This window comes from Lytechinus variegatus, chromosome 17 (assembly GCF_018143015.1).
Source record: "Lytechinus variegatus isolate NC3 chromosome 17, Lvar_3.0, whole genome shotgun sequence".
NCBI lineage: Eukaryota > Metazoa > Echinodermata > Echinoidea > Temnopleuroida > Toxopneustidae > Lytechinus > Lytechinus variegatus.
This window is the reverse complement of record NC_054756.1, coordinates 14,136,508-14,208,596: the sequence shown is the minus strand read 5'-3', so window position 1 is coordinate 14,208,596 and position 72,089 is coordinate 14,136,508. Positions and strand designations below refer to the sequence as shown.

The 72,089-nt window shown below is 37.9% G+C and overlaps 5 protein-coding genes across 5 annotated transcripts in view; 1 reads left to right on the top strand and 4 right to left on the bottom strand.

Moving 5' to 3' along the window:
• The window catches only part of LOC121431256, a 5,330-nt gene extending 25 nt beyond the window's left edge, over positions 1-5,305 (bottom strand). The window contains exons 1-3 of the mRNA XM_041628766.1: positions 5,281-5,305; positions 2,991-3,093; positions 1-1,902 (exon numbers count right to left, since the gene is read on the bottom strand). The exon at positions 1-1,902 is cut by the window's left edge and continues 25 nt beyond it. Coding sequence (XP_041484700.1) covers positions 291-1,902; positions 2,991-3,093; positions 5,281-5,305 — 1,740 coding nt within the window. The 3' untranslated portion in view covers positions 1-290. The remainder of the gene's footprint in view (positions 1,903-2,990; positions 3,094-5,280) is intronic.
• A 23,961-nt stretch (positions 5,306-29,266) lies between these two features.
• Positions 29,267-37,051, bottom strand: LOC121431252 (C-type lectin domain family 4 member G-like). Its single transcript, XM_041628762.1, has 2 exons — positions 36,755-37,051; positions 29,267-29,634 (listed from the first exon to the last, which is right to left on the bottom strand). Exons 1-2 carry the CDS (start codon positions 36,822-36,824, stop codon positions 29,267-29,269), a joined length of 438 nt encoding a protein of 145 aa, XP_041484696.1. The 5' UTR covers positions 36,825-37,051.
• A 4,235-nt stretch (positions 37,052-41,286) lies between these two features.
• Positions 41,287-49,886, bottom strand: LOC121431251. The gene is made up of 7 exons (XM_041628761.1): positions 49,577-49,886; positions 48,253-48,312; positions 45,910-46,124; positions 45,326-45,563; positions 45,049-45,198; positions 44,284-44,365; positions 41,287-42,910 (listed from the first exon to the last, which is right to left on the bottom strand). Exons 1-7 carry the CDS (start codon positions 49,812-49,814, stop codon positions 41,287-41,289), a joined length of 2,607 nt encoding a protein of 868 aa, XP_041484695.1. The 5' UTR covers positions 49,815-49,886.
• Positions 49,887-60,402: 10,516 nt separating this feature from the next.
• Positions 60,403-67,367, bottom strand: LOC121430467. The gene is made up of 4 exons (XM_041627734.1): positions 67,179-67,367; positions 63,913-63,981; positions 62,772-62,914; positions 60,403-60,625 (listed from the first exon to the last, which is right to left on the bottom strand). The coding sequence occupies exons 2-4, from the start codon at positions 63,953-63,955 to the stop codon at positions 60,419-60,421; spliced, it is 393 nt and encodes a 130-aa protein (XP_041483668.1). The 5' UTR covers positions 63,956-63,981; positions 67,179-67,367; the 3' UTR covers positions 60,403-60,418.
• Positions 67,368-69,305: 1,938 nt separating this feature from the next.
• Positions 69,306-70,629, top strand: LOC121431068 (the record flags this gene model as incomplete). Its single annotated transcript, XM_041628541.1, has 1 exon — positions 69,306-70,629. A coding segment is annotated over exon 1 (942 nt), but the record flags the coding sequence as incomplete, so codon positions are not given.
• Positions 70,630-72,089: the final 1,460 nt, after the last annotated feature.

Here is a 72,089-nt window from a genome sequence, read left to right as displayed (position 1 = left end):
TTATTAATCATTATTTCGTTGACTCCTTTAAGGTTCACTAAATCCCTTACTGTTTCAGGTTATAGTTTGCGATTATCAAACGCTTTCTGCTGTTCTTTACAGAAAACGGTTTGTGACTTGCTAGTCATAGCATCACTGGAGATATGCGATTGAGACTGTAGTCTTTCTGACGAACTGACGAAGACAACCTGAAAAAATCCACTACTTTGTGTGGTCTCTACTTTCTTTTGTCTTCCACAGACATGATAGAATGTCGGTTTCATTATTCGATGTTCTTTCTAATTCACTTCTTAGGATTTATCGTTCAGTGTCCCATACGGATTGCTCGAATCCATAGCACTGATGAAGTCTTTGGAGGTCGTTTCTCTGGGGTTCCTTTGGAGATGCGAATAGTCGCTATCTTCATTGGTCTGAACGTGCCCTTGCGATCCGAGACTCTCCAAGGTCTGATAGGCGTCAGCTGAATCCTCAATAGCAGGGCGAGGGTCTTCATAATCACTGTTATCATTGACATTTTCCACCATTGGGTGCGGATGTAACGGCTTCGACCATTGCTTTCGTTGGAGATTGTCGTATGGCTTTTCTGGAATAACCTGTATTGGATCTTCATAATCAGCTGCCGCCCCTTTCTTTGCACCAGGATTCTCTTGGCCACGTTGCAGGGATTCATATGAATATTCCTGGCCATTATCTCTTTCATTAATACGCTCAGTTGATTCGCTAACATCAGCTTGCTCTAAGACTTCGTATTCAGGGCTGGTGTCATCACTACGATAGGGAGTATAATCAGAGGTACTTGGTAATTTCTCTAGAGTCTGGTACTCGTGGTTCTCGACAGACCCTGGCTTTGGATCTGTTGAAGATTGGTCATCCACATTTTGCTCAAGGCATGCATACTCCGGATTGCTTGTCTGCAGAGCCTGATAACCGCTATCCATTTCTGCAACTGATGTACTTTGCTTAGATTTCGAAGGTGTATCGGAGCTAAGATGAATGAAAGTGTAACTGTTATCATCCTTCCGCAAATCCTGATAGCCTTCATTGTCTGTTTCAGTCCGAACCCTATCTTTAGTTTGACCGTGAAAGTCCACTGACTTAGGATTGGAAACTCCTCCCTGCATTCCAGATGTTAGGAGATCTTGGTAAGCTGCATTTGGTGTTTTCTCTGCATGCTTCGGTAGGTTGTACTCGTGGTAGTCACCATGTTCTTTGCCTCCAAACAGCGTATTATAGTCTTGTTCTCCTACTTCATTGTAGATGCCCCCGTTGTCCTTGTTTACAGGCGATAATACAGGACGTAGTTCAGAGTAATCTTTGTCCTGTTCTTGTGAAATTTGGTTCACTGTCGGAGAGGAATTCTTAGAAACAGGACTCGTAGGTGTACCTTCGCGGATGAGGGAGGTGTAATCGGAACTTCCCTGACGTAAATCTTCATACCGGTTGCTGTCAGCTTCTGTAAGACTCTCTTTGTCTTCTTCAGACTTATGTCCAACACCGTTTAACACGTTACCTGAGAGGGAGGTGGCTATGCCTGATATTCTATCTTTCAAAAGGTCCTGGTAAGTGGTATTCCTTGCTGTCTGTGTAGTTTTTGGAATGTTGTACTCATGGTAATCACCCTGTTCTTTACCCCCGAACAAGACATTGTAGTCCTGTTCGTCCACTTCGTTATAAATACAGTTCTCACCTTCTTTAGAAGGTTGCAAGGAGGAAGGTAATTCTGTATATTGGTGTGATTGTTGATTTTCTGCTGAAGATACAGGCACTTTATTTGAAGCACTCTCTCCGGGCTTTAAAAGTCCTGTATAGTCATTTTTATCGACATCAGGGGCAGTAAAAGCTGGATTGAGAACATGTGCCGAGTGATGTTCTGTATGCCGATTTGCTGATTTGAATAGGGGTCTGGAAAAAATACATAAATGGCAGAATAATATTCAAGAATTTTTATAAATTTCAAACCATATTTTTAAGAATGTTAGAAAAATAAACCTGTTTAGCCCTCATTATGGTTATGGATTTTTTTTATAAATGTAATTTACTTGTCAAACGCTTGGTAAAGAGACAAGAACCTACGTATCTGGACAATTAGCAATGACACTCTAAATAACTGTAATTGCAAGATGGTCCCTTTAGACCTATCGAATGCAATTTTGCAGTAAAACTAAACTTAGTAAACCGGTTATTCGGTCCAAATCGCCAATCAGAAAATGGCAAATAGACATGATCTTGCGATTCATACATGTATACCAGTTCGATCAGGGAATAAGGACACTACCATATTGAAAAAGGTCTAGAAACTGTCAAAGATATGAGATATTGTACCGTGTTAGTAAAAAAAAATGTCTCCTCACAAATCCCCACTTTAAGGAAACAATGTCATGAACGCATAATCACTATATATGGTTGGAAAGAGTATCTTTTCTGAAATAATTTTAAACCATATTAATTCATGTGGTATGCCTTCACGCCTGGATAATCAGTAAGTATTCTTAGCAGTGATGTAAATTTTGATTTGCGCCAAAGTAAGGTATTACTGCAATGGATTCAGATACCAATGATGTCGTAATCCGACATGAGTTATTAGATATATTTGCAAATTCATTTTTAAAGAAATATAGAGAATTGATACTAAAAAGTGTTGATTAAACAATTATGACGTAAGGTTTTGAAAAAGTGTTTTGAAATGGATTTTAATACAACCGTTGTGGCATTATGACATCACTGACATTTGGATTCATTCATTGCAGTCATGCCCTACTTTGAAGCAAATCAAAATTTACATCACTGCAAACAATACCTCTTGATCGTTAACATATACCACATAATTATGGTATCAAATTATTATATTCTTTCTCGCCATATAAACAGGATAAATAGTTATGTGTTAATGACATTATTTTTCCTTAAACTGGGGATTTGTGAGGTGTCAATTCTCTTTTTACTCACACTGTATAAATAAGAAAGATAAAAATGGCATGAAGATAATATACCTTCTTTTGTAGCAGATGACTCCAACGACAACGATGACCAGGAACAAGACAACAACGGTGATGACTGCTGGAATAACTGCGTTAGCGGTGGAGCTGGCGGGGTCTTGGGACAATAAGAAGAAAACAAAAATTCTTTGACACAAGATTCAAACATCTGAGAACGAGAGAATAAAAAGAAATCTTCCATATTCCATACAAAGGTCTTAAAGATAAGAAATCAATTTATTCCTTCTCATAATTTCAACAAATAGAGAGACAATGTCAGGAAAAGTGGTAGTTTCATGAATTCAAAATGAAATTTTTTACAAAGGAAAACCAAAGAAGAAATACTACCTATCTATCCAATAACATTTCTTATATTGGGTTTGCATCTTGGGTTAAACAGACTCCTTTCCTTCAGTAACTTGATTTATCCCAACATAATCCACAAACATAAATTGGTAAACATCAAATGATAAGGATCTACAATGAAAAATTATAGTTATTGAAATATCCAGTAAAGGTTATTAGGCAAATTTATGACACATTTATTTTGTCATGGCAATGGACATTTAGGAAGGCATTGAGGCAGATTTTACCAGCATAATCTAGGGTATATGTCGTTTGTTAGTAATGTTTATCAACCTATGGGCAAAATTCTGTGCAAAAATGAAATCGATTCGTTTATTTATGGATGAGTGAGTACGCATCAAAGTGGGAAAATTGGTATTTTCAATGTCACAGACGCATTTTAAAGGATAATAGAGTGATTATTGGGGGCATATTCGGTTTCAAATGTGACTTTAATTGCTGTTGTGTTTATCATCCATCATTTCTATCACCACATACTTTCCGAATTGTAAACATTTTCATGGTTGAGCGAGCACAATCGAAAACTTAGGAATTAATACTCTTTATACAGCATAAATGTATTCTTTTCCTAACAATTTCTCAGGATCAGTTGAATGTATGGACAAATCAGTGGTAGATCCAGAATTTTGAAATAGGGGAAGGGGCCTATAATCGGGGAAGCCACCAACATTTTCAAATTTTAACATGATCTAACAAGTTGTAGAGGATACTACCATAAACCCCTATGATGATACGTCGCAATTCAGGGGCCGCTGAACGGCTTTCAAAGTGGGGGGAGGGGGGGGGGGATGGGCCGAAAGTAAGGGGGGGGGGCTGATCATGCAAAAAATCAAAATCGTGTGGTCATTTTTACATTTTTGTAAATGCTTTTGGAAAAAAGTTGGGGCTGAAGCCCACCCCCTCCCCGCAGTCCCTGCAATACATTGTGTTCACTCAACCATGAACATACGGTATCAAAATCTGGTCTGAAGTGGTTGAATGATGGATAGTAAAACAGCATAACACAATAAAATTCACCTGAAAACAACTTTTGACCAACTTTGTATTTGAACAAACTGAAAAACGACTCTTGTGACTTTTAAAAATGGTCAATTTTAATTCAATCTTTAATTACTCATGCATGACTCAACCGATCGATCTCATTTTTCCCCAGGAGTTCCTTATTGAGTGCAGAAAACCACCTATGAAATATCATATCTCAACCTAATTCGGTTCAAAAGTTACAGCAATTTGATTTAGGGGGGACTCACTTTTTTGTTGTGTATAGATAAACAGTGATAGACGTCGAATAGTTTGAGAGGGGTATCATGGTTTATTGCAGGAATACCTTGAAACGACTTGACAAAACCTCTAAAAATCGTATCATCTTCATGACGTTATAAGTGCAACCAGCTCTTTCCGAGTTGCTTGATTTAGGAACTCAATTCAAGTTCTTTTCATTTCCAATTTACCAGTCTTTGATATGTAAAGAAACATTTCATCCATTTGCTTTGTACAGAATATTTTAATCAACAGAAAATATTGTAATGTACTGGGGTATATGTGTAATACTATGCTAATAAACACATCGATTGATCAGTGCTCCCAACTCCAAAGAAAGATGCCCAACATCTTATTTGACTTAACTTACGAATAAGATAATGAGGTTAGGATTGAGGATGATATGATAAGTTGGGCTCCAATTGTTCCTTGATTAATTGGAACGAGTGACGGTTATATTATTTCTAACAAAGAGGCAACATTTTTCAGGCATGCTCATTGTAGTCGTTAGTGTCCATTATGCTGATGTGATATATTCTGACCATTTCTGGAGCCAAAAAGGACTGCACAATATTTCTGATTGTGCTGTCATTAACACGGCTTTTAGGCCTACTATTTTATCAAGTGTTTATCAAGTTTTTTTTTCCAGAGCATACAACGTGAATCTAAACTTAAATACCTGTTCTCACGATAGTGATATGCATAGATGCTGATTGTTCTTTTGTCGTTTTTTTTCTCCTACTTTGTGAACTACCTGGATGTTGCCAGAAAGAATAATCACATCAAATTTCATTGAAGTAAACCACGGCCATGCCGCAGCGGGCGGAGGTGGCAGCGGCCCCCAGAAATTGTGAAAACTTGCATATTTTTTTACTGAAAGATACATAATAATTGACCAAAAATCTATAAATTTCTCTTTACAATATGCAAAAGCGGCCCCGATGATTATCTCAGAACAGCACAACACAAGCATTGTGTAGTCCTTCTTGGCTCCAGAGATCGAGTAATGGTCAGAATATATCACATCAGCATAATTGACATACACTTCTACAATACGCATGCCTGCATGATGTTGCCTCTTTGTCAGAAATAATATAACCGTCACACATTTTGAATTAATTAAGGAGCTATTGGAGCCCAACTTATAATATCATCCTCAATCCATAATATTATTCTGAAGTAAATCCAAATGAAATGTTATGCATCTTTCTTAGGAGCTGGGGCATTGGTCAATCGATATTTATTCTTTTAACATAGTATTACACCTATACCCTACTACAATACAATAATTTCTGTTGATTGAAATATTCTGACAAAGCAATGAAGGAAATGTTTCTTAACATATCAAAGACTAAATTGAACTTAAATTGATTTCCTTAAAAAAGAAACTCGGAAAGAGCTGTTTGCACTAATTTTGAAGATGATTAGATTTTAAGGGCATAAGGGTTTGTCAAGTTGTTTCAAGATATTCCTGCAATACCATGATACCACACTAAACGCATTCGACGTCTATCTCTGTTAATCTATTTTGTTCCTAAATAAGCATCTTAATTTATTTAATGTTATAGAACAGACTTTTCAAAATAAAGAACCCATAAAAAATGAGACTTCTACGATTCTAGTCGCTTTTAGTGTATTTTAGCTACATGTTGACCTTTTGACCTTTCCCTGACCTTGTCTTGACCCTAATATCTTCTTGATAAGGACCTCTGAAGGTGAACTTATTAAAATCGAAAATAAAAAAAAGTACAAACATGAAAACAGACAGACCGCAGGTCCCTATGCTAATGAGCAAAAAGGCCAGATTCATCCAAATCATCTCGTGGCTGAATCCTCCTTGCAAAATCTCGTGATTCGTGAGATTTTCTTTCTCTAAGAATTTACCTGTTTTAACCTCAAGTTAAATGAAATATTATTGCACCATCAGATAGAGTAAAAGTTACTCTTTCATATTGGACCTTTATTTTGTATACAATATTTTGTTAAATAAGTAAATTTCTGGCCTGAAAGTGTGCCTCAAAACTGAATTTTCTTCCTCTGTTTTCTTTTGCAAATTGTGCAAAACTTTTTATTTTGAGCCTCAATGATATCTATATCACCATAAAGCTGAACTTCTGTACTTTCTCACATTGCCACTCTTGATATGCAGCACCTTTTAATCGGGTCAAGATCACACTTTTCCCACCAAGGTACAAGACGAGATTTCTGAAATGTTGTACTTGCATGAAATCCAGAGTCCTGATTGGCTGGATAAGGTTCACAGAACAACAGGCGCGGGGTATTTGAGGAGATTACCACATGGGAAGTGTGACCTTCCCACGAACCCAGGCACTGGAACCGTTGGAATTTGCCTCTGGGTGGTCTCTTTGACCAATCAGAGTGCAGTATTCTTGTTTTCAAACTGCTTTATGTACTTGGCAAATGAAAAGTGTGATCTTGACCCGATTAAACCAATTCTTATTTTGAAACCTATATCATTTCAAAGCATACATATTCAGCTTTATCATGATGTAAAGATCATTTGGGCTCAAACATGAATAAAGTGTGAAAATAGCAGCTTTTGTCAGGTGAAAATAATTATTTTGTAGCATATTTTAGATCAAAATTGTTACCTGTATTACAAAATTTTTGAATAAATCCAAACTCATGACCTAAATGAATGATTCTTGTTCTTTACAATGGTACCAAATTCATGAAATTCGATGCATAATTAGAGCAGCAATGACCGAATGAAATAAGGTGTTTTGGTCCGCATCTAACTCATTAAATATGCAAAACAACTCAAGTCATGAATATCACTTGGATGAAAGAAGCCACTTTCTTGGGACCTGCAGTCTGACTGAAAAAGAAAAGAAAGAACCCCCCGGAAATAGCTTTCTTAACACTTTCAGTGTAATTTGCCATATATACAATGTAACGAAACTTCGTTGACCTTTTGCTATTTCCGGTCATAACTTTTTTACGGCAGGTCAAGAGTATATGATTGTGTACACTTTTTTGTTCAGTATAACCAGACAAACAATTCGATGTATAACTCGACACAATCCGGGCAATTCCAAAAATTGACCCCTTTTGACCCCATTTTGACCTCTCACATGGTCGAGATGACCATTAGAAATTTGTCACCAAGTTGAAAGTTGATCCTTGTGATGTCACCAATCACATAAAAGTGAAAAATCAGACTTAGCCAATTTGTCGAAGTAGCCGGTGAATCATATGCTGCCTGACTATTATGCCGCTGTGTTAACCACATGTATTTTGTACGGGCTCCTAGCCGATTGGGCATCGAGAAAAATTCGGGCCGGTTTGGTTCACCTCCAATTAAAAAGGACCAACCCACGATTGATTAAAACAAGAAGAATGAAGCTTCTTTTTGTACACTGTAACGTTAGATCTAGAGGGAGATCTGCTCTATCTTCAGTAGATCGAGACCCAGTCAGGAATAAACTGTGAAGTGGAGTGTGGATGAAGATATATTGCCTGTCGTTGTATGAATCCTCACTTTCAGTTTCAGATATTTAAATTTATTTTGCATAACTTCAGCCAGGCTTCTGCATTTAGCCCCCACCCATTTCAACTTATTGTTATTTATAAATATACTTAGACTCTGTTTTAGAAATAACTAGACCAAAAGCTTCAGTCTCTCTATAATAATAATAATCAACATTATTTTATAAAGCGCTTAATACGCGTTGTTTCTAAGCGCTGGATACATAGACAAAAATTGCAAGTAACATAATACAGAATAATATACACTTAAAGACTACAAAAAATTAAGGAAAATGCATGAAAAATACATGGAATAACAAAACAGATTACTGATTAAAAAGGTATGTTTTCAAGCTAATCTTAAATGTGGAAATTGTTGGAGAGTCACGAACGTAGACCGGGAGAGCATTCCAAAGCCTAGGAGCACATACGGCGAAGGCACGATCACCGTAGCGGGTGCGGGTTCGAGGACCATGAGAAAGTTGAAGATGGATAGATGAGGATGAGCGAAGTCGGATAGAAGTAGGGGTTTTAGGTGAGATGAGTGCTTTGATGTACGCTGGAGAGAGTCCATGAAGAGCCTTGTAAGTGATGAGTAAAACCTTGAATTTGATGCGTTGAGGGATGGAGAGCCAATGAAGAGAGCGAAGAATCGGTGTAATGTGTTCACGCTTTCTGGTGCATGTTTTTTTTCATTTCATTTATTTTCCACAAATCAATCAAAATACAAAGAAAAACATACAACTCATTCCGAAATAGTATGCATAATTACAATATAAAAGCAGATTCTAAGTGGATGGACCTAAAGTAAAGCAAAAGCTTGTTGTGGATAGGCCCTTAACAAATACTTTATGTGTAATCATTGATAGCTACAAATAATTATAGAAAAAATAGAGCTGAGCTCGGAGAAAGTTACAGAAACTGGACAAGGACGAAAACAGAGAACGTTACAAAGAACAGGGGCACACAGGTTACTAGACAAGACAAGGAGGACAAAACAAGACATAAAAGAAAGAAAGAAGGAAAGAAGAAAAGAAGACCCGTCTATTATATTGCTGTTCATGATTGCGTCGTTAAAGCATGACGTAAAATATTTTGACAGAATTGATCGTATGCCAGTGGAATAGTAGACGGGTCCTTTGTAAGGGTATCTGCAGCTGTAAATATGAATACATGTAATTCATTACAATGGTAAACATACGGACATAGTGAGGGGATAGAGCACCTGGCAGACGAGGAAAAGAAAAAAAGAATTGATAGTTGCTAGGAGAGAAAAAGTATCAAAGGACCGAAGCAAAACTAGAAGAAGAATGTGGTTTTAAAGAGTTTCCCTGGCTACCAGGTGCCCAATCCACTCTCTGACCGTCTTAAAAGTAATACGCAATTGAGTACAAATAGATAAATATATATTGTGTATTTAAAGCTTACAGTTGGGTTCTACGAGGAGTAATCTTTTCTCAAAAGAGACGTTTTCAATTTTCTTTTAAATGCAGTTAAGCTAACAGATCTTTTTATATCGATATTGAGTGAATTCCAATATTTGGGACCTGAATAAATAATAGTATTGTGGGCAAATTTTGTTCTGGTTTTTGGAAGATGAAATGAAAATGCTTGGCGTGTTGGATAGTCATGCAACTGGTTGTTTTTTATGAACATATAATTAAGTGCCGGAGGCAAGTCATTATTACTCAGTTGAAACATAAAAGAACCCAACTGCAGAAGGAAAATATCAGAAACTCTTAAAACACCCTTTTCTAAAAAGAGAGGACCTGTATGAGCCCGTATATGGGCATTGGAGATTATACGAATTGCTCTCTTTTGAATAACCAAAATTTTATCAAGTTGAAGCTTACTAGAATTTCCCCAGGCAAGAATACCATAGTTTAAATACGGAAGTAATAAAGTGGAATATAACATTTGCATAATATTGAGTGGAAACATTGATTTAAGTTTATACATTATACCAGTATTTCTAGATAAAATTGAGCAAATGTGGTTTGTATGAATTTTCCAGGTCATTTTGTCATCAATAAAAAGTCCCAAGAACTTAGTTGATTTTACCCTACTGATCTGAACATCATTCAATAAAATATTGTCAGGTAAACTTGTAAGAGAGTTACTAAATAACATAAAATTTGTTTTATCAAGATTTAGAGAGAGCCTATTGGCAAATATCCATTCACAAATACTTTTCAACTCGGTGTTAAAAATATCTACGAGCATTTGAGGGTTTTTATGTGAGAAAAATATACTAGAATCATCTGCATATAGAATAAAAGACAAAAGTGGAGATGAATATTGAAAATCATTTACATATATGATATAAATCAGGGGGCCAAGGATACTCCCTTGAGGAATACCGCAAGTAATTGGTTGGTGTTTAGATTCTACTCCATTCAATGATACAAATTGTTTTCTGTTTGTAAGATAACTTTTGAACCACTCCAAGGCCTTCCCCCTTACACCATAATGATGTAGTTTATAAAAAAGAATACTATGATCAATGGTATCGAAGGCCTTGGAGAAGTCCAAAAATAATCCGATTGTATGGCAATGTTTGTCAATAGCAGATGAAATTTTGTTAATAAAATGAAGAATTGCATGTGAAGTTGTGTGTTTTTCTCGAAATCCAAATTGATTATCAGATAAAATTTCATAGCGTATGAAAAAATCTATTGTACGTTTATATACCAGTCTTTCTAAAATTTTTGAAAAAGCAGTTAGGAGAGAAATTGGTCTATAATTATGACACTCAAGTGGATCTCCTTTCTTAAAGATAGGTATCACCTTCGCAATCTTCATTTTATCTGGTACGATACCTTGTAAAATTGACATGTTGAATATATGATTTAACGGTACAATGATTTCACCGATAATGGTTTTAATCAGTTCGTTCGTAAGATTATCAAAGCCAGGGCTTTTCTTATTTTTCAAATTATGAACAATATCAGTTATTTCTTTCTCGTCGATGGGCAACATAAACATTGAAAATGGATTAAAGCCTGGCATAAAATCATGGAACGACCTTTGTGCATTCGGAACAGATTGTGCTAGATTTGAACCTACAGAGGACAAAAAATCGTTGAATGTTTCGGCAATACATTGTTTATCTTCAATAATCGTTCCACAATGCTTGATTTTTGATAAATTACAAGAGTTCGAGGAGCTGGGATTAAGTACCTTCTTTATAGTTTTCCATGTTCCTTTTATATCGGAATTGCAATTAACAAATTGAGCACAATAATACTCTTTCTTTACATGACGAATTAAACTGGTAAGCGTATTTCTGTACCTCGTGTATTTTATACGATTTTTATGTGTTGGATTAGATTTATATTTATAGAATAACCTATTTTTTCTATTTATTGACTTTAACAATGACAAGCTGACCCAAGGCATGCGGGGAGTTCTTTTGTAATTTGAATTTGTGCGTTTGATTAATGGAAAATTATTCTCATATGACAACATGAGTGTATTCATAAATTTTTCATAAGACTCATTTACATCCTCTTCGGTTAAAACTTCTGACCAGTCAACAGTGGATAAGCTATTCTTGAATCGATTTGTATTTTCTGGAGTGATTTTACGAAAAAAGTACTCATTTTGCCTATTTTCATTTAATAAAGAGAAGAGAGCAAATATTGAAAAGTGGTCAGAAAAGTCTGTAAGAATAATTCCCGCTTCAGGAGGGGGAGTAAGATTACAAAAGATGTTGTCGATTAGTGTTTTAGAATGTTCAGTAGTTCTTGTAGGTTTTGTTATAAGTGGAGATAAGGAGAACGAGTTCATAATATTTAAACAGTCCATAACAAACGCACAAGATTCATGTTGCAAAAGATCCGCATTAAAGTCACCCATTAATATACATGACTTCGAAAGTAATATGCAGTTAGACAAAATAGATTGCATTTCGGCAAGGAAATCAGCAGTTTTAGACTGTGGTGGTCTGTACACTACTCCAATAATGATATTTCTCTTGCCAGGAATAGAAATCTCTACAAATAAAGTTTCAATATTATGATTCATGAAATTCAATTCATGTTTTATCTCGCATTCTACGTTGTTCAAAACATACAAAGCTAATCCACCTCCTCTCTTTTCCATCCTGTTATTTGTGAACAAATTATACCCTTGTAGAGAATAAAGAGGGCGGTAAGAATCACACATCCATGTTTCTGTTATACCTATGGCAAAACATTCATGTTTACTTCGTTGAAAAAATATATTCAGCTTTTCAAAATTTTTGTTCATACTTCTGATATTTGTGTGGAATATGCATAATTTATTCATTTTGTTTTCAATCTTGTCAAAAAACATATTGTCAGTGTAATATTTTGAATCTTGTTTATATATTAATAGTTCATCATCATGTGGGGTAAAATCAAAGTTTAATGAGTTGGTATTAAGATCATCTGCCATTAGCTGATCAAATGCATTTGGGGCAAAATTCCCACAGGATCCATGAGTAGGTGTATGAACATAAGTTTGGAAAGCTGAATAAAAATCATTATCATCCAATGCTAAAAAAGGAAGAATGTTACACAAACTCATCATGGATGTGTAAGGATGTATATATCTCAGTGTACATAAACATCATGATAAATACGACATACATGTACCTTACCAAATAATATTGAACATATGTAAGTAGCAGAAATATATGGTATGTGTTTTTAGGGAATTCAGAGCTGCAGATACCCAGACAAACAAAAACACATGATAAAAACATTTAACGTATAATAAGTGTAGCCGTGAACGAGGTGACAAAGGGATAGGTTCAATTAAATAGTGGAGCAATCTAGTCTCTCCTGCCAGAATTAAAGCAAAGTTTACATATTCCCTTTATAACAGTAGCATAGGAGTCAGGAGGTCAGTATATAGGAAAGAATAGGGAGAGAAATAGGAGTAGGATGGAAAGAAGGGAAAAAAGGAGAAGTTTACATCATTGAAGATTTTTGTCAAAATGTTATAAAAGTATAAATTCAGAAGTTGACATATCATCATATGTTGAATGAGAAAAGAAAAAAAAAACATTATATACAGTAAATATATATACATATTATACAATCAAGGTCACTGTCTGTTCCACAGAAGTATAGATTCAAGTCTATTCCACCGAAGAAAAGGCATATGGAACTCCAGAACTTGTTCTCCATTCACCGGCGAAGAAACGAAGTTTGGTATTGTTCTTGAATAAATCCTGAGCTGCCTTTGACCATTTCCTCTTCTCCATTAGATCGTCACGCGTGAGGTCGTCAACCATGTGGTAAGATTCATTCGCGAGCTTCATTCGCTGATTCCTCATGACTTCCACCTTTTCGCGATACGATAGGGTCTTGAAGAGGATGTGACGCGGTCGATCTTCTAGATGCTTCCCATCACGATGGGCTCTTTCTACTTTGACAGCGAGACCAAACTTATCCTTCAATATTTTCTCGGTGATGTCGACGCAATTTTCTTCTCCCGATGTCGATTCCGGAATACCGATGATCCTGATGTTATTCCTTCGGGAAAATCGTTCGCTCTTGTTGATCTCAACACGTTGATTGGCAACTTCGGATCGCAGCTTAAGCACTTCCGTTTCCATTTTCTTCATTCTTTTCTCCAGGCTTGTATATTTTCCCTCCATTTCCGTTACTCTTCGACTCTCATGTTCAATGGCAGAAGCCAGGTGCGTCTCAACAAGTTTTACGTTCTCCTTGAGTGAAGCGACGGTATCTCGTATCATCTTTTCGAACTTCTCCGTAGCAGCTTTGAAGTACCGATCTATTTCTCCTCGGGTTACGTCATCATTGTCATGCAAATTCAAGGAATCTGGAGAGCTGGAAATATCTTCTTGGTTCCTGGTCGTCTTCGGACGGGCCCCAGGGCCACGGAGAGATCCGGCGTCTAAAGGTTTCGGCTCCCGTGGAGGCGTCTGAGGGTCCGAGGAATCAGAAAGGTTCTCACCTTTGTCAGACTTGAATTCATCTTTCTCGGTCTTCCTTGACTTTTTCGTCGTCGTCTTCTTGCCATGTCTGGTCATGATGAATGTAGAATCCAATAAATCAACAGATATAATCCAATATAATCCAAAATATGTGAGAATATGAAATTAGTTGAGAGAAATTACGGAGAGACTAGATGTCACGTCTTACTCGCAGGCGGCCATTCACTTCATCCAATGTGATAAGACGGGCTGAAGCATTCTGGATACGTTGGAGTTTGTTCAGCTGTGATGAAGGTAAGTCCACTAATAAACTATTACAATAGTCGATGTGAGATGTGACGAAAGCGTTTACAAGGCGCTTAGTGGAACTTATGTCTAAGTACTTACGCAGCTTCCCAATTCTATGAATTCCATATGCAGCATTCTTACATGTTTTCTGGATGTGCTGCTTCATAGAAAGGGCATTATCTATAGTCACCCCAAGATCCCTGGAAGACTTCGAAGGCACAATAGCAGTTCCGTCAATCACCAAGTCGGGAAGCTCACTAGATCTTCGGAACGCAGACGTCACGTGTAGAAGTTCAGTCTTAGCCCCATTCAACTTGAGATTGTTGCCGTTTGCCCAGTCCTTCACATCGTTAATACATTGCTCTAGTGTCACAATCCCAGAGGCTGTTTCGTCCTTCTTGAGAACAACATACAACTGTGTGTCGTCTGCATACAGCATATGGTCAACTCCTCTATGTGAGTTTATTACATCACTCAGTGGACTTGTGTAGAGGATAAAGTCCAGCGGTCCCATAACAGATCCCTGTGGGACTCCCCATTCCAGTGGAAAAGCATCAGACTCAACTCTGTTAATAATTGTAACTTGAGTACGGCCCTTCAAATATGACGTAAGCCACTGTAAGACGACTCCATCAAAGCCATACCTATCATGTAAACGGCGAATCATCTTTCCATGGTCGATGGCATCAAAGGCGGACGAGAAGTCCAGCAAAATTAGAATAGCTTCACATCCTTCATCTACAGCAAGCAATAAGTCATTAGTGACCTTCAAAAGAGCAGACTCAGTCGAATGGTACTGACGATAAGCAGACTGCATCCTCGGATATAAGCCATGATCGTCTAGATAAGTTCTTATCTGGGAAGCTACGATCTTCTCAAGAATCTTTGCTATGAAGGCCTGGTTTGCAATAGGTCTATAGTTATTGAAATCCTGTCTATCCAGTGATTCCTTTTTCAACAGAGGAATTACGTGAGATACCTTGAATGCTGATGGTACTTCACCTGAAGACAAGGAAAGGTTGATTAGTTCAGTAACAAAAGACAGAAGCTCATCTGTGCACGTTTTCATAAGCCACGTCGGTAATGGGTCTAGTTGACATGATTTGGAAGGACTCTCACGAATGACCTTTAACACATCACTTTCTGATACAGGAACAAAGGTTGTGAAGGTATGTGCCGTTTCACGATCATCACAATCCAAATGATGACAAGTAACACCTTGGAAATTCTCGACTATAGTCTTAATCTTTTTATGAAAAAATCGACCAAATGCATTAGCCAATTTTTCATCTGACTCGTAGTCTGGTAAGAGTTGCTGTGATCTAGGGCAGGTGAGTTTCTGTACAAACTGAAAAAGGTGCTTGGTATCACACTTAGCAATTTCATCCGTCAGATACTGCGATTTCGACTTTGACAAGATATCATTGTAGGATGAACATTTCTCTTTGTACAGTTGTCGATCCGCTTCTAGACCAGAAGCTCTCAGTTTTCGCTCAGCTCGCCGCTTTACTCGTTTCGCTTCATCAACTTCACTGGTGTACCAAGGTGCTTTAGGTCTTACTGTGATTAGAGTAGATTGCTCAGGTGCATACTCGTCAATCAGCTCCTTTAGAACAGTGTTATATTGTTCAGCCATTTCTGATGCATCTTTAGCTTCTGAAAGGGTAGATAGAGAAGCATGTAGATCCATCTTGAACTTACTCAAGTCAATGTCTCGAAGTTTCCGACAAGTAATACGCTTTTTCACATGCTTAGGACGTGCAAAACGTAGAGTGGTCACAACAGCAGAATGGTCAGAGGGCAGTCCTGATACAATGTCAGTGTCCTGAATAGGATGGTCAGACTTCTTGGAAATCAAGAGATCGAGAGTATGACCAGCCTCATGGGTTGCTACTCCAACATGCTGATGAAGATCCCAGACATCCATAACATCGAAGAATGTTTTCGTGTCCTAGATCTAGGTCTTGGCCTAACCGACTCCATTTACCTACAAGTACGAGTATAACTGTCAGTGGACCAAGGACTAGATCTAGATCTACTCTTTGTCAATAATGGCGATGAAGTTTAAACTTTTAGCCAGGAATAAAAGTCAGAGTCAGACATCAAATCCATATAGATCTCGGTTTAGAACCAAAGCTTTACTTTCTAGGTCTAGATAGATCGAGAGTCAATCGTTACTATCTAGATCTAGACCTACGAGTAATTTAGATACGCAAATGTTGTTGCACAGCTCTGAGTCTGTCTTGGACTAGATCTATACTTTCTTACGAATAGATCTAGACCTAGTGCATGAGATGAAATTATGTTAAAGTCAAATGAAATAAAATTCGGAAATAAAAAGATGCAGACGTTTTTTTTTTTGGGGGGGGACAGACATGTGAAAAAATTTAGAGAAAACTGAGATTCAGAAAGCGAGCTAGGGCCAGAAGTGACCAATATTAGCTAGGGCTGTTTTGTGCATTTTCTAAAATTACACTGAAGGATGTCATGCAATTCTTTTTTTGATGAAGGTTTTCACATTTCAGATCTTACCCAAATCCCTCCCCTATACATACGGCCATGAAAAAGATCACTTCTTATTATTGTACTCTCTTTTTTTTCAAAAACAAGGTTGAGTTTGAAGAAGAAAACAGTATAGAGGTCTACCTATATGGTTCAAGATGATGATCATAAGTGCATGCATCATTTTGCAGATTCTCATCCAGGTATAAAAAGTTAAACTAACCCATTCAAAATTACAGATACATTACATACATTTAATGTTAAACATGTTTACATTAAAGGAGAATGAAACCATTGGAACAAGATAGCTTGTGTGAGAACAGAAAAATCAAAGAAACAGATCAACGAAAGTTTGAGAAAAATCGGACAAATAATGAGAAAGTAATGAGCATCTGAATATTGCAATCACTAATGCTATGGAGATAGCAAATTGGCATGCGACAAAGATGTGCGATGTCACTTGTGAACAACTCTCCCCATTACTTTAGTATATATTTCACTTGAATTGCCTCTTTTATCACATCATAGATCATGTGTTCTTTCTACATGAGGGCATGTAATACATATTTCTTAAGAATACATCATGGATAAAGAGTTTTGTATCATCATTAGAAAAAGCAAAAAGAGACAATTTGAGGGTATTTTATTGTCGCATTGCCAATAGGAGGATCTCCATAGCAGGATCTCCATAGCATTATTGATTGCAATATTCAAATGCTCATAACTTTCTCATTATTTGTCCGATTTTTCTCAATCTTTCTTTATTCTTATTCTTTGATTTTTCTGTTTCTACACAAGTCTATTTGTTCCAAAGGTTTCATTCCCCTTCAAATAAAAATAACCTGAGCCACAAAGAGTTAGGATCTGTACTGAATATACACTTCTTAAATATACAGGCTCTCGAGTCTAAAGTAGAACCAATGTCAAAAGTTATGTACTGATCCAATACAAAGGACTCTGGTGGAGACTTTGGTATGAACGTATATACAGGTTTATTATACAGGCCAGCTACGCAGGTCAATCAACAGGCATGGTATCCATGTTGCGGGAGGTGTATGGAGTGCTTAGATATCCATACTGATATCGTAACATCCCCCTTCTTCTGATAAGATTGAGAATTTCAAATTTCAAGGATATTGTTTTCAAACAATACTTTTGGTAGTCTGCAAATTTTGGTAATTTGGCTGAGTTATGATTTATCAGATATAATATAGAAATTGTTTGGTTTGTGAGAATAATACCAATTTGTGATAAACTGTATGCATCTTCAATTTTACATAACTTCAATCTTGTGCAAAACTGAAAATAATTTGGATAACCGGATTGATCCTGAAATCAATAATTCCAAACAATAAGTTTTTTGGTTATAGTGTCTTTTTGATAATTTCGTGAACACTATCTTGACATACCAAAAATAATGTACAATGTTTATACATGCATATAATAAACTTAAAACTACACTAATGTCTTCAGTGTTCTTCTTTCTTCTCTTTCTCTTCTTTGTTTGAGAGTTTAGAGTGTTCATAATGTTCAATCTTCAAACATGAATCTCTCTGGTTTGCGAATAGTGCGTCCAGACCTCGTAGTTTGTGAGTGTGTCTGTTGAGATTGATTAGTGTTAGACATTGGTGTTCGTTGGACGTTGTCTTCCTCTGGTTGAGTTTCTGTGGAGTGGTCTTCGTCGAACCTCACACGCTTTGGAGTTGGGTTGGTGGATGGAATTTCCCTCAAGTGAGATCTATTTCTCCTCAAGATTCCTCCGTTCGGCGTTGAAACTTCGTAGGATCGAGGTTCTTCACAGACTTTGGATACTTTGGCTGGTATCCAAGTGTTGTCTCTTGGATGCAGAACTCTCACTGGCTGTCCTACATGCAGTGGTGGCAGATCAGAACTTGCATGTCGATCATGCACTTCCTTCATGTTGTCTTGCCTATTCAAGAGAAACTCGGTAGCAGCAGAATCTCTCGAAAGATAGTGACTTGGCAATGTGGTTCGGATGGGTCTTCCAAACAACATCTCTGCTGGTGATCTCAAGTTATTGTCAACTGGTGTTGCTCTCAGGTGCATCATGGCTAGTTGACTGTCTTGGCTAGTTTGAGAACACTTCGTCAACAGATTCTTGATTGTACGAACCATTCTCTCAGCTAATCCGTTGGATCTTGGATAGTGCGGTGAAGAAGTGATGTGCTTGATATTCCACTTCTTGCACATGTCTTGGAATGGTTTCCCGACAAATTGTGGACCGTTGTCAGACACAATCTCTTCTGGTGGACCAAACAGACTGAAGATTCCCGTCATCTGTCTTGCTATAGCTGCACTGGATGTATCGGTTAGCTTAGCAATGATCGGATACTTGGAATAGTAATCAGTAACGAGTAGATACTCTTGTCTATTGAGCATGAACAAGTCACTTCCCAGTCTGGTCCATGGTGCTGGTGGTACATCATGGGGATGCAATGGCTCTTTCTGCTGTCTTGCTTGGTGTTTCTGGCATGTTTCACACTGCTTTATCAACTGATCAATGTCCTTGTTGATGTTTGGCCAGAACACTGTCTCACGAGCAAGTCGTCTCGTGCTTTCGATTCCCATGTGTCCTAGATGAAGCTGTCTAAGGATGTCATTCCTTAGTGTCTTCGGTATGATGACTTGACTTCCCTTGAAGAGTACTCCGTGTGATACTCCAATTTCATCTCTGTAAGACCAAAATTGACGAAGGGATGTCGGCAATTCTTGGATGGTCTCAGGCCATCCCTGAGTGACTATTTGCCATAGTGATCTGAGAATAGGATCGTTAGCCGTTTCTCTCTGAAGCTCTGTTCTCTTGTGTTGTCCGAAGTATATCAAGTCAATCTGGTGCGAATCTTCGGCTTCAGAGCAGATGGATTCCACTCTGACATCTAGCGGAACATCGCGTGCTTCCTTGGGATTAGGAAGTCGGCTCAAGGTATCGGAAAGAATCATGTCTTTTCCTGGTCGATACTTGACTTGACATCGGTATCCTTGGACTTTGATAAGCAATCTCTGTAGACGTGGTGGTGCACTTCTAAGAGGTTTCTTCCATATCATCTCCAATGGTCTGTGGTCTGTTATGACGGTGAATTCCTTCCCGAACAGATATGTATGGAAGCGGTTGATACCAAACACTAGGGCTAAGGTTTCCCTCTCTATGTTGGAATAGTTGGACTGTGCAGTGGAAAGACTTTTGGATGCAAATGCAACTGGTTTGCCTTGCTGGAGCAGGCATGCTCCTAGCCCTTTCATCGATGCATCTACCTCAAGAGTTGTCTCTTTCTTTGGGTCACAGAATTGTAGACATGCACCTGATGATACTGCACTTTTCAGGCTGTTCAAGGAATGTTCATGATCATCGTCCCAGATGAATGGTACTTCCTTGTGTAGAAGTTCTCGAAGTGGCGCTGACTTCTCTGAGAAGTTAGGAATGTATGCTGCTAGGTATGTGAATAATCTTAGGCATCTCTGAACATCTTCTTTGTCCTTGGGTGATGGCATTGAGGTGATAGCTTCTACCTTGCTCGGATCTGGGTAGATACCTGATCTAGTGTACTTGGAACCAAAGAAGTTGATGGCTTCCTTCTTGATAGTACATTTGGAGCTGTTGAACACTAAGCCTTCTTGCTTTGCTTTCTCCATGAGTAAGTAGAGATTCCTATCGTGTTCCTCCTCCGTTCTTCCTATGATCGCTATGTCATCTGCGATGCATATGCAGCCTGGCACATTTTGGACAATCCTATCCATATGCTGCTGGAAGATATCCTGACTAGTACATAACCCAAATGGTAGTCTTTGGAAGCAGTACCTTCCAAATGGTGTACGGAATGTGGTGAGATCCTGGCACTCCTCTGCTAGGTGAACCGACCAGTAACCAGCCTTCGCGTCTAACTTAGAGAAGTACTGGGCTCCTGCGAAGACAGGTTGGACCTCTTCCAAGGTTGGTACCTTGTGCGGGCATCTCTTCAAGGCATCATTTAACCTCCTGGGGTCAAGACAAATCCTGATGGATCCATCTTTCTTCACAACAGTGGTCATGGAGCTGCACCAATCGGTGTGGTACTCAATTTTTCTGATGACTCCTTGCTGCTCCATTTTGTCCAGTTCCGCCTTGATTTTGTCTTTCAAGTGTACGCTGCACTTGCGGGGTGCGTCTATGGTAGGTTTAGCATCATCCTTGACATGAAGCATTGTCTTCCCTCGGAAACTACCAATAGCGTCAAACTGATTCGGATATGCTTGTTTGAAATCCCTTACACTTGTGATAGGTGTTTGCTGAGGATTGGGTGTAGGTGTTTTGTTGTGCATTGAGTGAATTGTGATAATTCCAAGATCAGTGCAACCTAACAACCCTAGGATCGCTGGACCCTTGACATCTGCTACATAAAATGTATGTGTTGACCATTTTCTACTCTTGTATCTACACTTTATGTCTAGTGTACCCTTACATGGAATTTGTGTCTCTCCGTAAGCTATAAGTTTTATTGTTGTTTGTTTCACTACCGATTCCCACTTTGGACCGTAAATTGCTTTGGCGGTACGTACTGTGATAGTGTTAGCACTTGCCCCCGAGTCCACTTTTAGGTAAAGCTTATGTTGACCTACTCTCTGTGGGCATATTATGTCAATGTTAGCAAATGCTACAGTACCTTCTGGATTTACAACTGTGTGTGGTCCATTAGTGTGTATGGTGTCGAATTGTGCTACGTTGAATGGACTATCTGTAGATTGATAATGATCATGATCTGTGGTAGTATCATGTGTTATGTCCATTTCGCTTATTGGTTTACTCTTTCGACTTTTCGACTTTGATCGTGATTTGTTTTGTCTTGGTTTCCGATCATCAGATACCGTGTCTGATCTTTGGTCATCTGATCTACGATTCTGTTTACGACTATGATCATTTTTCGGTTTACGACAGAATTTGGCCCAATGGCCCTTGGTGCCACAGGCACGGCACTCATCGTCATACGCAGGGCACTGACGAGGTTTGTGGAAACGTCCGCAGTTACCACATGCTTTTCGTCCCTGGTTACGCTTGAACGAATCGATATTCTGTTTAGGGTCTAGTGTCTCAAGACATTGTCGGCTCGCAGCAACTGCCTCGTATTTACGACCTTCTACCAAAATTTGTTCGACCTTGTAACCTTTCGGTTGATCTAGCAATGACTTTTGGAATTCGAGACTTGGAGTTGACGCAATCACTAGCTCCATGATTCGCTCATTTAACTCAGCTTCCTCGAAATCACAATTTTTGGCTTTGTCCCTACACCTGGTAACGAATTCGTCGATCGTTTCATCTGGTTTCTGCCTGTACCGCATTAGCTCTAAGCGGTGTATGCGAAAATTGATATTGACCTTTAACTGTGCCTCTAATAGTCTCCATAGCTCTTGCGGTTTTTCTTTATCGGTCTCTGATAGCCCCGATGCATTGATTCGACGCAAGCCTTCATTGCCTACAGCAATCTTGATTTTTATAGCCATTTTTATCTGATCAGTTATGTCTTGGTCTGCTAGAATCAGCTCCATTCTTTGTCTGAAAAGCTGGAACTCTTCTGGTAGGTGTGTTGCCTCCCAGTTCATTTCTGGATATTTTCCACTACTCATTGTGTATATTCGCTGTACGTATTAGGTATTTAAATGAATGAGTGTAGATATTAATGTCTGTTTATATCCACGTGTGAACGCTCCTTACAGTCACAGGTCGACTGGTGATGATACCTGTAACGCACTCACAGCCCTGTGTGAATGTCATTAGGTGTTTCATGCAGTGAAAATGCTAGTCACTCCCACTCACTTCTCACACTCCAGATTTACAATTAATATTAGGAAAATATTAATTCATTGTTCACACTCAGTCCAGAAAATTAAGTAATTTAGGTTTTATCAACTTTTAATGTATGTTGATCTTATGATGCAGACCTTTGTGCCAGTGATTGAACACAGTTATAACTTATTCAGGCTATATTTGATTGTTTACAGTTACCGTTTGCATCTCGCTCCTTCTCACAACACTGTGTGATTTGCTGTGACAGTGCATTGGGTATGCACAGTACGGTACAGTACAGTAGCGATGCGATAGCCGGGGCTAGCGGGCGAGCGGTTCGCGGGCGCCCGTTGGGTTAGTAGGTTATGAAGCATGCGAATTTCGGTAAAAAGACATGCAGTTTACTTCCCAACAATACAGTATCTGGTTACTTGATCCCTGTCATTTCAAAGGCGATCACTGTTTTCAGCTGCCACCATGATCCAATACAAAAAACTCTGGTGGAGACTTTGGTATGAACGTATATACAGGTTTATTATACAGGCCAGCTACGCAGGTCAATCAACAGGCATGGTATCCATGTTGCAGGAGGTGTATGGAGTGCTTAGATATCCATACTGATATCGTAACATGTACCTTGGGCAAATTTATAAAATAAGGTCATGTCCTTAATCTACTAGTAATTAAACTGCCTTTTTATTACCTATTTGTTAATAAACAAAGCAATATTTATTTTTCATGAGTTATATTTTATTAAATTTATTTTATTCATTCTTTAGTGTGATATTCATATTTCATATTTGTAGATTTACGATTTTTTTGTTTTACGTTTTGTCTAATAGGATGATGCAGTTTGACAATTTCCATGGAGGTGATTGAAGATGATAAATAATTGGTGAAGTAGGTCTAATAGAACAGTGACTGGACCACAAAGAGAACTACAAAACACAGCAGTTATATGAGTGAGTGAGTTAGTGATCATTTTTGATAATGGAGGTTGTTGTTCACATTTTTTTAGGCAACAAATAGACCTGACTTTGAAAAACCCATTTCAATTTTGTTTTTAGATTATAGTTAGTGTCGTTTTTAATTACGGATCAAACTTTATTCTGTGCAACAAAACATATCAACTTTAATTCTGACTATTCATATAATTTGTACATATGTCAACTTATATATTTACGAGAAATCTCTGACATTTTTTCAAAGAGTACATGTAGTTAGAATGGAGAGTGGTATGTAAACTGCATAGAACAGGTTTAAGTGATATGCTTTATAGAAGTACAAGTTTATAATTACATGTAGTAGAAGTAAGTTTTCCTATGTTATGTGTTGAAGAAACACATATGCATAGTCTCACTTTTCTTAAAACATTTATGTTTTAAAAATCATGACAATTAAGTTGATTGATTTTCTTTCTCTTTTTTTCAATCTGCAGGACTGGTGTAACAAATGTTTTCATTCAAGAAATCCAACAATTCAACATTGAAGACTTAGGAACCACGTGATGGAGATGGAAAATGTTTTTTTTTCAAGTCCAATTTAAAAAAAATTATAATAACAACCCAAATTCATGAAGTATAAAATTTTCATTGATTTTCATTAAAACTGGTTGCAAAAAGAGAAGCTATAAACATACAAATAGGAGCGGCAGATTGAAGTTGAAAGTGGGGGAGGGGGCACTGGGAAAATGCTGTTTTATGTGAAATTTTTAAAAAGTTACAAGCGAGCAAAATTTTGCCATTTTAAAAACAAATATTCAATTTTGTGATAGATTTCGAGAAAATATTCAAAATGATATATTTCACCCTTTGCTTTTCTTTTTCTTCTTTTTCTTGGTCGTGATTTTTTTGTTTTTTTTTTTTTGGGGGGGGGCAAGAGCATTGGCGGCGGAAGGCAAAAAAATTAGGGGGTCCACCTGAATTTATCCACCTAAATCTTAGAAGGTGCCACAAAAATTTCCAGCAAAAAAAAAGGTTGTCGACCACAATTTTAGGGGGGCCCACAACAATTTAAAGGGGGTCTACCTGAATTTAGGGGGGACGCAGGAAAAAAAAGATTCTCAACAAAAAATTTAGGAGGGCCTGTCCCCCACCTCAAATTTAGGGGGACAGATTCCCCTATATTCCACGCTTCCGCCGGCTATGGGCAAGCGTCCTTCAAGCCCCCCCCCCTCCATCTGTACGAAACTGCTTATATATCCCCATTCACATGAATTATTCAACTTAATGCACAAAGGATTTCCTTCAGACGTATATAACAGAAATGTAAATATTGTTTTCTTGTTTCAAAGGACACTCGTCATGGTGACCATAAAACAGATCCTTCTCAGGTGAAAGGGGCACAGAACAAGTTCTTTAGGAGCACTTTTCTTTGGTAAAAGGGGGCAGTGATTAAAAAAGGGCACTTTCAAGAAGGCGAGGGGGCACTTTGTAACACATGAAATAGGCCCTCAGATGGAAGGGCACAGAACACGTTTGGGGGAGCATTTTGGGTAAGAAATTGCATATGAGAAAGAGCACTAATTGGTAACACCTAAAACAGGTTCTCATCAGGTGAAAGGGACACAGTACACGTTCGTGAGGGGGCATTTTTCTTGCATAAAAAGGCACTTTTCAGTGCTTCAAAAAGTAGGGGGAATAATGCCCCCCCCCCAGCATACAAAAGAAAAATTTCTTTGGGTTCAAAGTATTAACATACGCTTAAGAAAGAGATTAAGCTTAATCCTCTGATAATGTGATTTTTTCTGGATAATTAATAAAATTCACCACTAACCAGAGAATTCCTTCATGTCTTTCATTTGTGTTCATATAGTATTTGTACAGAGCTAAAATGAAAGGGATTTGGAATTGGCAAAATTCAAAATGAGATGGAGATCGAGAGAGGGAAAGAGTGATGAGAAGTGGGTTGAAAAGAGATGAGAAAGAAATGGAGGGTCACATATGAAGATAAGTTAGAGGGGATGGTAAGAGAGCTGATGTTGGAAGTACGAACAAAAGGGGTGGAAGAGAAATAAGACGAGATTTTTGGAAACCAGGAGACAGATAACAAGTGGGAAAAGAAGAAGGAAATAATTATATGAAGAGTTAAGTTGCAAAAGGGGCTAGGGCCACTCCAAGAAAATCATTTTTTTATTCTCCCATATTGCAATATTCTTATGCGAAAATGAATTTTCATGATACCCTACCATGAGAAATTTAAAATTGGGTATAAAAGAAATCTACTTATCTTCATATTTTTAAAGATATTATTTTCCAGAAAAATTATGTATGGACCTAACCCCTTTCGAACTTTTGGAAAAAAGTGAATTTTTTTTTAGTTCACTTTTATTATGGGAATTTCAACTTTTATATGGTATCATCTTATAGAGCTACTAAAAATCAATTAAGACATAAAAATCAAATTTGATTAAAAATGGACCTAACCCCTTTTAAAAGTGAGCTCGTCATATGTAGGAGAAAGGCGGCACAAAAGAACATGAGTGGGAAAATGATTAAATGGAAAAAAAACAGAGTAAGAAATTCTGGAGAATAAAGGGGACAGGAAACATATTGAACATGATAAACTGGGGCCCGTTTCATCATGAGTTACAAGTATGGTAACTACGAATACCAATCATAATCAAGGTTCCAACGGTTATCACAATAATAACGATGTTTAAATAGCTCAGTGTAATTCATTATGAAACGAACGCCAGAAGAAAGCAGGCACGGGGATCCATGACGATTTTTAGTGGTGAAAGTTTTTGGAGCATTTCATTTCTATTTCGAACAATAAAATAAATATGGATATGGATTTTGACATAATCACCGTTATGTCAACGTCACCACGTTGATTTATTTGTCATTTCAAGTTTCAAAATGGTTGACGGATTCATATTCGATTTGACAACATTAAAGGGGAAAGAAACCTTTGGAACAAGTAGGCGTGTGTCGAAACAGAAAAATCAAATAATAAGAACAAGTTTAAGCAAAATCTGACAAATAATGAGAAAGTTATGAGCATTTGAATATTGCCATCACTAATGCTATGGAGATCCTCCCATTGGCAATGCGACAATGATGTGTGATGTCATTGATGAACAACTTTCCCTTTGATTGACTATAAACTACCCTCAAAATGTCTCTTTTTGCTTTTTCTCATTGTGATACAAACACTTTATCCATGATGTATCCTTTGAAAATCTGTATTACATGCCCTCCTCTAGAAAGAACACATGATCTACTGATAGATGTGATAAAAGAGGCAATTTAAGTGAAATATATACTAAAGTAATGGGGAGAGTTGTTCACAAGTGACATCACACATCTTTGTCGCATTGTCAATTTGAGTATCTCCTTAGCATTAGTGATCGCAATATTCAAATTATCATAAATTTCTCACTATTTGTCCGATTTTTCTTAAAATTTCGTTGATCGGTTTCTTTGATTTTTCTGTTTTCACACAAGCTATCTTGTTCCAAAGGTTTTATTCTCCTTTAAAGACGAGTTAATTAAAGGCATACCTGAAATAAAAGTGAAACCAATGTAATAATTATTTTTCTTTTATTACCCCCTCGATTCGGCACAGTCACAACCGATTCTGTCGGCTGAATGGTAGAGTGTGCGGATGGCGACGAATGTGGTGATCTTTTTGAGATCGTACTATTTGTCACCGGATTTGTGCTGGTCGTCATCGTTTTTGTCGTGGTCGCAACTGCTCTCATGGTTGTCGTCATTAACTTCGTGGGGGTCGTTGCCGGCTTCATAGTTGTTGGCACATTGGGATTTCTTGTAGGCTCTGAAGGCTTCATGCTGGTCCTGACTGTTGTAATAAAGATAATTGCAATGCTATCATCATTTCGGAAATTATGGGCAAAAGTAGGCCTACATTCGTTACAAGAAGACTTTGCCTGCAATATTCTGAATTGTGCTAGCTAATACCCCTTACATAAACCTAATTATGCGGGTAATAGTAAAATCAGAGGAGGTCCAGAGTTATCCGCATTATTTTGATGCTGCTATTATCCGCATACGGCCATATAGATGCGGCCAAGGTAAAATGTTGACAAGCAACGATCCCCTACCCCTAAAAGGTTGTGCCCCCTTGGCTGTTTGCTCCCCCCCCCTCATCCTGATTTACTTCCGAGGATTTAGCATGTTTGGATTTGGATGGAATTAAGATGAGCGCTGTTTTACAATATTTCAAATCAAATCTATTGGATGATGAGGAAAGATGTGGGGGCGCCGTGCCCTAGTGGTCATTCCTCTCGTCTTTCAATCTGAGGGAAGTGGGTCCAATTCCTAGCCGTTGCGTGATTTCCTTCAGCAAGAAATTTACCAACATTGTGCTGCATAGGTGAGGTGAAAGGGTACCCGATAGGAGGAAATTACTTGAATGCTTGAGCGCCTAGGTAGCCGAGCTAAAGCCGGGAAAATATAGGGTAACAGCACGGCTCGCTTGGAGAACAGTTTTCGGAACTGAAGTGGCTTCCCTGGGTAAACATATCGTCATTATTATTGCTATTCATTCATTCATTTCATTCATTTATTCAATTTTTCCAACAAAATTAAGAAGCATTAATTACAATAAATAAAATATGACATCAGAAAATACAAATGATAAATATTCAAGTAAACCAAATATATAGAATATGCACCTGATACAGAGGATAATATATCAAAAAAGTTGGAAAAACGGAGTGGTCCACTGAAAAGCAAGGCTTGTAGAGTGTGGACCACTCAAGACGAAAAAAAGTATAGCACAAATAACTATATATCTATACAAAATAGATAGTGAAAAAAGATATAAATAATAATTATAATAAAGGAAATTAGAATTGAAAGATGAGCAGAGACAAAAGACAAAAAAAGACATGAAGACACACACACAAAAAAAAACAAAACAACAACAAAAACAAAACACAAAAACAAGAGTAAAAATAAACAAACATTGCTGCACAATCTGCGAAAAACATCATCATCACCATCATCATCATCATTATTCCCGGTCATTATCAAGTCATTGTTATAAAAACGGTGTATGTTTGTTTTCAAATACTTACGTTCTTCTTTTTCACAGATGAAAAAATGGTTATTGCCATCACAGTCATGATCAAGCCAATGAAATTCACGACTGTGGTCCATGCGGAAACAAACCCTTCCTTCATTGAAGGTTTCTTCATAGAAGGGAGGCACTTCATTGGGGCCGAAGTTATGATAAGGCAAACCTGATCCATTTGTTTTCCAATCCAGGCTAGTTAAACCTATCCAATATTGTCTATTATCGAGTTGCCTAACGATAAAATCTTGTTCATCCTGAGATCCAATGAAGACGAGATGCATACCCATGCCCTGGCAAGTTAATGTGGAAGTTCGGAAGTCAGATTGGTCGGAAGAGACAAAATAACAAGACCCATCGTAATCTACCATATCCAAATCAAAATCACCGCAAGCTGAAATGAAAAGATGAAACACCTAGCACGCATAAGCAAGCTTATAATGATTAAAGAAAAATGGGCCAACTGCAAAAAAGAGAGAATATAATACGAGGTTTAACACGTTTAATGCAAAAAAACTAATGAGGATTGGACGGAGACTAAAGAGTCGAGAAGTCTCCCTTGCGTCCTTTACAGTGATTCCAAGCACCTAAATGGCATGATCCTCAATTTTCTGGAAATACAAGAAAACAATTTTTTTTGTTTCACTCACCCCCTTCTCCTTCACATAAGAAACGTTTTCTCTCAGCGCAATTGTCGTCATTCCATCGTCGTATCATCCGGAAACAGCGTGCACCCTCGTTGAAAACCCTTGATCCCGAACCAAAATTGTCGTAGGTAAGACGTGTCCCATCGAGCCAAGTCACTGCAGATAAACCTATCCAGTAATCCCTATCAGGGTCATCGCCGTCTTCGATCGTCTCGACCAAAAAATTTTGTTCTTCCTGCGATTCGATGTTGACCACATGCATGCCAAGGTTCTCGCACGAGGATTGAGCGGAGTAGAAGTCTAGTGCATTCTGACAGAAGATATAGCGAGATCCACTGAATTCGATTTGATCCGGGTTACATGCTGGAAAAAAAGATAAAGAGTAGAATATAAATATAGGGTAAGCATCCTCGATAATATATGAGCAGAAGCAGGATGAAAAATACGAACATGCACTGTAAGCTTTATATAAACCAAAAGTCGGGTCTACTTCTCTTTCTGCAATGAGTTATTAATAAACACAAGGCAAAGGCGATTTTGTGTCTCGCCCATTTATCAAAATAACGAGAAATGTCCTGATTTGCGAGAGCACACAACAGAATTGTAAAGAAACTTCATTGTGAAATGACTGGAATGGAATAACACTTGTCATAAGATTCTTTAATTTAAGCGTTAATGTTGACCTCAAAATGAACTTTGGCCATGCCATATGACCTCCAATCACAATAACATTCATGCCCCCTAAGTACACCTTCAACCCAAGTTTAGTATAAAAGTGACTAAGCCCCTTTCACAATTGACGTACGACCTATTTACGACCGCCTGCAACAGTTTTTTCTTGTTGTTGCACGATCGATCTCTTGGTGTCTTGCGAGCTCTCGCAGTCGTTGTAGACAAATGCATGAATTTGAGGTGGTCGGAGGTGGCCGTGAATGGTCGCATCTGAATATGTTCAAAATCCAAACGCGATCAAATACGATTGATTTACTCGCATCAGGTCGTACCATCCGTCGGGCGATCATCGTGTGAGTGTTGTTCAACGTTGTACGACTTGGTGCGAGAGGTTGCACAACTACGTATAGTCGCATTTAGTCGACTGGAGGTCGTACAACACTTGCACATGTGCTAGAGACCTACAGAGACCAGTCTTGCGACTGGGTGCGATAATATAAGACTGTTGCAAGACCGATCGAAATTACGGCTTACAACATTCCACTACCGTTGCATTCGTATGTATGCGACCGTTCAGCCCCTTTCATAATTGACGTCCGACCAGTTTACGACCGGCTGTTGCACGATCGATCTCTAGGTGTCTTGCGAGCACTCGCAGTCGTTGTAGACGGTCGCACGAACTCGAGGTGGTCGTGACTGGTCACATCTGAACTTTGAACATGTTCAAAATCCGAACGCGATCAAATACGATCGATTCACTCGCATCAGGTCGTATCCGGAGTCGTACCATCGGTCGTGCGATCATTGTGCGAGTGTTGTGCAACGTTGCACGACTTGGTGCGAGAGGTGGCACAACTAAGTTTACTCGACTGGAATTCGTACATCACTTGCACATGTGCTAGCGACCTACATGTACAGAGACTTTTCTTGCGACTGGGTGCGATAATATATGGGCCATAAGACTGTTGCAAGACCGATCGCAACGGCTTACAACATTGCAATACCGTTTCATTCGCATGTATGCGACCGTTCCGCTCGCAAGCCCACGTGCAACACTCGCATGTGATCGCACGAGCACAATAGGATCATAAGCGACTTACTCTTGCAACGGGTTTTACTGGTAGTTTCTGTTGTACGACAGCTGTTGCAACTGTGAAAGCCTCTGTGCGATCTTATGAGATGACTGGCGATTGATGCCTGTTGCAGCCTGTCGCACGACCAAAAGGTCGCAAATGGTCGTACGTCAATTGTGAAAGGGGCTTTACGGTTGAAGAGTTATGTGTCATCTCATTGACCATTGACCTTACTATATGTGAGCTCTGATTGCGTCATGATATGCAGGTCCCCTCACATGTCCAACCCAGGTTTGGATGAAAAGTGACTTACGGTTGTGGTGTTAGGTGTCCTATGAGAGTCTTGCATGTAAACTTTAACGTTGACCTGAAAATGAACTTTTACCTTACCATGTGACCTCTGACTGTAGCATAACAGCAGGTCTCCTAACTACATCTACAATCAAAGTTTGGGTGAAAAGTGACTTGCGGTTGCGGAGTTAGGTGTCATATGAGAGTCTTGCATGTAAACGTTAACGTTGACCTGAATATGACTTTTGACCTTACCATGTGACCTCCGACTGCAGCATAAAATGCAGGTCCCCCAAGTCCACCTATTATCCCAGCTTGGTTGAAAAGGGGCCTATGGTTGCGGAGTTCTGTGTAATAAGGTCTGTGACGGACGGATTGACGACGGACGGACGACATTTGGATCTCTAAGTCTCGCCTTCATCTCTGGTGGGTAAGATAAAAAGGAAAGGTCATAGCTTTGTTGCTCCTTTAACGTTCTCATTCTCATAATGGCTATCTATGTATTTAAGATAATCGGTGAGCTGGATTGCCCATCTACATCCAATCACGGTCATAGTCCATTGTCTTAATTGTCCAACTTGGAATTCCAATATACACCTCCATTTAAATTAAAGTTTAAGAAAATCATTATATGTTTCCCCGTGTGATATTACTTGTCTTGTGCAAAAGGCCTTGGTGCTAAAATAGAAACATAGGTATAGGAAGAACAACATTTAAGGAGCACAACGTGGTAAGTTTTATCAAGTCTGATGAAAATTAATTTAATGAAGTTTAAAGGCCCCTCACACCTAACCGAATTGCCTGAAGTATGCCTTGCGATGGCTGGCGAAATGCATTACTTTAAAAATCGTTCTCAATGGTAACTGATAGTAAATCATATTTACCCTTCGTGTTTGGGTTCGTATACCTTCTGAACTAACAACTGTAATTATTCAATTTCGCACGGAAATTTGAAACTTGAAATTTAAACTTCTCGACGAATTGAAAAATTGTTGATCATAAATAAAAGATGCATTCGCACCTCTTATGTAGTCTGCGGTAATCGTTCGTGTGTTATTGTCGCGCATATTCGCATATTCCCTCGTCGCGCTTTTGCCAAAGTGTAACGATATTCAAAGAGCCCTTAACGAAGCAACACGATGCCAAAATATGATACTATAAGATAAGATACTATGACAATCACTTTGCCATCTTCTATGCGAAGGGAAATTAATACTAACTTTTACTAAATTGTAATAGCGATGCATACACGAAGACCATGAAGACAAGGCTAAGAGACACTAAGACAAACTATGGATTGCGATGCAAGCGAATGACCAGACGAATAATTTGGCATGTTGCGTGGATGGCTTCTCTGGCCGTAATGAAATCCGACGGACCTGGTCGCTTTTTTACACCCCAAATAGCGCACACAAATGTACAAAAACGCCCGATCTATTCCCTCGTCTTCGTTTCTAATCGCAGGCCATATCCAACAACTGCTCACTGTTTAGTTCGTTCGTCCTGTTGGGTTATATCAACCCTTCGCTTGCCTTCTTCTGAAATTTACTCAAAGACATGAAAGAGGTGAACCGAAAAATCGATGTCCTTCGCATGCTATATTTATCCTTCGCTTACCTTTAGTTGATAAAATTTGACAATAGTTTAATACTGATCGCATGATTTGACAGAAATTGTAATTGAATTCGTTGAATTCGCGTGTATATGGTGTATTTTTCCCATTCGTCTCTCTTCGTCCGTCTACATTCGGTCAGGTGTGAAAGGGCTTTAAAGTTTGACAATTATTTTGTGAAAGGAAATAATGTGTGTCGCCAAGAATATGCAATAGGTAGGTTAGTATATAATGTGATGTCCTCACTTGAATCTTGAAAATTTCGTTATTTTGTTACAAATTATTATTATTTTCATATATGCACAAATGTTTCCCATGTATAATAAGTTTCAACAATTATTATCTTACTCAGTTTTTCCAAAAATATAGTCTAAAGTCAAATTTGAAAAGATCATTTAACAAAATATATATATCGCAAAAATATGACATTATCGGCTTACTCATTGCATGATTCATGAAGACATGCCTAGAACCCTCTCACCGACATAAACATGATAAAGCAAAACTTAAAATCATAAAATAGCCTTAAAAACGGGCATACTTAAACTTTTCGACATGCACTCGCCAGAGTCTGATCGCAAGTTTTAGTACATGTATCTCTGTTTTGCGGTACCAATACCTTATTTATGAAATTGAATTTGTCATAGCTTTGTTACTCCTTTTCCAAGTTTGACGAAATTTTCCGTGTTTTTTGTCTGATTTTGACCCGTTCATATGTAATAAAATTGAGCCCAGAGTACACCTTACATGTTAAAATTGGTTTCATTGTTAGTTGAGACGAGTAAAGACGAAGAATCTCCTCTCGAAACGTGTTTCAAATCATGGACCTATTACAACCATTAATTACTTAAAATTGACAAGAATTAACATAAAGTTGCATTGACTGAAAGAAATATATCCAACATTCAGAATAAGTATTCTCATTAATCATCATCGGTTTGAAGATAAATTTGAGTTTTCATCTGAAGACCGAATTATTTCTTCTAATACCACAATGCTTTTAACTTTCATTGAGGGATTATGTACTTTATCTTTTTCGAATGCAGAACAGCAATATATTTTTTTAAAACGAGTTGACAAATTTGAAATGCTAACGGAATGCCAACCAATTACAATACCCGAAGAGGCAATTATTCTGTAAGCCCGGTCAGGGCCGGCCTCTCATCGATCCTGGGCACATCATATTACGAATGTTGCGTAACATGTATACACCGGTCTCTAGTAGTCTGCTGGGCAAACCCCTTCACTCGAGTTAAGGGTCTGAATGTGCAGCCTACTCATACATCGTGTACTAAAGGCTCTCTCGCTCAGGAACGGCAAGTTTTGTATGTGCTAGTCTTTGTGTGGAGCTACACTTGTTGATCAAAGTTCTAATCAGGGTCTGTGCCTGTAGGCTAGGTCTATAGTCTATTCTTTTGCACCCCTATCGAAAGTAGTGATATCAACGTGATAGTTATACTTCCATCATGCGTACTTAAAATTACTGTTGGAAAACTTATACGAGGGAGTTGGAAAAGATTCCTGATTATACCAAGCCCACACAGGTGCTGACCGCTGGCGCCAAACGCTGTCCTTGACAGGTGTATGTGCTCAATAGGTACTATTTATATTATTCTCTCGTCACTACAAATATCAATTACCTTGCATTATATTTTATTTTTTGATTTATTTTTCTTGATAATAAATTTACCATTCTTTTTAAGCCATAAATGTAACTTTTTCGTTTTTCCTTTGTCGATGATGATGACAATAATGATAGCAATAATAACAACAACAATAATAATAATAATAATAGTAATAATAATAATGATAATAAAAGTAATAGAAATGATAACAATGACAATAATATTGATAATGATGAGTTATTTTAAAACGCACATCAAGTGCCATTAAGCATCTCTAGTTCCGTCCAGAGGACGGAGATGAACTAGTTTTATAATGTCCAGTCCACTATCGTGCCATTGCATGTGTATAATAAATGTTTTGAAGTTTCATAGAGAATGTTGTCAAGTGCCCTTTATAAAAAAAAGTTGTCTTTGTCGAGAGTATAGTGAATCAGAGCAGTAGTTTCGACCGTGACTCTGGACAAACTACATACACTGGGGCCGCGGAACCGGGGGGGGGGGCTTCAGCCCCCCCACTTTTTTCCAAAACCGTGTACAAAAACGCAAAAATTACCATACGATTGTGATTTCTAGCATGGTCAGCCCCCCCCCCACTTTGAAAACCGTTCCGCGGCCCCTGATACATGTACATACGATGTTTCTTCAGCTCGGAAGCTTTGCGATGAAACTATTCTCCTGCCAATTTTCGATAAAGACCTCCCAGCTTTTTTTTTTTACAGTTCTTTTAACAGGCATTCTGTCGTGCTTAATACTAGGGCCTGCCTCTATTGCATTTTGCGTAAAGTCCCTTGTATTGTACTAGGATTGTTGGCTGTTATTTATCATAATATTATGACTAGAATGTACGATTTTCTGCTTTTCATACAGTGTATTTACTGATCAATCATGTTTGACTACCATGTTCGGTTTTCTGCTTTTCATATTTACTGATCCGTTGAAAGCAAACACAATTTGAATCACAAGCATATTACGCACGGCTGCCATTGGGCAAATAGCATTGTGGGTAAATTGCTAACTTATCCACTCACCACATGGTATACTTTCATTTGGTCTAATGCCATTCCATCCATCAACATTTCGTCTAACAACCATTGGTCCAATAACAATTTGGTCCAATAATCACTTCGTCTAATTACAATTTCGTCTATGACCAAGTCGTCTCATTACCAGTTGGTCTAATATCCATTTCATTTTCATTCATTTGCACAATAAACACTGATTCCAATTAGACCAAATGGTATATGGACTAGATGGTTATTCGACCAACTCGTTATTAGACGAAATGGTGAGTGGACGAATTGGCAATTAGACCAATATGAATAGTGGATGAAATGATGGTAGACCAAGGGGGTCGGCAATTGGACGAATTGGCATTAGACGAATTGTAAATAAACCGTATTGGGAAGCCCGTAGTCTAAAAACTCTAACAGCTGGTTACTGAGATAAATTGCTGAAAGCTAACATGTCAAAAGTGGATTTAAGACAAGATTATAAATACATGCAATATTTTGTTTCCTGTCATATATTAGAAAAAAAATGTTATTATTGTTAATCATAGATTAGTCTTTCGGCCTATATAGTGGAGCCGATTGTGTATAAGACTAACCAATATCAACAACATGGAATGAACAGAAATGCTACAAATGACTGCACTTCCTCTTTTTTTATTCCAAATGAAGAATAGACAGATTTTGACACTTAAATATCTACTATATTGTGAATTGATGATACACATTCTAACCCCACGAATGCAAAATGACAATACTGTCCAAAACCATAGGCTGCAATTTCAAAATATATTTGGACCTATTGAGAAAGGGGATGTTGGTGGACAGGGCGAGACGACCCTCTACATCCACATGGTCTATTGTACTGTACAAACTTCGAAAGTCGACAGGCGGGGGGGGGGGGAGGGGGGGTCACACGTACTCCCGTCCCGCAGAATCCTCATCAATTTCCAAGTCAATATTGTACATGTATTTCCTCATATAGCACATCAAACCATCGTTTCACCAAGTGCAATTTTACCAATATTCATAATTTTTTTCTAAAGAGCTCATCATAAGCATAATCGATAGTTTCATCAATGCTGTCAACATGGTTTCGTGAAATAACTTCATAGAATCATGTTATCACTGGATGGTACGCTTTAAAAGAATGGCGTGATAAAAATCAATGACATTCAATAAAAAAAACATTAAATTGTTTACCTTTGCATATCCTCGGAAGATGCCAAATGGAAAGACCAGCGAAAGACAGAAGAAACATCCTTAACTCCATGTTTTCAGATTTACTGTAGTCCCAGAGCTGATCCAAACAACTATTTTTACAAGAACTCGTGTCTGAAACGGACCGTTTTGTTGTCGAAATATAATATTGTCAATAGAACTTCCCCTTTGACGATAAAGTCACTCAAAAAGACCGCAGTAGGTGCTTTGTGTTTGTTCATCAAACATGAAGCTTGACCTTTCCCCTTTTTTGCAATAATAGACACGGAATTCGAATAAACAAATATGCATGTTCTTCCGAATAGATGCATGAGCACCTTATCATGCACAGTGATATATTTGTAAAGAAAGAAAGTATAAAAAATAAACGAAAATCAAAGTGCAATCTTAATACATATTTCGCTGAGTTGACAGCCCCTAAATATTTTCTGAAGCAAGGGAAAAACAAGAAAGAAAGCGATATTAATGGGAGATATAAGAAGGAAGTGTTTGGTAAATAGAGGCGTGGGTCATGTAAACGTTGACAATACGCATGTTACTCAATTAATTAAACCAGTGGCGGACCGTGACCCGGAGGAGACAAAGCATTGGAGGGGCATAGCATTGTTCACAAAGAATACAGTGCCCCTCCAATCATTTGTCTCCTTCGGCATGTTCGGGTCACGGTCCGCCACTGAATTAAACAAATTAACCGAAAGTCATCTTTAGGTTGTCTTGTCCTCTATCAACATGACTAAAATACTATGACGCGGCCGCCCCTCCCATCTGGTAAGTAGTTTCGGTTAGATTTAGATAATTATGATTAATAGTCCATCCCTCTGTTCTGTTAAGAAAAGAAATCATATCTTCAATTCAATAATCATCTCGTTGAATTTACCGTTAACGACCATAATTACTTTCATTTTCAGCTTATCTTATGTTTTCTTTCCTCGCTTTCCTTTTATTTCCATGTCCTTGTCACCTCTAGATTTTTAAGTTTTTTTTTTATTTGCGCTTGATGTGCTATTTTATGTTATGTTCATGCATTTTGTAATTTTTGCTCAAGAAAAAAAAGTGAGATTACGTCATTATGCAATGTTATTGTAATACTGCATGTTTTTCAATACAACCATGAACAGAATGTACATCTTGCTAACACACAATATAATGAAAACTCGAATTCCGAGCAGGAGAATATGTGCATATTTACTTCAAAACGGGATATTTTAAGCTCCATGTTCCTTAGTAGATTATAATCATTCTGTAAATTCATAAAACAAGAATTTTTCTGCAATTTAACAGAACAGGTCTGTTTAAAAAGGGAAAAGGGTGTTTTATTCAAGGAAATTTGTAAGATTCCATACATCAAATACCAATTTCCTGTAAGATTACGCAATTCGGTAAGATTACAGGTGTTCTCGAGACTCTGCTGCAGGAACTTCTTTTATTTTTTCTAACAGTGTATAATTACATGAAAGCCTGTTTTCTATTTTCATGTGTTTCACCTTCCTCAGTTTCATTCTCTTTTATCGACATTATACTTCCCTCCTTTTTCCCCTTCTCCCTCCCTTTTATCTTACTTTTTCTTTCCTTCTTCCTTTTCTTGCGCGGCCAAAGGGGGGGGGGCGTGACCCCTACGACACCCACCTGGATCTGCCTATGCTGGTGGCATAAAAGGGATATTTTTTTACATTATACAGCCCCCCCCCGTGACGATCCCCGCCAACCCCCCCCCCCAAAAAAAAAATATATATAAATAAATAAAAAAAATAACAAATAAAAAAAACCTAGTGCACAACAAATGCAAATTCGTCCCACTTTTTTCAAAGTATTTGAGTGCCATTTTCATGTGCATATTCAAGTAATTAAACTTGACAAAAGCAACATTATCAGTTACTTCTGTGTATAATGTTGCAGTCGTGCTAAACGAAACTGGCCTCAAACCGAACGATTCGACTGTGGTGAAGTCGGTTCCGGTTCCTTGGTCCGAAGTCCGATAAAACCAAAGCTATCGCCCGTGAAACAAAAAAAATAATCCTGTCCTAGAATTAAAAAAAAGAAATCTGGGGAGTTTCGAGGAATTCTATGACCCTTCTACTGGATCGGAGAATGTTAGGGATGACCAACAGATTTTAGTTTGCATGCACAGTCCATATCGGCCTATTCAAACTTTTATTTACATTCCAAAGAAAAGAACTGGATCTTGCAATAGGCATATAATAGATTGTAAGTAAAGGTACATTCATAGATTTCTGTAAATATCATTGAAAAAATTACTATCTGATATTACCATGATGACGAACGGATTTCCAGGAAAGAACCTATTAATGGATAAAGAATAAGGAAACAAAATAATGGACAAGTCTGAAGAGGAAAAAAGTAGGGATGTTTTATTTTCTATAAAATCATTTTATTGTACAGTTACATTTCGATACCATAGCAAAGGTATATTATAAACACAGTTCATACAATAACATATCTGAAATTTAATTTTGGTACACATAATGAGAACACGGTAATTGAAATTAATATACAGCATAACAATTCTCTTCCATTTTCTATCAAAATCATGAAAAACTATACTAACTTGTTGATTTTAAGATAATGGTGGTTGAAGCCTCAAATTGGAGAATGTCTTGCTTCTACTGACTTATTTTGCAGTCTCCTGTGTGTTCTCTGGTGACTGCCAAGACCATGACTTCTTTAGCCAGGTAGGGATGTCCCCATGTCTGGTATGCGAGTTTTTACAACCATCTTGCCTGTCTTTGTGACTCTGTGACATCTCTAACTTGGCTTATGTTGCACCCGTGGTGCTCAATATGAGCGATAAAAGCTCAACATTTATCGAGTTAATGAAATTTGATATCGTTTCATTCAATGAGAAATGCATAGTATTTGAAATAAAATGAACCCCCATGGTTGTGTAAAAAGTGCGAGAAAATGTTTCCATAAGGAAGGTAGACATGTCTACATCTAAGATCCTGTCATCTGATCATCTCTCACACGGGATGTAGACATGACGAGATCCAAGATCTTTTCATCTTATTATCTCTTACATGGGATGTGGACATGACGACATCCAAGATCTTGTCATCTGATCATCTCTCATACGGGATGTAGATATGACAAGATCCACGATCTTGTCATCTGGTCATCTTGGATCTCGTCATGTCTACATCCATTTTGAGAGATGATCAGATGACAAGATCTTGGATCCATGATCATTTCATCTGATCAACTCTAAAAATGTAGACATGGCGAGATACTGAGTACAAAATCGTGTCATTTGTCATCTCTCAAACGGGATTTACATGTAGACATGACGAGATGCGGAAACTTGAAATCTTATCATTTTTTCCAAGGATTGTAGACATGACGAGATGATTATCTGCACACCTAGATGGCACTCTTTAGCTTCCATACACAGCGCTTATTCCCATCGAAATTAGTCGTGAGCTCTGGACGATCGAAATATACTGCAAAGGCGACGCATGCGTTGATGGTTCAATCGTCAATTTCATCGTCACAGAAGCCGAATCCGTAGATTCAAACAAAGTGGCACTACCATGGCTACAGCACGAGTATCAACGAAATTGCCTCCAAAGAACGATCAGAAATATTACATTATGTACAGCGATATAAATGACAAATTTCGGCCTCTTTGTTATGACTGCGGCAATGAAGAGCGTTCGTCTTTTAACATCACGAATTCACATGCTTCTACCAAGGTTTATTTCAAACATGTGAATAGTGTCAATGAATTTAGCTTAAAATCAGCATTAAAGCTTGTGTATAGTTTTGGTAAATCCACCAAAATGCACCTATCACTATTCCAATTCATTGCTAGCTAATATGAATGGATATGCCCTATAACAGTTATGATGTGGAGGATATGAAATGAAAATGTGTTTTACAGGATAAATTTTGCGATTTTACATGGAAATTTAACTTGATCGGGTCACCCGATCAAACTAAAATATTTGTGTGTTTTTGTCTTTCAATTAAATCCTATTCCAAATCATGGAATGGGCTGAAACTTTCAAGATATGTTCTTTGTCTGTAACTTTTATGTAATCGTATCACTAAATTTATAAGATAAGTGCTTGAATGCCCATTTTTTAATTTAAAACAAGCATCGCCGAGAGATGGCGCTATATATCCAAGATTTGAATATTTGAAATTTTCTCAGAGAAGTGCAGTTGGAAAAATATCTAACGGTCTCTACGCTTCAGTAAGACTGTCATATTAGATGATATTCGATTATCGATCACATTATTGACCCTTTACCAAAGCTATACACAGGCTTTAATAAAATGGGATATCTCAATCAAAACAACATATATCATGTCACAAGTCATGTTCATGGTTTGTGACTTATAATCAGATTAATATATACACCCTCCCCATAGTGTTCGATTCGAACATTGAGTACATAAACCACTCTGTAATAAGCACCTCGCAGAAACTAGAAAAGCACTATGTCTGTTCTTTCTCCCAATTTCACTTTATTTGATAGACGACGACACTGTCCCATGCTATTCTTTTGCTTCAAAGTTAAGTTTCCCATAATGATTATTTGAATCAAGAACATGGATCAAGTCTTTGGAGGTTGTTTCTCTGGGGTTCCTCTGAAGGTGTGAATAGTCGCTCTCTTCATTGGTCTGATCGTGCTCTGGAGATCCGAGGCTGTCCAAGCTCTGATAGGCGTTGGCGGAATCTTCAACAGCAAGACGAGGATCTTCATAACCATCGCCATCCTTCTCTTCCATTGCGTGTGGATAAAATGATTTTGACAATTCCTTTCGTTGGAGATTGTCGTATGGCTCTTCTGGAATAACCTGTACAGGATCTTCATAATCAGATATCACCCCTTTCTCTGCACCAGGATTCCTTTGATCACGCTTTAGGGATTCATAGGTATGTTCCTGGCCATTTGCTATATCATTATTAGGGCTACAATCAGTTACTGCCTCAATATCAGTTTGTTCTAAGACTGCATAGTCGGGAATGATGTCATCACTATCATCGAAAGTACAATCAGAGCTAGGCTCCAGAGTCTGGTATTCGGGGTTTGAAAGTGAGCCTGTCTTTGGATCTATCGGATATTCATTGTCTACATTAGGTTCCAAGCATGCGTACTCCGGATCGCTCTTCCGAAGTCCCTGGTAATTAGTATCCATTCGTGAGAGAGACTCGTTGACCTGACTCTCGTCAGGTTTCGAAGGTGTATCAGAGTTAAGATGGAGGGACGTGTAATTGTTATCACCCTTACGCAAATCCTGGTATCCTTCATTATCCGTTTCAGCCTGAACCATTCTCTCATTTTGATCTTGAGAGTCCAGATGTTTCGGCTTGAAAATATTTTCCTGCTTTCCATGTATCAGAAGATCTTGGTAAGGTGCATTTTGCATTTTTTGTGCACTCGGTATTTTCTGTGGACATCCTGGAAGGGTGTAATCATGATAATCACCTTGTTCTTTACCCCCAAACAGGGTATTGTAGTCTTCTTCTCCGACCTCATTGTAGATGTCTTCACTTCGTTGGTCAGTAACTGAACTTGGTAGTTCAGAGCCTGCATTTAAGGGAATTTTCGGCGAAGCAGGACTCCCAGGTGAACCCTCGCGCAGAAGAGAAGTGTAGTCGGAATCGCCATCACGTAAGTTTTCATATCTTTTGTCTGTTTCAGTTTCACCCCTTTGGTGCTTCAGGGCTTTCTCTTTGTCACCGCCCAAAGTAAGCCCAACACCTCTCCATTCAGAGCCTTGGACATGTTGGTGGGAACTAGTGTTATCCGAAATTTCTTGTTTCAAGAGATCTTGATATGTACCGCTTTTCGTATTTCGTGCATTTTCTGGTAGATTGTACTCGTGATAATCGCCATGTTCTTTTCCTCCAAACAATACATTATAATCCTGTTCTCCAACCTCATTATAAATAAAATCGTCACCTTCTTTAGAAGGTTGCACGGTTGCAGGTAAGTCGGAGTATTCGTGTGATTGTTGACTTTCCCCTGAAGATACAGGCATTGTAGCACCCTCTACGGGGTTTAAACATTCTATGTAGTCATTTTGGTCGACACCAGTGCTGGTAAAACCTGGATTGAGAACGGTCATGGAGTCACGTTGATAATCCTGAATGGCTGGTTTTGACACTTTTTGTCTACAGGAAGACCAAAATGAAACACAGAATAAAATTCAAGATTTGGGTGATTTCAAACCATAATCATCTCAAAGAGTTAATGAAGCATATTCAATCATGTATTCCAATCTTGTTTGTTCAATATAGTGTTTAATAGACTGATGTAGATTGGTGGGTCTGTTTGCCCTGTCAAGGACGTGATAAGAGAAATGAACTGATGTATGAAATTGCTTTAAAATGGGCTCTTTTCTAAATATTAGTCATGTTTACTTCTTGGAAGTAATCTTTGCAATCAAACCTAATGTGTGTCTCTTCTTTGTTTTGGAATCGGATGAAAGCATGTATGGTGAGGGGCGGACAGCGGTCTTTCTTCACTGCAGATAGACCAATGGACCCCATCTTTAAGAAAGTGTCTTTATTTCAGATCTGTATATGATTGACTAATGATAAATTCAAATAACATAATGCGTCTCAGCCACAATCAAAGATATGTCATACACAGTAAAAAAAAAAATATATATATATATATACAACGCTGTTTACTATATGAACCTTACCGTAATTGTTGAAACATTTTAAACAACACTCTAAAAACAAGAAATGTTAACTTAACATTTGAAAGGTTGGAGGAGTGACAACATTTTCTTAATGTTGCATTTACCAATTTAACTGGTTCTACCCATCACTTTAAAGGTAAATGCCATTTTTGGTAACGATATCAAAATGAGTTCGTACAGAATCCAATGAAATGACCACTAAAGTGTCTGTTTGTATAAATAAAACGCATGTGCCAAAGGATTCTGGAAGAAATTGTGTAATTGCTGAGAAATCAGCAAATAAGCACGAGATTCGGGTAGGGCGTCGGGCCCGACGCCCTAAGCAATTATTATACATTGTCCCACGTGCGCTTATCTGTGTTGGGGATTTTCGGTGTGAACATTTTTCAGCGTATATTTCAAGATTTCACAAAGTCCAGTTAATGTAACTGTACCAGATCTAGATCCTCGATGATATACTGGCAATTAAGCCTTGTTTTACAGACTTTCTCATGAAATCAGTGTTAACTGCAACTACTGGAATTTCTCTTTAAATGTTGGATTCAGCTTTTTACAAGGTTGGATGTAACATTTGGAAAATGTAGTCACTCCTCCAACCTTTCAAATGTTGATTTAACATTCGAATTTTTAGAGTGAAGCGTTTAAATCTTAAGCAACAAAGTTTAATTTTCAATATCTAATCTTCAATAAATTAAACATGATTGTTTAAACGGTTGAACAAATACTGTAAGGTTCATATAGTAAACAGCGTTGTATAAAATCTTAATCAGCGTTTTACTGTGTAGATATAGAAAGTCTACAAATAAGAATGATAAAATAACATTACGAAGATGATACCTTCTCTTGTAGCAGATGACTCCAATGGCAACAATCAGCAGAAACACGACAACAACGGCTGGAATTATTGAGCTAATAGGGTCTGTGGTTAATAGAGAATAAAGTAGTTGTGCATCTGTCCAAGCTTATTAAACTAAGTAATTAACGAATGAGTCATAAATGGTTGATAACTGAGAAAGGATTGATGAATGAAGGGCAATAGGGCCCTATGCAAGAATTGATTTGTAAGAAGTTTTCTTTTCTTCGTGAAATTAATATTTATGAAGAAGCACTTGAGGAATTTGTGCTTTAAAAATTTGGATTAGCCCTCTGGCCCATCCGCCCTCATAAACACACACGCGCACGCAGTTACACCTTTCTCGATTTCCGCATACTACCTTGTGGTAGTAAGAACCATATTAGAAAAAATCCTCTCTCTTTCCTGCTTGTTAAATACTTGAAAAATCAATAATGTGTTCCCTCCTATCCCCATTATAGCGGAGCGCCTGGATCGCATCATGTTTTCAGAATTAGAGTTACAAAAAAAAAGAATATAACATGGAAATTAAAAAACAAGACAGAAGTAAGAAGAGCGACAGCAAACTCAAGAAAAATACAGAGACAAATAAGTAGAACTGAAGATGGAAAGGGTGAAGAAAACAAGGAAAAACACTAAAACAACCAGAAGAGCACCTACAATTGTTGAATGGAGTATTTTGTAATCTCTGAAGTTCACAACGATAAGAAGAGGTCTACAACTAGATCTGACTATGTTCTCATCCTTACTTGTTGACGATATTCTTCTATTGGTTCCTAAATCTTGTTCTGTTGTTATCATTGCTGATGACAATGTGGTCATATCTACTAACATGTCTTCGGTCATCGATGAAGTAGTTGTTGTAACATCCGACACCAGCATCTGTGAGGTTCTAACAGCTGCGGTTTAAGAATAAGGGAGAGGGACGAGAATGAAGAAAATTTATGAAGTGGAATAATTTTAATCTTGATAAAAGCGAGTCATCGATCACCACGAAATCTGACTTAGTGCACTACGTGTGTTTACCTGAAGACGAGGTTTCCCCATTAGTTCCTGGATCTGGTCCTGGAGTTGATGCCAAGGTCGTACTTTCTGCTCTTATTTCTTCAGTCGTCGATGAAGCAGTTGCTGGATCACTCGATAACGCCATGGAAGATGTTACAACGCTTTTAGTTGTCAGGAGTGTGCTCAAATCGATGAGCTCCAGAATGTGGAGTGTTATGTTGTGGACATAATCACCGTCTTCATGTACATCAATTGTAATCTTAGGGTGAGAATTAATTTTGATTTACGTTATATTTCTATTTAGAGGATTTGTAGTATAGATATTGCCTCGAAATTTACAATTATACACAATCCCCCATAAAGTATGCACAGAGTTCGGGTAGTAATCCATTTGTTTTGAGATCAATACAATCAATCTCGTGACCTTTCAACGCTACAGTACATTGAAGCTAGTGTTTCTTCATTTTGTCTCAACTTTGTTATTTTGTTCTTGTTTCTCGTTGACTTTTAGTTGGTGCGTTCCTTACAAAAATGACTACTGTTGAAAATAAATATAGACACAGTCTAAATAGCACTTCTCCAATTACTTCTCCCACTTTGCTTACCAATATTTGGTTGGTGAGCTGTGTAGGATTGGTAGGCCTACTCCGGCACCTGACTCTCGGTCTCTCGTTCTTCATTCTTTCAATTCTAACATTTTTTTTATCTGTATCACACAAAAACCGGCGGCAGAACGGTCCGATGTTACAAACAGAGACCAAAATCGCATCGAAGTTAATGGCTGTGTGGTTACATGTATACATCTTGTCATTATCAGCATCTATAAAAGTTCAAGAACAAATTCATTCTGTTAAATCATTAATACTTCTCATTGATTTTTTTTTATGGAGGGGAAAACTTCAATCAGGCCTCTGACCAAGCTTAAATCATAATACACTCTAAAAAATGAAGTGCTAATTCAGCTCTTAAAGAGCGTGTATAGTGACTGCACTTCGGAGTGCTGTTTTGTCTAGTTCAAATTTGAACGAGGAAAATCAGCACTCCGAAGTGCAGTCACTATACACGCTCTTTAAGAGCTGAATTAGCACTTCATTTTTTAGAGTGTAACATGAAAACTCTGCCAAGTCAGATTGGTTCCAAATAGACTCAACCGTTTCCCCTTGGGCATGTCGACTTTGTCATAGTCGTCAAAGACATAGGATGTTTCCATGTGTATCCAATATATCTTTGTTTATGATAGCTCCTTCTATAGTGCGTATCAAAAAAAGTTTACACTTTGGAAAAATCCTGTAACATTATACATTTGTAATATCCTGAAGATTTTTCCACATTTTAACATTGGTACAGATCTATTTAAGGAAATGACGATATAACTGTCGAAAAATATTTCCGCTTGAGTGAGCACCACTTTTGAAAAGTTAGTGAAAAATGATTTGCGCAGAACTTTGAAATAGTTATGCAAATAAAAGTAGACCTTAATCATGAAGAAAACATGGAATTCAGCTAGTAAAATTGATTTGAAGATATCTTTTACCTTTTTAAACTTGTTTCCTTGCCCAAAACACTTCGAAGAGTGCATTACGCTTACCCCACTCCCCCACACACCGAGGCCATCGTGACGGTATTTGCTTTTCAATGAGCTGTGATTTACATGAAATTGCTTAGGCTTGATTTTAATTTGGTAATCATTGTCAAGCTTGTGAAAAGTGTGGAGAAACAAGTATTAAATGAAAAATAAAATGTAAACACACTTTAAATGATAAAAACTCTGGAGATAAAAAATGCTGGATATGTCTGATATACACTTTTGTTCAGATTCATTTATGTCCTCAGATCCAGCTGGCACAAAAGGGTAAAGGTTGTGCTTACTAAATGTTGAAATTTCAATTCGGGTGGCAAAATTGTTACAAAATGCTAAAATGTATCCGTTTTTTTTTTTACAATTGACTAAAAGTGCAAGGGAAATGTATGAGAAATGTTACGCAGGGTAAGTTTGATTTCGCCCTTTCCCTTTGGCACAGTGTGAAAACAAGCATTTTTGCGCAAACAAATTTCTGCGAGTTTTACAAAAATGGACAGTGCTCACTCAAATGTAAATTTCTGTCAGAACTATATCTTTCATTGGATAGATGAGACGCAAACCCAAGATTATATGTGAAAAAATTACCCACATGTTGTATATTTTTGAATTCCCAAGGCTTTTTCAAAGTGTAAACTTTTTTTGATACGCACTGTATAGGCCTACATTGGAGAGGACTGGAAAGTGTTTGATATTATCAACAGACAGTGATCTGAATAAGGATTTTTGGAAGAGCACTGACTTCGTACCAAAAATAGTTCTGGGATATCCCGGAAGGGGGTAATTCTGCCTTTTCATGCTTTAAACTAAAGTGATGGTGATTAATAGGGCATTCATTTTAACCAATCGATTTCCAATAGTTTCCTCAAACTCAGTAGTATTTATTCAGTATTATTGCCTCTTAATCATTTCAATTATTGTGATTTATCATTATATCAAATCAATCTACTTCCAATCCGATTCTCCTTCCCAACTTTTTTTTCTCAAAATCTATGGAAATGAACCGAAAAGACCTTATGAGGCACATAGCTTAACAAAGTACTTGATCATTCGTGGCGAATAAACGAAATAATGTCTTCGCCAGTATTGCTATATGCCAATGGAAATTATGTATTAAGCCAACAATTCACAAATGTACCACAATCTCTTCTTTTGCTGATTAAACTCAAATAATTTTGTCTTGTTCATGAACAGAATAACGTCGCTTATGATTTCGACCGAAAATACAATAGAAATTAAAAAGTAGATAGAAGGGAATGCATAAGAAATAAGAAAATACATATGAAGAAATGCGATACCGTTTTTTTTTAAAGTACCTTTGATCAGAAACCTACAGTGTCTATCATTAACAATTTGGGGGTATATCTACCTTCAGACCGACACTCGGATGCAACACTATCGCCAGATGAACCAGACATATACATGACGTCTGTGGTGATTACCCCAGCATGAAATGTGACAGAAATAAGTAAACGCAAACAAGATTACTTTTGGTTAAACATAATATCAAAATCGCCTTTCATTCTTTAACATGCAGCTATTCCTGTTTCTTAAAGTCCTCTTATGCTTCATATACAGTAAAAAAAAATAGCACATTGTTTAAGCCTGTCACTCTAAAACCAAGGGTTTTTTGTTGCTTTTTTTGTATTTGTTTAAACAACTTGTTTAAAAAGTGTAAACAGTTGTTTAACATGTTTAATCAGTAATTGTTTGAGTGATGGGCTTAGACAAAGTGCTTAAAATTTTAAAGAGCGTTTTGAGTGTACTGAACCTCTTTATGCAATAAAAACACTATGCTGTATTGCTAAATAAACAAGGGAAACTAATTACTATATAAAAAAGAAACAAATTTTATGTTTCACAAAACTGTATTAGATTAGACAAGGGTTGTGTGCACCTTCTTCCTAAAACACGTAAGATCTATCGAAAAGCAAATGAATGTTTTTCATATCAGAATGATAAAACAGATAATTCAATGGAATACAAACCTACAGACTATGGTATGACTAAAGCATCAATGAAATCGTCTCAATTAGGATATATTGTATAATTATCATCATTCATTATGTCAACAATACCACGCATCGGCGCTTTGTATTTTATTATACAACATCTATTCACAAGTAGTTTTATGTTCGTTCATTCAACCTGGGGTCAAAAGCTACCATTATCCTCGTGCCGATTTCATAAAGACTTGTAATGAAAAATGCCTTCTAGATTGGAACACAGCAAAAACTGTGGTACATAGATGTACATAGATGACCACACCAGTTATTTTACACCGGTGTTAAATTTGTGGTGTTAGTTTTACAACTATAGGTGTTATTACAACACCTTTTGTTGTTACATTTTCACTCTTTGGTGTTATGTTTAATCTCTTGGGTGTAATTTTAACACCTCAGGGTGTGGTCCTTTATTAACACCAATTTGTATCAGTTTTAACACCGCAGTTTGTACAGTGTATTAGCTAATAAATTCGAAGAAAAAAATCAGTAATTATGGAATCTTAATTCAAAATCATTTTTTTAATATAACGGGCCCCTGATCTAAAAAAGGAGGCCATTTGTTTCCGAGTGAAAATGGATGATCTACCAGAATTTTAAAGCATTGTCCGCTCAATAAGAGCCCTCCTGGGTAAAGAAAAAAAAACACACCTTCATTTCTAAGTGAATGACACAATGATTGAATCTTACCAATACGTTGACGAATTTGAAAGTCCCGGGAAGTGACGTTGATGGTTGTACTTCCATTCACAATGTCTTGTACAGTAATATTCATAAGTTGGTGTCCACCAAATACTATATACCATGGTCCTGTGAATCCATCTTCGTCATCGGCTTCAACTCGCAATTTCGTGTTATTGCTCCGATTGACTCTTGAGAGGAGACCACGTGGTTCCGATGACCTAATTTGCGTGGCGTGCATCAACATGATCAATGTTAGCGGATATTCCTCACCTTGAGAACCGCCTGTGCATGTCATGGCAAAATGTCCGGAAACGGGTATTTCAAAATCTATAATTGGATGGGGAGGATTTAAAAGGGATTCAACAGCTTTCATATGTCACTAAAACGAACTAAAATGAAAAAAAGATGAATGAGGGAATAAAATAATGATTGATAGAAATATTATATAATAAAGAATAAATTAATTAATTTATTTTTTGTAAAGTTTTTTTTAAGGAGTAAGAGAATAAATGAGTGCGCAACATCATGGAATTCGCTGCAATAGAAGATTCATTCATTGCTGTTAGTGTATGAAATATCATTTGATCGAGGTTGGGATAGTTATGTCCGCATACATTCGTAATTCCGAAGCTTCGTTATTCCGAAGGTTCGGATATTCCAAAAGTTCGTTATTCCGAAGGTTCGTATTTCCAAAGGTTCGTAATTCAGAAGGTTCGTTAGTCCGAAAAAAAAATGAGGTTCCTAATTCCGAAGGTTCGTTAGTCCGAAAACAAAGTGAGGTTCGTAATTCCGAAGGTTCGTTAATCCGAAAAAGAAATGAGGTTCGTAATTCCGAAGGTTCGTTAGTCCGAAAACTAAATGATTAACTAACCTTATTTCGTTTTCGGACTAACGAACCTTCGGAACAACGAACCTTATTTCGTTTTCGGATTAACGAACCTTCGGAACATCGAACCTTATTTCGTTTTCGGATTATCGAACCTTTGGAATAACGCCACAAATGATCGGATTAACGAACTCTTTTACGTTTTCGGATTAACGAACATTGAGGTATAGGCAATTTGCGTGTTTCGGAATTACGAACCTTCGGAATAAAGAACCTTCGGAATTACGCACCTTCGGAATTACGAAGTGTAACCGTTATGTCGATGGTATGATATTAAAAAATCTTCATCTCGCGTCGATTTATGTTTGAATTGTTTCGTTTTTTACTGACGTCATAACATTCATTGAATGCGGTTCGTGTACATGTAATGACCAACGATTTGAAATTGATCTGGCATCCCGATATGATAATAAACTCCTGCAGAGATTCATACACATTTCATCAAGAGGGGAAGTTCACCCTGAAGAAAAGTTTGTTGTACACATAGCAGAAATAGAACTTTAAAATACTGGTGAAGGTTTGACGAAAGTCCATTAGAATTTTAATTTTTGGATTTGTGACGTAATAAACAAGTAGTTGACCCGTTATGCAATATAAAATGCATAAATTTCAAGTTTATATGTATCGTGATGACTTATTTTTTGTTTTATTTTTAGGAACGGGTGTGAAATGATTTGTCTATTGATTATACTAAAGGTACATTTTAAATTTTCTGAGAAAATGACATTTCATTTTTTATACCATATGGAAGCTGCTCGCATTGACGTCTCAATTCAAATAATTTAATTTTTTTTATTCTGTTATGTATTTTTCTCAAACCTTTGGCAATATTTTTTATTATCTTTCTGCTTTTTTTTACAATACACCTTTTGTCAGGGTGAACTTCCGCTTTAATGATTATAGTGGATTCACGAAAAGAGGAAATAATATCACGTAGGCCTGTTCAATTATTCAAAGATTCAAAAGAAATATCTACCATTCGAACATCCACTTCCACAGTCCCCATGAGATGCACACAAACAGTATGTTGTATTTGTATTAGAAGGCCTGGTTACATTGCACATCAGAGGATTGATACCTGGAAATAAGAATCCGTAATTGTTGATTATTGTTGTTACTGTACTCTAAAAAAAAGTCTACTGGAATCTGAAGTACATGAGCGGATCATTCTTATAGATATATATAGGTGGACACACACACACCCACACACCCACTATCAGAGTGATGGAAATTGATATAAATGGATAACGATGTCTACACTTGAGAGGCACGAGAGACGGTACCAGGCAGCATGGTAATTTGATAGAGGCAGGCAAGATGTTCCATTTGTGAGTTAGATAAATATAAAAATAAACTTGTACGCAATAAATAATATAAATTGCGAGCTGTTGTATAAATTCCAATAATGTTTGATAATGTTGATAATAATGACTTGAGTCTTTCCAAACAATAATGATAAAAAATAATCATTTTCTCATCAAGATCTTCAATAAATCAATCCGACAGACATAAATGAATCACAAACGTCAATTTCTGACTTGAGTTTATTTCAGTTCCAATACGAACCAGATCACAAATCGTGCTTGGAGTAATTTTTAACTTCCGATCAGTTTCATGAAATATCCATAATTTTTCTTCAACAAAACTGCCTCTACAGTGCCAATCAAAAAAAGTTTACACTTAGAAATCATCCTGTAAAATTATACATTTGAAATATCCTGAAGATTTTTCCACATTTTAACATTGGTACAGATCCATTTTAGCATATGACGATATAACTGTCGAAAAATATTTTCGCTTGAGTGAGCACCACGTACTTTTGAAAAGTTAGTGAAAATGAATTGCGCAGAACTTTGAAATAGTTATGCGAACAAAAGTAGACTTTAATCATGAAGAACACGTGGAATTTAGCTAGTAAAATTGATTTTAAGAATTTTTTACCTTTATGAACTCGTTTCTTTGCCCAGAACACTTCGAAGAGTGCATTGCGCCCCATCCACTCCCTATACACCATGTACACCGAGGCCATTGTGACGATATTTGCTTTACACTGAGCTGTGATTTGCATTAAATGGCTTAGGCTTGATTTTCATTTTGTAAATCATTGTCAAGCTTGGAAAAATTGAGGAGAAACAAGTATTAAACGAAAAAAATGAAATACAAACCCACTTCAAATGATAAAAATATAGTGAAAAATGCTGGAGATTTCCGTTAAAAACTTTTGTTCAGATTCAGTTGTCCTCAGATCCAGCTGACACAGAAAGGGTAAAGGTTGCGCTTACTAAGTGTTGAAATTTCAATTTGGGTGGCAAAATTGTTACAAAATGCTTGAATGCATCCGTTTTATTTCAATTGACTAAAAGTCAATTGTACTAAAAGTACAAAGGAAATGTATATGAAATGTTTCGCTGGGTAAGTTTTATTTCGCCCTTTCCCCACATATTGAAAATGAGCATTTCGGCGCAAACAGATTTCTGCGAGCTTTACAAAAATGGACAGTGCTCACTCAAGTCATTTCATTAGATAGATGACACCCAAACCAAAGATTACATTAAAAAAATTACCTGCATGTTTTATACTTTTTGATTCCCGTGCTTTTTCAAAGTGTAAACTTTTTTTTGATACGCACTGTATAGGCTCACAACAAGTACCGTCCTTGGTTGGTGTACGTACGATCTAAACTAATATAATTTGTTTCACCTTCTAATAACTTCTATTGTTGTCATGTAGAACAAAACTAACTTCTATTGTAACTATTTATGGATATTGTGTGTCCTCCGTGGCGATCAAAGCATTCAAGGTTATTTAAATATGGCGTAATTTTCCGCAATAGTTGGTGTTCTCAAACTGTTTGTTTAGCTAATCCAATGTTAGCTTCAGATACCACACTCTTATTTAGTGGTTATCTTCGATGTACTGTCAAAGAACATATTAATCAATGACTCGGCGAATAATGTCACTATTATTAGCAAAACTTTGCAAGCACGACGCAGGACGAATTCAAGAACATAGAAAATATATTGTCAAGTAGCCTTTGACAAGAACCCATCAGGAAGTCTTTGTCGAAAATTGGTGATTCAAAACAGCAGCTTTGTCCTGCTTTCCGGGGTGGGGTGGGCCAACACTTTACAATTCAAATTCAATTCAATTAAAAAATGGTCCTTATTGATTATCAAACATGTTAACAATCATACATGAAAAAAGAGCAAAAGCTGGAAAAATCATGCTTACAAGTTGGTTTTGGCACATTATTGAATACATGGTAACATGCATTAAAAACGGTTATACATTTAAAAGTTAATACAATTTAAATAAGGCATAAAAGGCAATGAACATGATGAATGAGTGAATGTAATATGATAATGGCAGACTTGATGGGGAGGAGACTGACACTTATTTAAATGACAAAAATTATTTTATAATGGAGTGGGGATGACCATTTGCATTGCCTTTCTTAGTCTACACACTCATCTTGTGTTGAGTATATCTACCAAAAAAGGCAATTGACTGTTTTTAAATCTTGTTGTTCTTATTGGAAATTGTTGATAGTTGTTTGTACGACGAAGAGATACGTTTGTATGTTTTTTTTGAGGTAGCCATGTCTTACACAATGGATGAGTTGAAAGTGATTTTGCAAATTTTTTACTTAGTGTCAGCCTTCTCTCCTCAAGTGTTGGTAAATTACATACCTGACATGCATTTGAGTATGTAATGTAATTATGTCCTAAGATAATTTTACATACTCTCCGTTGTATTCTTTCAATAACATAGCTTTAAGGGACCCCCCCTCATTTCCATAAAGACCTCGAAAAAGTAACCGTAGTTTTCTTCAATAATCAGGGGCCCGGGAACATTTTTTTAAGAGGGGTGCTGATGAAAGTTGGATGAGCGCGCTTGTCTGGCATGTCGCACATGGCTTTTGCTTGCTCTCCAATAAAAAAGCTTCTGATTGTTTGTTCTAGAGGATTTTCATTTATTATTATTGTATCATTTTATTTGTATTAGTGTTGAAAATCTACTCAACGAGTTTCAGTCAGCAAAGCGGTGGTTTTCATACTGAAGTTTTATGTAAATTATGGAATGGTTTGCCATATGTAATAAGATCCTGTCCATCGGTAGAAGCGTTCAAAGTTATATTAAAACGTATACTTTCAAATAATTTCCATGCATTGCTTCTTTTCCCCCTTTTCTAAATTTGTTCTCAAGCATATCATAAGCTCTTAATTAAAACGCAGTAGCACATTTGCACCTAATTTCTGCGCTTTACAAATCTGCATATTGTATTATATATCTTTTTATCATTTCTCGCTATCACTCACCATCTTGTTATTATTTCCAATATTCTATTTTAACGTATTGTATTTACACCTGCGAATGAGTCCCATTTCTCCAATGTTTAATATACTTTCTTAGGGGATCCACGCTCTACAAGCTTGCTTTTTAGTGGATCCCCTCATTTCCATATCAGATTCTGTTAAAACTATTCTACAAATATTTTGTAACTTGTAATTGATTTGTAATCATTGTTATCATATTTCATTTGTTTTTGTTTATATTTATAATGTATGTTTGATTTGTATTTGCTTGTAATGTTTATAATGGAAATGGAAAATAAAACTTGAACTTGAATATAAATGTAAAAAGCAAAAATTAAAATAAAAAGTTTTCACAACAAAATGGTCCTGAGAAATTTGAAAAGAAAGGAAAAAAATTATTTCGCTACAAAATGAACGTCATTTTGGTAACATTTTCCCATTTTTACACATCTTCCATACCTGGGGGTGCTGCCTATGGAGAATAATACACATAACACCCCGCTTCCCAGGATCATGTCATTAATACACATTATTGCAATATGGTTCGCAAATTAAAGAAACCATGATAATAAAAATCGGTAGAACTATAGATTTTAATTATTTGGGGGAAACCAAAGTTCCGTTCCATGTTTCATGGTTTTGCTACATAAATGTAGCGTCAGAGTATATCATCGGGACAGGCACACGAGGGTGTGCTGATCGGCTAGCAAAATGCTGTCAACTCATTGATTCTTGAAACATGGAACTCTAAGGTATTACACGACGCACATTATAACACAGAATGACAGTCATCATCATCAACAACAACAACAACAACAAAACAATGTAATTTTTATTACCCGTGCAAGTTCCAGAATGAAGCCAAATAGAAACGCCAGCAAAAAGTAGAAGCATCCGTAGATCCATGATTTTTTGGAGTAATGAATATGCGCATCATCATGTACGGTATGATTGCTGATTATATCTATCGCACTTCCCTTTTGCTGATGTATTATTAGGAATTATAACTGCAGTGTTTGGTTTTGTATAATTATGTGCATCCAAAACATGAGGACCTTGGTTTCCTTTTGACAATAACACACATGAAATCCGATCATACCAAAGTATTTTTCCCACGCGTCATGCATGTAGATGGTGGATTTCGAACAATAAACACTTGCATGTATAGCATTCATATCCGCCATAATTATGTTGGAGAAACATGATTTGAAAATTATTGGATATTGTTCACTTTATTTTAGCTTAAAGTGAAGATTGTGAGCACCCCTCCCCTCCGTCGCCCGACTCATTCAAACACAAGAATATCATGGGACATGGGCCATTTCTTTCTTTCTTTCTTTCTCCCTTCCTTCCTTCTTTTCTTTCTTTCTCTATCTTATTTTTTTTTTCGATCTCTCTCTCTCTGTCACTTACCCCTGTTACCTTCTATTTTGTTCTCTCTCTCTTTCTTGTATCCCACATTCCCACTTTGTTTTCTTGTCTTAACCCCACCCCTAGTCTCACACCAACACACACGCATGCATCCGTTTTCAATTGTATGTCAGCAGTACTGTGGCGTACCGTGGTTCGCGGCATCGGGGCACCATCGAAAATTTTGAGTCACTTATGGGCGCGCGAAGTGCGCTTAATACTGATCTAATAGGGAAATTTTAGGGACCATGCCATTAGAAGGATATGTATCTCATCGATCAAATAACGCGAGAGCAAATCAAGTGCTGAAAATTTAGGATTTTCAGACCTACAAAAGGAATAAGAAAGTTATGACATACGAAAGCTTATTTTTCACAAAATACATAGTTATATGCATAATTTAATCAAATTGCAATTCCGAGGATCGATGATGTCCCTCACTCACTATTTCTTTTGTTTCTTATTGTTTGATTATACAATATATTCAATATTTTTTCAAATTTGACAGTAATTAGAACCAACTTAACTGAACCATAAAATGTTAAACGTGTTCAAGGAGAAATAAACTTTTTGTCTCACAGGACAATTAATGGGGGAGAAATTTAGAATATTTCAGATTTCATACAATGAAATACAAAGAAATAGTGAGTGAGTGATGTCATCAGTTCCCTCATTTGCATACCGGCCGTGATGTGCATATAGATGTTTTGTAAAATTAAGCAAAATAAGAAAATGTCATAACTTTCTTATGTTTCATCCGATTTTGATGAAATCTTCAGCGTTATGCTTATTTGATTTTTCTCTGTTCTTTCTGGTCAACTTTTTGTTCTGGTGGACTTGTCCCTTAAAAAAAACCCACAACTGGTTGCAGTGGTGGCCTGGATTCGAACCCAAATCGAAAACTGTAAATGTTGCAACTTTTATTGAAATTTGTTTTTAAAATTACTCGACTGGCCGCATGTGGCCGATGACACCTTTACTGTGACATCACAACTTAGTTCATCCATGCAGTTCCCAACAAAATATATATATTTTTTTGTGTAAGTAATTTGTATTTTGTAGAACCTTTATTTCAAGAGTAAAATGCCTCTGGCATTCTCGCCTGAATTACGTGATTATTTATAGCCACCACGGTCTCGCATTGCTATACAGGCGGGACAGATAACGGCGAGAGGTGGTTGAAGTACATGTAAGTTGTATAATAATCCAACAATCAATGTATTTCAATTAATTAATTGTTATTAGCGGTAAACAATTCTCGCAGAGGAACAATTCATGGAGCTGTATTATTGTGAATTTGGAAGCTGAGTATTGGCTGATTTAGGGGTGATTAAGCCTATATATGCATATAAATTGGAGTCATTTTGTCGACAAAATAAAACAAGGGTTCTTGGGGATGGCGGAATTGGTACACATGACATGCAACTCTTTGAGTTGTATTGCTCGTATTCAGGCCTTTCGGGCCTTATTTTACAGCTAAATATGATAATGCACCTGCTTAAAAATCATACGATTATTAATCAATAATGATTTATCAAAAAATTAAGGTAAAAAAAACCAAAATAAATTTGCATACCAAAGTCACCTTGATAAAATTATTGAATCCCCTTAGCAGATGAAAGGAAACTTCGTGAGCATTACAAATCTGATCAATGGTATATGGGCAAAGAGAAACAAATATGGATGTTTGTAATAAAGTAATTTATTTTTATTTATTTATTTATTTTATTTATTTTTTTTTTGGGGGGGGGCCGAAAAAGAACACTTTCACTCATAAAATGATAGTTAGCAATTCATCCTACCCATGGACGGAAAACCCAGGGGTGGGGTACAATATCAAATGTCCCCCACTATTTGTGATCTTTTATGATGGAAATGAAAGCATGCCCCATCCCCTTTGAGAGTGATAACCTTTTTTCCCATTTTTGGCAAGTCAAATTTTCCGGGGAAGATCTTTGATTCGCCCCTGGCCCCTCTAGCCTTTGGGGAGAGAAGGCTGCCCGTGACCCTACCTCATTATGACGGTGCTTTTCGAAACCCCATGGTCGCGCCTGGTATTCACCCGTCAATGGAAGCGACCCCCCTGGGCGTTACACAAATGGGGCGAGTTCAAGAAGCATGGGGCCGATTGCATGGGCATGGGGGCACGTGCCTCCCCCCATCGGCTGCCCCCCCCCAAAAAAAAAAAAAAACGGGGAAAAGGAGAAAAAGAGGGAGAAAGGAAGAGAAACGTAGTGGGAAAGAAAAAATACTGTTCATTATAATATCATATTCTATAATAACTATGTTATGTCGTATTACATAAGAAACATTTTTTTCTCATATCTTCATGAAACAATTTGCTCAGGGCCTATGCCTTCATTGTTCCTGGTGCTCATATTGTCTGTTTAACGAGATATATAATCCTGTTGTGCTAAACCTTCCGTTTTCAAGTCAATATACACTAAATATATTTCCTCGCACTTCTTCCTGTCGTTTGATTGGTGAGATATGTCTGATCTTCATGAATTCTTAAAATTAATCATTTTCTCTGGTCTGAATATCAAAAATTTTCAGCTCGCGCTTCGCGCTTGCATAATTTGGTTAGTGAAATACGTTTGGTCTTGGTGAATTCCTACAAACAAGCCTTAGAATGCCCACTCTTCAGGTCTGAATTTCCTAACTTTTCAGCTCCTGCTTTGCACTCGCAATATTTGATTTGTGAGATGCGTATGATAATCATGATTACAATGACTACAACAAGTAATTCATGTGTTTAGATGTAATTCTAACAAAATCAGCAAGTATTCGGCACTCGATTAGATCTTAATGGATTCCTTAAAAAAATAGTCATTAAAATATGCCTGTTTGGGGTCAATATGTACGAAAATTTCAGCTTGCGCTTCGGACAGGTACGTATCATAACGAAAAAATTGTTTAAAAAGTCCCTTTATAGTTCTGAATATAAAACAAATTGAGCTCGCGCTTCGCATTATTTGATCAGTGAGATACATATCCGTTTTATGGCATTGTCCTTAAAATGTATATTAGGTCAGCGTGTGATGAGTGCGTTTGCATCCCTATGGAACGGGCATGCCTGCATGATGCAGCTAGCGTGGCCTCCGCCGGGTGCGCTCGCGCAGAGGCGATGGTCGTACAGCGCTCTGCGGCTGCTTTTCACCAAAAGTGCAGCTCCTTGTAGCAGATCAATGCGACCGGAACGGCGTAACGAAAAAATATACGGAGCTTTGGAACGGATTTCTTTAGTGTTTTCTCGATAAAAATAAAATGCTATATGCTTTGGAGCGGCTTTCTTTGTTCTTTTTCTCAATAAGTCAAACATGATATGCCTTGGAACGGAAATTTGATTGTAAAAATGGGGGTCCCCTCCGCGGCACATACCCACTCATGCATTACATACTGAGTGCCCCCCCCCCCCGGGACTTACACTCTTTCATTATTTTTTTTTGGAAGAAGTAGTAGCACAGTAATGATCTTATCAAGATAAGAATCATATTTAGATACTGAGACATTTCTTATTATCATTTTCTTCATAATAATAATTTCATTAAAACAAATGATAGAAAAATCGATGAATATTTACAATGAATATAAAACTCATATTCCTATGAAAATACACTGTCTTATAAAAATGGTAAAAATCATATACAAGGCTCGTATATTTTGCATCAAGAAATATTATTCCCAAAAAGGAAGTGTGTTTTTCTAGACCTTAATCTAAATCAGTGTACCTAAATTATTTGCCGTCGATCGTCTTCCATTGAAAAAGCCCCCACCTACAGAGTTTGACCAACAGTGGTTGCAGCTGAGCTCTTTGTGGCGCTATTTTTTCTCTGTGTTTGCCTGACAGTGCAGTGGTCAGACTCTGTAACAAAGGAGGTGTCCATCTTAAGGCTCCGACTTCAGCATTTAATACCAGGATCCCCAAACCGGGAATGACATGGAGAAAAATTTAGGCCTACTGTAAGAACGGAAGAGTTTGGACTGCCACTGCATTTAAACTTTTATGTTAACAAATTACATCCCCCACCCGAAATCTGATATCATCCTCTCATCGTGAAATTTCAAGGGCGAGGAGAAATTAGAGCGGCCATCATGGAAATGATGCTCATTTGAACGTTGGTGGCGCTGTTGCAGTAATCTGTATCTGAAGAGTGTGGACTGCCATTGTGCACTTAAACTTTTAGTCTAACAAAATTCAATCCCCCCCCCCCCACACAATCTGATGTCATCATCTCATCGTAAAATTCCAAGGGAGAGGAGAAGAGCGACCATCATGGCAATGATGCTCATTTGAACGTTGGTGGCGCTGTTGCAGTAATCTGCACTGCAGCAGTATGTGCACGTCTTGAGGCTAAAGAGCGTGACACACCCAGTGGAGCATGCAGCTACGCAGCTTCGTTGCAAGGAGGTCACTTCGTTGCCGACCTTGAAGACGGATTTCTGCATATGAAAAATGAGATAAAGAACATATAAAGATATCAGGACTATACCATGGACGGTACAGAAAGCAGAGAGGATATTGTACAGGACCGTGCGACCGATCTTATCGTGCAAAGATCTTACGATGTCATACAGAAATCGTATTCTTTTATGCGAAGGCCTATACTGAGATTTTGGAGTGACCTTTTATACACATGTTTAGCCTTTTTAAGGATCCCAGCTACAGTACGAGCGTCGATGCTTGACATTGAGGTGAAGATGTGCTGGACATGTTTTTGCATGTGTCGGAAATAGTGTTGCCATAGTAACAATATACTACAGTGCGTATCAAAAAGTTTACACTTTGAAAAAGCTCTGGGAATTTAAAAATATACAACATGTGGGTAATTTTTTCACATATAATCTTGGGTTTGGGTCTCATCTATCCAATGAAAGTAAAAGTTTTGACAGAATGTTACACTTGAGTGAGCACTGTCCATTTTTGTAAAGCTCGCAAAAATCTGTTTGCGCAGAAATGCTCGTTTTCACACAGTGTCAATGGGAAAGGGCGAAATCAAACTTACGCTGCGATACATTTTTCCTACATTTCCCTTGCACTTTTAGTCAATTAAGATAAAACAGATACATTCAAGCATTTTTAAACAAATTTGCCACCCAAATTAAAATTTCAACACTTAGTAAGCACAACTTTTACCCTTTTTGTGCCAGCTGGATCTGAGGACACAACTGAATCGGAACAAAAGTTTACATCAGACATCTCCAGCACATGTTCACTAAGTTTTTATTATTGAAAGTGGGTCGACTTTTTTTATTTAATACTTGTTCCTCCACACTTTTTCCAAGCTTGACAATGATTAACAAAATGAAATGAAGCCTAATTCATGTTATGCAAATCACAGCTCAGTGTAAATCAAATGTCGTCTTGATGGCCTTGGTGAGTGGGGAGTGGGGCAGGGCGCAATGCACTCTTCGAAGTGTATTGGGCAAGGAAACAAGTTAAAAGAGGTCCAAGATATCTTCAAATCAATTTTACTTGCTAAATTCTACGTGCTCTTCATGATAAAGGTTTACTTTTATTCGCATAGCTATTTCAAAGTTCTGCGCAAATCATTTTTTCACTAACTTTTCAAATGTAAGTAGTACTCACTCAAGCGGAAATATTTTTCGATAGTTATATCGTCATTTGCTTAAATGGATCTGTACCAATGTTAAAATGTGGAAAAATCTTCAGGATATTACAAATCTATAATTTTACAGGATTTTTTCAATGTGTAAACTTTTTTTTTTGATATGCACTGTATATTAGGCAGTCTTAGATTATACTTAGATTGGTCAGTGAAGGAAAGGTGGGAGGGGGGGGGGGGTATGCTTTAAAAACCTGGCAGAAAATAAAATATTATAGGGTACCAGAGTGTGACGTTACCAATTTTCCCATTTTGTGAGTCAGCGTTTTTATTACCATACTTTGGTTGAGCGTGATGAAACACCTCCACAACCCAAACTTGATGGGAGCCGGCCAATAGGGGCCTTGTATGGGTATGACTTTATGAATATATAATCAGCCCCATTGAAATCAATCACTGGCCTGGTTCTAAATGTTAGGAGCCAGACTAATTATACACTGACATCAATGGGGCTAATTATGTATTCATGAGTTCATAATCATATAAAGCCCCGATGGACAGATTCCCACTAAAATTTTGTAATTGCGTGGTTTTTTTAACGTTTCCTGCTGAGGCATGATAATTACGCTGATATGCTTAAAAAGGAGAGAGAATTGTGACGTCATCACTTTGCTACTCTACAATAGCCGGTGACACGACAATTGCTCCTGGCTTTACTCCGTCTTAGATATAGGGTTGTTGTTAGGGTTGCAATAGGGTTTTAAGCTTGTTACAACCGATAATGTCGCACAAAAGCATAATGTATTATGCGTTGACTGCGACATTATGCGTCGGACGCTCTTGGCATAATTTCGCAAACTGCGACATTATGCGTTGGTGCGACATTATCGGTTGTAACATGGCTTAGGGTGATCTTTAGTTCCGTTATAGTGCAAGGGATTTTAAACGGAGTAATTGTCGCCGGAGCTAATGTATTAAAAAATAGATGAAAAAAGACATACCGAAATAAAAAAAAAACTCACCGAGCATTGTCCTGTGCAAGTTTCCGTTGACACCTCACTGCTGGAGACCAACGTAGAATTATCAATCTTATCTTGACAGACAGATCCGCCGCTGACTTCGGCATCGTAACGACAAGAGTAGCAATCCAGTGCGTACAGGGGAGCTGCAAAATGAAAAACAAAAATATGAAAATGAAAATCCATATTTTATTGTTCGAAATGAAATCTTGAATAGAAATACGCCGAAAATTATTTTGCCCAACAGCCACTGTGCGTGTGCAGTACCAGATCAAGGATGGACAGATCAACGTAGCTCTATCCCTTGAATTGTTGTTGACCGCATAACAGGGCAGCAGGAAGCCAGGAACTCCAATTTTTAACGTATTTTTATTGTTCTAACACGGCTTGCCATACGGCCGGGGTTTTAACTCCCGACCTCAAATTTACACTAGCACCCCTACAACAAAAATTGTTCCCAGGGCCGTGGTCACCCCCCCAACCCCTCTGTTGATAAAAAGATAAATCCGCTCCTGATAGTTATATTTCCACAATAAACTCTACTATTTTGTGATGGCTATAAAAACAATCAATAAAAATACATGCAACGAAGTGGTTTGCCGATAACGCAAAGCTTTATAAATAGTCGGCATAACTTTATTTCGTGTCAGACTTTTATGAAATGTTCCTTTTTTTCTCTGAATCTTTTTTTTCTAAACAAATCAAAATACTAGTCTTGCATGTCAAAGACATAATTATGTTTCATCTTGTCCAACAACCTTTAAATTAGACTTTGAATTGATCGACCAGTAGCCTCATTTCTTAAGTATTTTTCCTTACTAACTACACCGTTTTAAGTTGATGAAATCAATAAAAAGACATGCACACAGAGAACTTGTTCACCGACATAATGCAAAGCTTTAAAATTGTGATAAGTTCGCCTTTCCTTGTCCGATTTTGGTGACATTTCTATTTTGTTTGTTTGTTCTTACTATATCTGCTTGAATCATATTATTTAAGTCGGATGAACCCCTTCTAGAAACCATTCAACGTTCAAATAAAATTGAAGCAAGTTATAATTAATATTTTCAATCACTTTCGGAACTATTTAATCTCATGAGAATTATATCTAACTTTAAATTGATTCGTATTTTTTTTCATTTACCTATACAAGCTGCAAGAATGAACAAAGTAATGAGGGTCTTCATGGTGAGGGTGAGTTTGGTTGTTCTACCTGCAGAAAAAAAATTAAACAGTTGCAAAATCTGTCCAACGTACTTTTTCTTTCCAAGCAATCTTCTCCTTTCCCTTTGCTTCTCTTGTTCTTTTTCTTCTCTCCTTCTCGAAACTTTTTTGATATGTTTTTATTAAACATTAAACAAATCAAAACAAATCATAAACAATCACAAGCAATCGAAACATTTACAAAATATTATATCATTAAGCAAAACAAAACAAAAAAGGAAATAAAAGAAAAAAAATAAAGGGCAGCCTTTTTATATGCAATTTTACATCAGCTCTAATCACTTATGATTATGTATGATTTTGTAGATAAAAGAAATCAAATTTTTGAATTATCAAAATGAAGCAGTCACACATGTCCCAATATTAAATTTTACATAAAAATTTGCTCATTCACTGGATTATTTTTTTCTAAAAGCACATGCAATATAGGGGTGATCACAATTGGAATCTCCACTTTTTGAAATGACAAGAAAGAGTGCTATTTTTCTTCGCAATATGATATTCAAGATGTTTGCTGTTTTTTACATAACATTTTTATAACCTTCAAAGTTAGGTGGTTTGCTCTGAAATTTACAAATGTAAACATAGTATTTGAGCAAAAGAAATGAATATGAAAGAAATTTATCAGAAAGTAAACCAAACATTTTCTCAAATGCAGAGATAATTAGCCTCTTCTCTTTCTTGCTCGCTCACAACTTTTATTGAATTTTGCCCGATATGACATATCTGAACCCCTCAAAATTTTGGGGTCATTACGCCCCTGATAATTAGGAGAAAAAGAAGAGAGCTGGCAGTTTTTTTTTGTAATTTTGAATAAAATTGCATATTAATGAAGTAATTCTAGACCCCAACAATTCTACAAAGCTATATACAATGGAATTATGAGAAATAGTGTATTCTAATCTGAATAAATTAGCATTTGCATAGAAGTGTGATGAAACAAATTAGTGGCGGAATGAGCCAAAGATTTTTAAGGGGCTAGATATGACATATCGGGCAAAATTATTTTAGAAAAAGTTGTAAACGAGCACAAATTTAGACATTTTTATCTTACAAAAAAAACTAATTAAAAATATGAGATAATGTTCAGAAAAAAATATATTTCACCATTCTCTCTGGTACAAGAGACTGCTCAGCTACCCTTTCGAGAAAAGCTCCCCCGGTTTTCTCGAAAGGGTGCAGCCACCCCCGCTCCGCGAACGCAGACGAAACAAGCACGTGCGGAAATCCCAGGGGGACAGCGGGACGTACCCTCCCTACTCAAAATAGTAGGGGGGACACAATATCAAATGTCCCCCTACTATATTTTTTGTCTTTTATGATGGTATTTTCATACATCATTCAAAATCGAAATCAAACATGGATTTTAGGACGAGATGACCTTTATTTTGGGAAGATAATTTTTTTTTTGCTTGTCACATTTTCCAGCCCCTTGTCCCCCTACCTTTTGGGAGAGATTTGCGCCCCTAGTAACAAGCCGTGTCGAAGTTTAATAGCTCCATGATAAAAACATGTGAGTTGTGAGCAAACCACTGATCTGTACAATATTCTAAATAGCCAATCAGCGAGCGACCGCCCATTCTGGGGGCCGTTTCATAAAGCTGTTCGTAGGATAAGAGCGACTTTTAAAACGACTGGTGAACCTTTCCTACGCGTTAAACCATGGCCAATGAATATACCATTTACCACAAGAAAGGATCACCAGTCGTTCTTGAAGTCGCTTTTAACTTACGAACAGCTTTATGAAACACCCGCCAGATAATCTTGATATCAGAGCGCAAAATATAACAAGGAAGCCGGCCTAGCACAAATGACTTATAACGCCTCTGCTGGCCATGTCTGCGTCGTGTATACCCATTATCACCGTTATCTCCTTGATCATACCTACAACCTAATGACGATCAGTATGGTGGCCCTGAAGGGACATCGCATATAGACCAAATCGCGAATATTCACGACGAAATTGGCGACGAAATTCACGACATCGTGAATTTCGTCGCGAATTATTCACGACGTCGCCAATTTCGTCGTGAATTTGAAATTCACGACGAAATTGGCGACGAAATTCGCGACATCGTGTAGCAGGCGAGTTGGTTTCAACCCGGCCGCATACCGCCCAGGCAAGAAAAACAAATTCACGACGAAATTGGCGACGAAATTCACGATGTCGCGAATTTCGTCGTCGATATTCAAATTTGCGACGAAATTGGCGATGTCGTGAATTTTGTCGCCGATTTCGTCGTGAATATTCGCGATTTGGTCTATATGCGATGTCCCTTCAGGGCCACCATAGATCAGAGACCCGCTGCAGAAAACGGAATTGACATTTAACACATTGATAACATTGTGTTTTTGTGACTGCGGGAGTGGCGTATGCAGGGGAGGGAGGGTGGTACAGGTGTCCAAACCCCTTTCAATTTTGTTCAAAGCACCCCCCCACACACACACACTTTTCCTAAAGTTTTTCTGAAGGTTTTTTTTACGATCTAAAATTTGTGGTGAAGTCGTGAAGACCCCCCTGCCCTTTTTTGGTTGTCAACATTTCGTTCACCTTGAATCCCCCCCCCCCTCCCCTTCCAAAATCCTGCGTACGCTTCTGGATAGCGGCCTCGGTCAAGTGCGACTCTACAAAAAGGACTGCATTCATCGGAAAAGAAGAAAAAGAAAGACCGGCAAAAAATAGAAATAAAATCCAGTTTTTGAATGTGTTAAATGTTTTGTCTTTCCGTTAATGCCCACTCTATCATGATATTGGTTATGGGATATGAACGTCAAGATTGACTTGACTAAAATGTCAATGTCAGATTGTATAATCTTTGTTTTCCAGAATCTTTTATGGTCAACGTTTCATGCAACATGCTCCATGACATTAGTTTATGTAGGAAAGGCTTTTAAAGAAACTTGTTAAAATAGTCTTTTGCCAAACGGCCATCGTTAGTAAAGAAAAAAAAGAACAAACTTCAATGAAAACAAGAGCGCGGATCGTTGTCATGGGGATTGCTTACACAGTGTACATGCACCCCCACCACCACAAAAAAAAACAACAACGGAGAAACGGTTAACCAGCATTAATAAACTATTATTGAAATATATAAAACACGATTTCCAACTGAAATCCTTCATTAAAACGAAAAAGATGCAAAGTTATATATCAAAATGAAAACTCGAAAAGTTTCCAACTCTTACCTATTAAACTCACGCTGAAGTTGAACGGGTGAACGAATGTCTATGTTTGATGAAAGTCTCGATTCAGAATGATTTCGAAAGCGCCAATGCCCGTTGCCACCATGGCCACCTTCCACTTGAATGGATTGAATTGATTGAAAAAAGGAACAATGTCATATTAAATGAAATATTATTGTCATAATATTTTTCCTTTTTGTCATCGCGCTAAGTGCATCCATCCATTTAGAAAGCTTCAGCTTGAAGCCATGCATGGGCAGTTTTTAACCCCCAGTGGGGGTAATTGGTCAGTTACTTATCGATTGTGAAATGAAGGGCGCTTAGCAACGGATCAAAACTACAACCCTAACATGCCAACACTAGGAAATGAAAACTCGGGTTTGTATTGCTGAACTTGCTGTCGTGAAGGTGGCCTTCAACAGAAAAGGTACCGGCGTTGGCTAACTTTACGAAGCCACAATGATACATAGTAACAAAATGTTGTCAAAATTGACTTCTCATTTCGTAAATGATGAATTGATAGATTCATCAAACTCGAGCGCGAGTTTGTGCTGAATAATTATGGTAGAAATGCACGTTTATAACCATAATTTATACGAAGTACAATACATGTATCCCTATCTAAATATTTAATTTTCCAGCTTTGAAATTTACAATTATGATATGCAAACAAAGTGAAGTGTTGGAAGAAATGCCGATGTTTGTTTACATGTGCATTGCGTCATCATTGCATATTGGTGGTGGTAATACCTGATTGCTAAGAAAGCATGAATGCTTATAAGCAAGCAACCAGAGGACCGACGGCTTAAGGTCCTCTCCGAAGGACCTGGTACTGAGGATTAATGCCTTACCAAAGGGCACTAACGCACCAAGTGGGAATCGAACCCGGGTCACCGGAATACGAATCCCCCGCTAACGACTGAGCTATCGCGCCTGATATTCGGAAACGAAATGAGAAATCAATTTTTGCAGATATGAATACACAAATCAAATAACACTATAATAAACATAGCAGGCAAATTGTATCAGAACAGAGGCATAATCCGATATCATGCAAAAATAACATTTCAACAACTAACGTATGCAGCTAAAGCAATTATAATAATAAAAAATAATAATAGTTATCGACATACTTTCCATAATCTTGGTGCGCTAGTGCCCTTTGGCATGTTTGGTAAGGCGTAAATCCTCACTACAGGTCCCCCGTAGAGGACCTTAAGACGTCGGTCCTCTGGTTGCTTGTTTACAAGCAATCATGCTTTCTTAGCAATCAGGTAAACATCAGCACCAATCACCAATGTTTCATAACGCAAGGAAAAACAAATCTTATGTAATATAATAAAAAAACATGTATAATAACATAAAGTAATACACAACGATTTCTTCTTGGCCCACTACGTATCTCTTTCTTTCTCCCTCTTTTTTTGGGGGGGGTATTACCATGCCACTTCTGACAACCGGCTCATTAATCACTCACTTCCATTATGACACAAAAGCAAACTTTTATTGATATATGGAAAACATATTTTTATTATATTTCACTTATAATCTACTATTCACGGCAGATGTTACACTGATACAATTAATTATTTTGTAAGAAAAGGGAACTGAAAGCCCACAAAAATGCAAATAAATTGTATACAAGTTATTTAATAGAATTACCAATACAACGGAAGACATGCAAAATATATAATACATGAACACACACTTCTGTGGGTTTAGACGAAAAATTGTTACGAATATGCAATCCTCTGTATATGACCATGCCATACAATACGGTAAACTAAGATTTTACTCAAATATAATACCGTAGAATATGAAAATAATAGAGAAATGATACACAGGCCTAAATAATGGATTTTAAAGACGGCTTGACGATTTAAAATGATTTATTAGCGGGCTAGCAAAATACACATTTTAGTTTGTTTTGATTTTGAAAGGGGGCGTGGTTGCCCGAGAAAGGGCTCGTGACCCGACCCGTAAAGGGCGGGGCAGCGCTTTTTGGCGCCCGCGCCAAAGAATTTGGGCACAATGCCAGACATTTGCCGCGGTTGAGCTATGCGCGGATAAAAGTGCGGGGAATGCTTCATTTTTCGTTTTGGCTTTCAATGAAGAGAGATGACGGTGCATGTGTAAAGCGTGCTTACAAAATTTTTTGAAAATTTTCTTTCGGCACTGGCAACTAGGCCTAGGTGGCAGATATTTCGACATTTGTCTAGCTACCTATACCGGATATCTACACAAAGGATTCATACTTTTATTGGATTATACAGACGCTGATTTCAGTTTTTTACTGTCTTCAGACTTCAGCCTCAGGAATTGTTGCCGTAGAACTAAGACTAAGTTAGCTGTGCCGATTTGTGGACCTAAAAGATTCAGTTTGCAACTTCAGGATTGAATTTTTTCTTGGCGGTTCGCTTGATTGAACTTTGGAGGTGATTGCATCCAGGATTCATTGGACTTGGGCTGAGTGACGGAGCTTCGAGTCTAACTCTAGTTTCGCGAGTTGATCATGCCAAAGGTTAAGGCCAAGAAAATAACGACCGCAGGTGCGAGGAAGGGAGATGACACACCGAAGAGGCGGCCGGGTCGGCCGAGAGGTCCACGGGCGACGTCAACCCCCGCAAGTGTGGATCTGGGGCTGGGAGGCGGCAACAACGGGCCAGGAAGGAGCGGTGAGTTAAATCCCTCTCAGTCTCAAGTTGTCGATGTTGATGAAAAAAGTGGTAGGCCTAGGTCTAAAGTTGGTGATAAAATGGCAGAGCTAGATCTAGATCTAGTGGGGCGGGAAGGCCAGGCGCCCGTGGGCAGATCTATTGCTTGGCATGAGATAGTAGCTCAGGAGTCGGATACCGGTAGCTCGGGGCAGGCTCAGCCAGCAGTTTCAGTGCCGGCGCGGTCGGCAGGGGTAGCCGAAGATCTAGGCCTAGATCTAGTGGAGGTCGGTGTTGAGAGATCTGAGCCCCAGGCGCCTAGGCTTTCTGCCGTGTTGGGGGCACCGGAACCATTTATTAGCGCATGCGACCCACTAGGTGTGGAAGTGGCTATCTCACTGAAGGAAAAAATTTGGGCAAGTGAATATATAGATTTGGGAGTGCTCCTTAAGCATAATAATGCACGTGATGAGTTTGGGGCCTTGAGTGTAGGTGACACCACTTTGAGTTTGTGTCAATCGGGATCTGGTCTTGGTTTGCAACTTCAACCTCAATCAAAGGCTAAGAAAATCATGTCGGTAGAGCAGTGGACTTCGGTGTTTCTAGTATTTGCCTCAATTTACGCTGAGAAGCACATTGAAAGGAGCAGGGAGCTCATGAAATATATGGATTTGATAAGGCATGCAGCCCGTGCGTTTGCAGGTTATGGCTGGCGTGACTATGACACTCAGTTTAGGAGCAAGCAGGCGCGTTTACCCGGGCGATCCTGGGCGAGCGTCGACGCCGAGTTGTGGTTGATGCTGGTGGCCTCTAATGGTCCGCGGCAGCGCCACAATTTACCCCATGCCCCTCGCCATCAGTTCTACAGAGGGGAGTACGGCGCGAGAAAATCTTTTCCCTTCGGAGGAAAGGGACCCGGAGCCAATGGCACACCCAGCCGAGGCGTGTGCTTTGCCTTTAATAGAGGCAAGTGCATGCGAGGCAAAGCTTGCATCTATGAGCACAAGTGTTCCCGCTGCCAGGCGACAGGTCATGGGGCTAAGCAGTGTAGCCAAGGGCGGGCCGGTTCCAGTCCCGCTGGCAGTAAATAGGTCTACGGCTAGTGCGGTGTCGTCTATTGCTCCGACCCCTATTAAGTTAGCACGTTTGGTGCCCATGTTAGCTACTTATCCTAATCAGGAGCATGCTCAGTGCTTGTATAATGGTTTTAAGTTTGGTTTTTCATTACATTTTGAAGGGGACAGGGTCCCATTGGTTGTTAAAAACCTGAAATCAGCATTCGAACACATGGATACGTTGAAAAAGAAATTGAGGGATGAAATAGACTTAGGTAGGATAGTTGGGCCTTTTGTTGTTCCTCCCTTCGAGAATATGAGGTGTTCACCAGTGGGGTTGGTGCCCAAAAAGGCCCCAGGGGAGTTCCGTATGATTCAACATTTATCGGCACCCAGGGGAAATTCAGTTAATGATGGCATACCGGAGGGGCAGTGTACAGTAACATATTCGTCCTTTGATTCGGCGGTAGATATTGTGGCGCAATTGGGGCGGGGTGCCCTTATGGGAAAGACTGACATTAAGTCAGCTTTCAGGCTCTTGCCTGTTCACCCAAAAGATTTTGAGTTGCTTGGGATGTATATAGATGGTCGTTACTATTTTGATCGTTGTTTGCCGATGGGCTGCGCAGTTTCTTGTTCCACTTTTGAATGTTTTAGTACTTTTTTAGAGTTTTGCGCGAGAAAAGTTGCGAAGTCGCAAAATATTGTCCATTATTTGGATGATTTCTTTTTTGCAGGCGGCCCTGCCTCGGAGGATTGCAGGCGGGCAATGCATTGTTTTGAAGCAATTTGCGAACGATTTGGGGTGCCCATAGCGCGAGAAAAAACGGAAGGCCCGACCACACAGTTGTCATATCTTGGGCTGGTAATAGATAGCGTTTCTCAGCAGGTTCGGGTACCGGAGGACAAAATTGAGAAATTAGTAGGGAAATTAAATTGGGCGGTACAGAAACAAAAAATTTCCCTAAGAGACATTCAGTCGATTGTAGGTAGTCTAAACTTTGTATGTAAGGCAATTGCTCCAGGGCGAGCATTCATGAGACGGCTCATTGACTTAACTAAGAGCGTTAAGCGTCCTTTTCACATGGTTAGGTTGACGAGAGGGGCTAAGGCTGACTTGCGGGTTTGGTTGGAGTTCTTGGCACATTTTAATGGTCAAGTTTTCTTCCGGGCTCCAGGCTGGTTTGGAAGCGAGGAAATTCAGT

Coding starts and splice junctions, on each gene's coding strand:
- LOC121431251 (XM_041628761.1), bottom strand. CDS start 49,814: ATGTTGATGCACGCCACGCAAATTAGGTCATCGGAACCACGTGGTCTC. Junction 46,125..48,252: donor ATCCGAGTGTCGGTCTGAAG/GTAGATATACCC, acceptor GAACTTTTATAG/ATGCTGATAATGACAAGATG. Junction 45,564..45,909: donor AGCTCACCAACCAAATATTG/GTAAGCAAAGTG, acceptor TCTCACCCTAAG/ATTACAATTGATGTACATGA.
- LOC121430467 (XM_041627734.1), bottom strand. CDS start 63,955: ATGAAGACCCTCATTACTTTGTTCATTCTTGCAGCTTGTATAG. Junction 62,915..63,912: donor CATTCTTGCAGCTTGTATAG/GTAAATGAAAAA, acceptor TTCATTTTGCAG/CTCCCCTGTACGCACTGGAT. Junction 60,626..62,771: donor CTTGCACAGGACAATGCTCG/GTGAGTTTTTTT, acceptor TTTCATATGCAG/AAATCCGTCTTCAAGGTCGG.
- LOC121431252 (XM_041628762.1), bottom strand. CDS start 36,824: ATGGAGTTAAGGATGTTTCTTCTGTCTTTCGCTGGTCTTTCCATTTGG. Junction 29,635..36,754: donor TCTTCCGAGGATATGCAAAG/GTAAACAATTTA, acceptor CTTTTTTTCCAG/CATGTAACCCGGATCAAATC.